The following is a 60,888-nucleotide window of genomic DNA, read 5'->3' on the forward strand; positions in this document are numbered from 1 at the left end:
GCTTCCTGCCAAAGTGGCAGCGCCCAGCTGAGGTTGCTCTGCCCATCCACTGCTTCTGCTGACAGCGGAGCTCCCCTGTGTGTCAGCAGCCATTGCTTCATCCTCTTCCCTCCAGCCACAGGATGAGTGCAGCGTCACAGGGATGTCTCCATTATTAATGGCTCTCCATTATTAATGGGTCTCCATTATTAATGAGATCCCAGCGCTTGCAGCCGCCCCGACTCACCGGCCCACACCCCAGCTCCAGGCCTCCTCCCCAGGCCATGCTGGTGAGAGCCACCAGCCTTGATGCCCTCTGCCAAGCCTGGCTTTGGCCAAGGGGGATCACGGGGCCATCCTGCAAGGATTGGGGAAGGAAACCGGGTTTGTGAGATGTCTGGCCAGGCCTCCCTCCAGAGCCCCTCAGGGACATGGGAGGGAGAGAGGAAAAACCTGCCAGGCAGAGCAGTTGTTACAGGCAGGGCTGAAATGAAGGGATTGTTTTCACAGCAAAGGGATGTTACCTGTGGGGAGCCATTGAGTGTGTCCCCAGATTATCTGGAGAAGCGCAGGGCCAGCGAAGTGACCATGTTTGGCTCCAGCACCGAGCTCTTCAGGAGCTGCTGGGTCCATGTCCCTGAGCGGTGGGACTGCAAGGCAGCCAAGGAAGTCAGGAAAAGGCAGGGAAAACACACAAAACCCACTCCTAGCACTGGTAGCCCAGTGATGGACTGACTGGTGCATCCCTTCCCAGGAAGGGAATCTTGGGGGTCGTGCTAGATGGTGCTTCCAAAACGCCTGGAACAGAAAAAGCAGCAAACTGCGTGTTGGAAGTGAGCAGGGAAGAAGCAGAGGATGAGAAAGGAAGCACGGGCACTGTGTGAGCTGGTGATGTGCCCACGCTGAGGATGCTGCCTGCAGCTCTCCCCGCTTCCTTGTCTCCAGAGGGATGTGGAAGAGGCTCAGAGAAGGGAAGCAGGAATGCCCCAAGCTCTGCAGCAGCCTCTGCGTGAGGAATGGCAGCGTGGCATGGAGAAGGGATGAGGGAGAGGGGTGTGATGCAGATCTGCCCTGCCTTGGGAGGCGTGTGGGGGCATGGAGGGCGATTACTCACCAGCTCTGCCACTGCAGGAGTACCAGCTCCAAACGAAACTACCTGGAGGGAAGTTTGGAACAAGGAAAAGGAAGTGGTTCTCGGTGCAATGTGTAGTTAAACCATGGAGCTCCTCGCCACAGGATGTGACAGATGCACTTAAACAGGAACTGGATGAATTCATGGAAGAAAAATCCTCTGGGTTATTAAACACAAAGAACCACCACTTCTTCCTTAAGGCTGAAGGTCTGGGGGGAGCTCAGGGGCTATTCTTGGGACAAGAGTGCTGCAAACATCTGCTGAGGGCCACAGCTGGAGCCAGAGGATGGGTGAGCTCTCACATGGCTCTCACATGTTGTCCTGAGATGGAACCAGAGACCAGGAGCTCCCCGGGAATGTGGCACACCACTTCCTCACCCAAGGAATGCCGTCACCTTCTGCACCCCGAGGCTGCAGCACCTTGTGTGAGCAGAGAGCATTCCTTCCTTCCTTCCTTCCCTTCTGCACGGAGACCATTTTTGTCTCTCTGCAGAGGGGAGGCAGTTCCCACATGTCTGAATTTTCTTGAGAAGCTTCAAAGTGAAAAATCACCTCAAGGGATGGCAGGTGGGATCCCAGTCCTAGAAGTGCAGCTCCACCAGCCCAGGGAACACAGGCTTGCTGTGGGGAGCCACTGCTCAGCCACCACACGCTCTGGGGACACAGGGCACTCTGTGGGTGACAGGACACCTTGGCACAGCACAGGGACTGCCTCACTTAGGAGAGAGGTCATGAGTCTTGTGCCTGAGTCACATCAGATTTTGATCTGCTCCCCAGGTGCTAGTGGGGTTTGGACTGGGCCAGCAGCACCGTAATCGGGGTGAGGTGTCCTTGCTGGGTGACATTTCTGTGCCAGGCATCAGCCACCACCTCACAGACCCACAGGAGCTGCTCAGGAAGGAGTGTGGGTACAAGAGCAAATAGTTCTGTCTGTATTTTCAGCCAGTCTCAGTGCCAACGAGAGCAGGCCCAGGGCAGTGACCAGCAGAGCTGTGCTCCCATCATGAAGCCACTCTGCAGCCACTCTGAACCTTCCAGCTCTGTAGCAGAGACCAGTCCCTGCCAGGACCTGCTGCCCCTCAGCAGAGGATGATGCAGAGGGAGCCCGTGCCGTGTGCTGGAGCTGCAGTCAGTGCAGAGCAGAAGGGAGGTTCATCCTCAGCTGGTGCTGCTCCCAGATTGGCATCCTGGGTGTCCATGGAGCACCCTGCTCTTCAAGGCACCCAGCTGCTTCCCAGGGCTGTCCCTCTGAGCAGCAGTTCAGTCCACAAGCTGCCTTGTGTCACAGAGCCCCATGCCAGCTGTCCCCACAGGGTCTCAGAGCCACCCAGCTCTGGGGCTGAAGTTGGAGCATCCTTGTCTGGTTTCCAGCTGCCCATGAGACCCTGCAGAGCCTCTCCTGGGGTGCTTAAATATTGGCTGGAGTGTCCAACACAGACAAGAGCTGCAAAATAGGCCCCTGCTCTGTGCTGAGCTGCTGACCATTAGTGCTGAAATTCGCTGAGGGCCCATCAGTGAAGGAGCCCTTGACAGAGCTCGTTCCCGAGTGCATCCAAGCAGGACAGCCTGTTCCCTTTCCATCTGCTTGTTCTGCTGCTCAGGCCCTGAAGTGGGACCCACATGTCCTGGCTGCTGCTCCAGAGGGGACGTGGGGCATGCCTGTGCGTGAAGGGGCTGATTGATTGGTTAGTGATATTTCCAGTGCTGTGCTGACAATAACATGTGATGAGCCTTTCCCCTTATCTGGCACTTTCCACCCTGTGCTCTTCCCAAACGCAGATGAACCGGAGCTCGTGATGATCTTTGGAGGAGGGGAGAGAAAAAATTCAGGCATAATCAAACAGCATCTCTCAGCCCATTGTTGGGCTTTTTTTAATCTCAGCAAGCATCAGCTTTTGAATGGCCTGAAAAGCTCATCTGTTGAGTAGAGAAGATGTTCAGGCCTGCAGGGGACTGTTGGAAGGGACAAAATACGAGTGGATCTTATCCCTGGGAGGTCACAAAGGGGCTGGAATCCCAGGTTGCCAGTCACAATTTGTCTGGAATCAGCTCCTCCAGCCTGAGTCCAAATCCTGGGATACTTTGCTTAGTAGCTTCCTAATGCCATGCCCTTGGGCCAGCACCCAGCACCCAGCAGAGCTTGTCTTCTGCCAGTCTCACCCAGGATTTAGAAATCAGGAGGGTGGCTTAGGAAAGATCATGTTTAAAAATCACACAGACATTTACAAACGAGCCCCAGGAGGGATGGGGCTCCTTTCCTCTGCCCTGTACTCTGGGGTACTCTCAAAAAGGTTTTTCTTGGGAGGAAGCAACCTGCTTTAAAATAAAATGGAAGGGACTATAATGTCCTGGCAGGGGAACTCAGCCTCTGCCCCAGCTCCACGTCATTTCTCACCCAATGTGTAAAGAGATGCAGAGCGCCCCTAAAAGAGGGTGATGGGGCCACTGGGACAGACTGTGGCTCTTGCCACTGGAGAGCAGCAATGTCCAGCAAGCACAGCCAGAGCCTGCACTGGGACCAGCAGCAGACACTGCACCAGCTGCTTTTGTTCCTCTTATCCTCCCTGGCATCCTAAACCACAGCACAGGACATGTGTAAAACCCATGTTCCCTAAAATGGTTCAAGCAACTGTACTTAGGAGGAAGATTTACTCCCAGGTGTATCGGCTGTCATCCACCAGCTAAATTATTTTGTGTTAGAGCAGACTCACCTCAGTGATCTGAACCTGACTGATTTAAGCAGCCACAGAGGAAATGTGCCTTGGCTGCCAAATACCAGAACTCTGCACACCAGCAGGGTAATTAATTCAAAAGCACCACAGAAGCTGCTGCTGAAGAGTTCTCCACAGCACTTGACATGCAGTGAATCATCTGTGCTGCCATTTACAGCTTTTTTGGCCCATGACTTCTTCAGGGTCTCTTGCCTCACCTCCCAGTGGGTCCACTCAAGAACTCAAAGCAATTTCAACCCTGACATCACTGGAAAGTCTGGGCCTCAGCTTCACACGCTCTGAGGGAAAGTCTTGCTGGAGCTTCAGCTGTGCACTAACAACATTTCCTGTGAATCATCCAGATAACTTGAAAATCCCCCTTTTCCTCCAGTACTTAAGAAAAAATAAAAATAATCCTCTCTCCAAACAGCCAAGAATGTCCCAGACTGCAGAAGTCCCCTCTAACTTCTTACAAGGTTTGGGAGTGGCACTGTTGGCTCCTGGACACCTTCTCCCTGGACACAAACACCTTTGGTTCAATCCAAGCACTGCAAGGATGAGATTTGTGCCACCATCCCAGCCTGCTCCAGGCTCTGTCCCACAGCCACGTCCCATCTCCAGAGCCTGTTCCCGTGTCCTTTCCCTGCTGGAGGACGAGCAAGGCACGGTGGCCGTGGATGCTGGGATCTGCTTGGGACACGATGAGGTCAGGTATAAAGGTTTGGCATTAGTGGGGGAGTGTTATCCCAGCCTTGTCCCCGCTGTCCTCCCCTGCAGCAGTGCTGGAGATGAAATCCCATGATTTCATGGCTGCTCACATCCCTGCTGAGGCAAAAAGGCATTGCCTGTGCTGGCTGTAACTACAGGGGCTGACAACTTTCTGAGGGTTGCGTGCAAACACTTAAAGCAGGCGCCCTTGCCAAAAATAATGGTGCCTCTTGCCTCGTGCCAGCACTGGCATTGAAGCTTTGCACTGAGATCCAGCCTGGCAAAGGCTGCCAGTGTCAGACTGTTCCGGAAAAACTGAGTTATTTTCAACCTGGAGCAGTTCCCTGGGCTGGCTCCCCACAGCCCCGTACCAGTGCAGGGGAGGGAGCCACAGGAGGGCAGGGACAAGCGGCTCTGGCAGTGGTGGCCAGCAGCACCTCTTTGGTGCCTCTGGGTGCCCTTGGCGTGGGTGGGTGTCAGGCAGGACGCTGCCCAAGGAATGTGGAGGGACTGGATCCCTCCTGCCACACTGCAATGCCCTGGTGAGCCCCATGTCACCCTGCCCTGCAAGAGGCACCTGAGGGACAGGAGGGCTTGGCCAGATGGGTGGCAAAGCCACCTGTCCTTGGGCAGGAGTGTCTGAAGGTGAGCTGCCTCACACAGGGTCCCAGAACAAGCCCAGTTTGGTTCCTGCTGGCACAAGCTGCTCCTCGCCAGCCGTTTTCCCAAACACCGTAAGCTCTGCTAAAAATAGCTGCATGGAGGATGAGCTGAGGTCAGCTCAGAGCTGAAGGCAGGGGCTCAATAGGGAGGGCAGAGGTCCTTGTGTGAAGGACACGCTGCTGGTGTGAGGTGTGGGCGGATGCCAGAGCAGAGAGGGTGTCCCAGACCAGGACCTGCTGGGACTGCAAACCTGCAACCAGGTCTGATTGACGCACACATCCCTCAGTCATGCCAGAAGCTCACTTGCCCCTCCTGGCAAAGAGCAAAGGGATTCTGAGGTGATTTTGGCAGCCCAGGACTCAGTGACACCCATTGGTGGTGTCTTGGTTCCGTCTGCACCTGGGTTTTGTCCACTTACAGGGAAAATGGGGTAAAACTGCCTTGGGTTCTCCATCTCTCTGACACAATAAACACTTCAGAGAGCAGATCAGATCTTGGGCTGCTCATACTGGAGGCTTGGCCATGCAGCAGGACTTCTGGCCTGCCTTTTGGGAAAGGGAAGAGAGAGGATTTACTCCTTTCACTCTCTCAAGTGATGCAGATATAAAGATGTTTTCATTGTCTCAGTGGCCCTGAAAGACGTGAAAAATAATAATGGGCAGGAGGCTGGTGTTCTCACGGATTTCTCATGGAATTTCTCATGTTCTCATGGAATTCACGGATTCTCATGCTCTCTCCTGGTGTCTGCAGAGCTCCTTTCCAGGCAGTGGGGGATGTTCCTTCAGTTTTCCATCTGACACCTCCTGTGTGTTGTTCTGCCATGTCGTTGCCAACCTGGGACAACCCTTGTACTGTCCCCTGGAGCTCCATCGGAGTCAGCAGTCTGGCAGAACATTAACCCAGAGAAAGCACCAGGAGAAACCGTTTGGAAAATTTTCTGTAGGTTTGGAGAGCTGAGCTGACCACGGAGGGTGTGATGAGCTGCCAGGGCTGGGCAGTGAGAGGGGCGAGCAGGAGGGAAAGAGGATGAAGACGAGAGACCACCCTGTATGAACAGCAGTGAGACCTCGGGTCAGCTCAGCCTGAAATTCCCCTCCCAACTTACATCTTCAGTGCTGTTTAATCGGAATTTTAAAGCCAGTCTCTGGACACGGAGATATGCCCTGGGCACGGAGCTGTCCCCTGGACAAGGAGGCATCACACGGACACAGAGCCGTCCCCGGCAGGCAGGAGGTGGCAGCATTGCCCAGCCCAGCCGATCCTGCTCTCCTGCATACCCAGGCGTGCGGCTCTTTCCTGGGCCAGGAGCTCCAGACCTGTTTTTCCAGCTCCTCCAAGGATACGTGACTCAAGCCAAACGCCTCTCAGCCGCTCAAATCCCATCCAGAGCGACCATTAAAAGCAACCCCAAAGGCCGACAGAGGCACATCAGCCCCGAGCTGTCTGCAAAGCACAGGGGGCACCTGAGGACACGGGGCTCTACTTTCAGGAATGGGTGTGATGTTCAAAGATACCTCATTTGCCCTCGAAGCTCCAGCCCCCTGAAGGAGTGTGTGATGCATCCCAGATCCCCCACACAAGATCCACAATCCCTGTGAGTGACAAGAGTGCGGATATTCTTGCCTGCACAAATGCTCCCTGACAGAGCCGAGGTGGGAATGAGTTGGAGGCCAGCTCGTTCTCGGAGCATCGTTTTCCTTCTGGTGCATCTGGCTGATTTTGAGTCATTTGCATTTCAATTTTTTCATCAGAAAGGCAGAGAGAGCTGTAGTAAAACCTTGGATTTAAGCTCCCTGAAACACAAGGGGAACTTGGAGATGATATTTGCTGTGCAGGGCATTGCTGAGTGCCAATCTTCCCTCTGCAATCCTCCCGGTCTCTCACTGTGGAGTCATCTGGAGCTCACTGAGTCCACCACAGGAAGAAACTCAGGAAAATCACAGATTTCCCTTCCTGCCTCACAGCCAGATGGACACAAGCCAGGGCTCTTTTGCACTTGTGCAGGCAGAAAGTGTTTTTACCAAGCTAGAAAGCAACATGGTGAGCACAAGAAGAGCTTCTTCCACCGTGTGGATGCTGCTCTTCGAGAGAACTCCTCCACCTTCATATCCTACTGATATGTCCTAACCTGGACCTCTCAATCTCACTTTTCTCCAAAGCAGTCAGGTATTAAAAAAAATAAATCTGTGCATAGACTTGTCTTAAAATCCGTATTTTTATTACTTCCATGGCTTTGGGGTGCACCAGGCAAGCTGGGAGGCAGTTTCTGCCTGCCTGCCTTCAAAGCAGACACCCTGAGTAGGCTTTCCTTCTACTTCCATGAGCTACATTACTGGAGGAGCTTTCTCTCTCCTGCAGACTGAATCATTTCCCAAATGTAGCCTTGCACGGCAGAAGACGCCGCTGTGACAGGGAGTGATGATGAGTCACTGGGAATTCACAGTTTGGTGTTCCTGCAAAGGGAAAACTCACAGCGCCGAGAGAGAGAGCGAGAGAGGGGGCAACGGAGGAGATTTCACTTCAGACAGACAGCAAGAACCAGCCCCTGGAGCACGAGCTGCTGGGTCAGGGTGACCCTGGCTAGGAGAGAGCCGGGTGTGAGGGCCCAGTGAAGGTGGAGGCTGCAGGGACAGGGGACGTGGCTGTGACGGGTGGTTCTGCTCACGGTGTCCTTGTCAGGGGGTCACGGGCTGCTCGTGGGTCCTCACCCGGAGCGATAACCCAGGACCTGCGTTGCTGTGCGTGGCAACAGGCCCAGGGTGAGGGGCTGAGGGGTGAATTGTGGAGCAGGGAAGGGCGATGGAGCACGGTGTGTGCGTGCAGGAGCGTGGACAGCTCAGCCCCACGATCCCCCCACGGATACGGGCTGGGGAAAGGAGGCTGTGGCTTTCAGAGAGAGAATCACAGATTTGTTAGGGTTGGAAGGGACCTGTGAATGGGGTCCAGTCCTGGAACAGGGGACACAGGAGCGCATCCAGGCGGGTTTGGGATGTCTCCAGAGTGGGAGACTCCACAGCACCCCTGGGCAGTTGTTCTGCCACCCTCATGGAAAGAATCATAACGTGCCAGGGTCACTGAGGTTGGGAAAGATCTCCCAGATCATGAAGTCCAACCTGTGACAGATCCCCACCTTGTGACCCAGACCAGAGCACTGAGTGCCAAGTCCAGTCGTTCCTTGGACACCTCCATGGAACGAAGTTGTTGTGTACTGATTTATCCACAAACCAGCCCATTCACGCACACACACAGCTTGGGGCCTGCGCTTCGAGAAGAGCACGGGAACAGCCCCATGTGAGGAGTGGCATCTTGGCGCTGGCTGACCCAGTCTCTTTCGCGGATCCTCCAGTGCCTCAGGACCAAGGGCTGGGTGGGCAGCGTTGACACCGCAAACAACCCTCCCTCGCCCGACCCCCGCCCGCTCCCGCCGCCTGCCCCTTTAAGAGCGAGTGAGGGCACGTCCGCTTTCCCCGCCCTCTTCCGCCCGGACTGGCGGAACGGCTCCGTACGCGTGCGCGGTCCCGCCGAGCGCCCAATCACCGCCCCAGCCTAGAGGGCGGGGCGCCGAGCGAGCGCGGTGATTGGCGAAGCGCGGCGAGGGGGCGTGGTTTGCGCGGCACCACCCCGCCCCGCTCCCAGCGTGCCCCGCGCGGTGAAGAAGCGGCGGCCGCGCGCCGGGGGCATTTTGTGTCGGCGGCGGCGGCTCAGGCACAAGATGGCGGCGGCGGCCGAGTGAGCGGCCGGCGGCCGCCGCGACCCCGCGAGTCCCCCCCCTTTCCCCTCCCTGCTCTCACAAGCACCTCGGGGGCCGCTTCTCCTGTTTCTGGAGCGCGCCGAGAGCCGCGGAGCGGCGCAGAGCCGCGCAGGGGGGGCGCCCGCCCGAGGGGCCCGGCTGGAGCTGAGCGCGGGGACCGTCCTTGGCTGCGCCGCTCTCCCCGCTCCAGCCCCTTTCCCCTCCTCGGGGGCGGCCGTAGAGCCCTCGTTGTCCCGCCGAGCCGGCCGGGAGGGCCCGAGAGCCGCCCCTCGCCATGGCGAGCAGCAGCGGCTCCAAGGCCGAGTTCATTGTCGGAGGCAAATACAAGCTGGTGCGGAAGATCGGGTCGGGCTCCTTCGGGGACATCTATTTGGCGATCAACATCACCAACGGGGAGGTAAGGGCCGCTCGCACTCCCCCCTCAGCTCCCCGGGGCGAGCCGGGCACCAGCCATCGCCACCCCGAGCCCCACCTGCCGCCGGCTGTGCCCTCTGTGTCCCCGGGGTGGGAGTCTTCCTTCCCCCCCCCGAGGGTCTTCCTTCCCCCCTCTTTCCCCTCTCCGAGGGGTTCGTTCTCTCCCCTTTTCCCCGAGGGTCTTCATCCCCCGCTCCCCACCGAGGGTTCTTCCTCGCTGCCCCTTCCACAGCAGAGGCCTGCGGTCGTGGGGCTCCCCCACCGAGCACTCGGGAGAGGAGAAAAGAGGCGAAAACCATTGTGGGAAAACATATTTAAACATATTTGTGTTTTGTGAGCGGCCAAAGTCGTCGTCCCTCGCCCGCCATTCATCTCCTCCTCTGCCTCAGCTGGGGAACACTTTGTATCTCGTTTCTTCAACACTAATAGAAACAAAGAAGATCCCCCTGTTTTTCCAGCTTTTCCTTTGCTTTTTTTTTTTTTTTTTCTTTTCTTCCTCCCCCTCACGGCTCTGAGCTGTAAAGAAGAAACACCCACGTATGTTCTTCCTCGCTTAAGTGGTTTTGAAGACTCCACATCTCTAGCTCAAATGCATGACCCGGGATGGATATTTGTGTACAAATCACCGCGATGTGGATTTTATTTGAAGACGCCACAAAATGCAGCACGTCGAGCTCAGAAATAAATAAATATATACCTGAAAGTGTTTGCATCAGGGGTGTGTGGGGGTTGTGGAAGTGCTGTGCCCCTTAAACCTCAGTGCTCGGTGGACGCTCTGCCCTGACTCCTTGTTCCCTCTCACTGCAGGAAGTTGCTGTGAAGTTGGAGTCTCAGAAGGCTCGGCACCCCCAGCTGCTCTATGAAAGCAAACTGTACAAGATCCTGCAGGGAGGAGTTGGCATCCCACATATACGGTAGGAATCAGCCGTGTGTGCCAGTGGCGTTTCTGTACTGTTGGTATGACTTTTTTTGTCATGCTTATTGCTATATATTGGCAGTTGTTGTGTACTTTGTAGTGTGAGGCAGGCCACCACCATGAAAAGAAATGTATCCATGCGGGATTGGGGCTGATGAAGGGGGGAAATGCTCCTTTCCAAGCTCTCCAACTCGCTGGATTCCTCCCGCAGGGCTGCTGTCTTTATGGAGAGAGAGACACTCAGTGAGAAATTCTTGTGGCCATTAGAACAAAGTGTGAGGAGGCTGTTTCTCTGAGAGGCAGAGAGTTGGGAGCCGGCCCTGGAAATGGCTGCTTTCTTTTGTTGCCTCTCTCTCTCTTTTTTTTTTTTTTTTTTTTTTTTTTTTTTTTTTTGTTCCAACATGTCTTCCTGCTCCGCTCAGAAAATGGCGGCTGGACGTGATTAACCCTCCCCCTTCTCCTGGTGGGACAAGGGACGTGCTCGGGCTTGTGCCTTTTTCCTTTCATAGTTATGAGCCGCCAGCCTTGAGACTGCGGAGAACCTGGAGCAGGAATGAAATGGCAGCAGCTCCTTTCTGCTGCCCGCAACAGATGCGTCACCAGTACGGGATTAATCCCTCCCAGTTCCTCATTATGCAGCTCCTTGCTTCGGATTCCAGCTGAAACTTTCGGCAGGGTTTCAGAATTTCCTGATCTGGAAGAAAATCGCTGGTGCAGGACTCCTGGAGGGGTTATTCCTCATGGGATTATGGAGATGTTACCCTGGGGTAGTGCCCAGCTCCTGAATCTGGGCATCAAAGAGTTACACGAAACTTCAGTTTTCTCCAGCAAGACTTTGTATAAGTTGTTCCTTTTTTTGAAACTTTGTTAATAATTGTTTTTAAAGTTAGTGTTTTTTTCCCTTTGCACAGTGGCATAAAGGATTTTTGTTCCTTGAGCTGCACAACCTATTTCAGTTTAGGTTCTGTGTCAAACTGTGGATTCCATTTAATTTAACCCTTCCTGACTTTGTACAGGATCAATAGTGACATTGAGGGTGTGTTTGAATGTTCTCACGATGACATAGCCAAGATCCTGTATTAATTTGAACAAAGCCTAGTACAAATCTGCATTTCTGAGGTTAATAGCTCCCTCCTCCTTTCCCCCAAACACAACTGGCTCTGATCCTGAATGTGAGCTGGAGGAGACAGTGTTGTCCTGGCCATCTGTCCTCATTCACTCCAGCCTCTTGCAGGGATACAATCAACATACCTGAATTAAATACTTGCAGCTTCAGCAGAGTTGCTGATGTGAAAACAGATGCAGTCTTTCTTTGAGACTACAGTTTCCTTCTTTTCTCAAACGTGGCCGCCTTTATTTCACAACTGAAAGAATAGGAATTGCATTTTGGAAAGTTTTCACGGTACGGTTGCATGCTAAAACAGGGATAACTGGGAAAACAGCCAGAGCAAGCAGATATCAGGTGTTTCATCACAGAACTGGAAAAGCAGGCATTCTTGAACTACTTTTTCGCCAAGTTAATGAGTGAGTGGTGCTATAATGATGCCCAAGTTGCCAATTTTTGGCTTTTCCACTGAGATTCGGCTGAATTTCTTGTGTTTGGTTAAAATGCCCTGGGAAATACTGATCATAATCTTGCATGTTGAGAAACTTGCTCTATCTTCAACTACAACTTTCCTCTGTATTTGATGTTCTTGTACCCCCTAAAAATAATACAAGGTTACAAAGAAATTGAGAGTGGATCAATGAGGCAACACTCAGCAAATTGATTCACTCATTGTGCTGAAGGTGTGTGATTATTGGATAATGTCACTCAGTCCTTTCAGGTTCTCACAATGGTAATTAATCTTTCTAGTATTTTTCTAGAAAAGCGTCTTTTTGGAAATATTCTTTCTCTTTTCAGAAGCAGCATTAGTTGTAAATCTGTCTTTATATGCCAGATGCTGCTTGAGAGGTTTCTCTGGGCTGTTGGAATTGGTTGTTGACTTTCTGTGTGGATCTGGTGATGCTTGAGGAAATCTAAACCGGCATTCTTAGGTTTATCTTCTTTAAAAGGAAGCTGAGCAGGGAACCAGCACAGTTCCTGTGACAAATATTAAAATGTTCTGTGTTTAGTAGAAGTAGAATCCATGATGCTCTGAATCCAAGTCAATACTTAGGTCACTTTGCATGTGTCATTGATAATCCATGTGCCACCATTGTTTCATAATAATACGCTGTCACATTGGAATAAGCTGTTCCTGGCTCAGTGTATTCACAAGGATGAATCAAGCTGAAGGAAAGTCGGTATATTTGGTAAAATTTCTGTAATGTGACACCTTTAAACAACAGCAGCACAAGAATTTGATAGGAAATGAAGGAATCATGCCAAGCTTTCCCCATTGCCATGCTTTATGAAGTGAACTCAGCAGCTCTTTTCTCTCAGTGCTGCACATCCTGGACACATCAACATGAAAATTTGTGTTTCTCATTTAAGAGTGAGGGACTTTTCCTCTATTTTTCACCTCCTTAAGTGGTGCAGTGGCCAAGATCAACTTCCTGGAAGTTGCATTATGTGACTTTGCCTCACTCAAGTGGTCTCTGCTGTGGTTCTGTGACTCACAGAGCTGAGAGAATAAATGAGGTAGGGATTGCTCATTCATTTGGGGCTCCTGTTCCTAAAGCTGAGTTCTGCCCTCCAGATGTGATTTCCAACTTAGAATTACAAGAACACATGTTTAGAGTGTCCTTAAAGTTATCTAGAACCACGCACTTTTTTTTACAGCCTTTAATGTTGATTTGATGGAATTTCTGGCTCATTGCAAGAAACTAATGAACAAATATCTGAGTTTTTAAGTTAAAAGTTTAATGTTTCTGTGGGGTCAACAGTGAGCCTTCACCTGTCATGGAGGGTGAACAAGGGGCTTTGGTGCTTAATTCCACTGTAATAGAACATGTTATTTGCACAGAAAATAGCAAAAAAATGAGATTGGAATGAATGAATGGGAAATTTTATTCTCTGCATGTTCAATACCCTTTTATATCTTTAAGTTTGCTATTTACTGTTTCCTGGAAGAACAGCAAAGTTTCTGAACTTAACCTTAAACTTTCACAAAACTTTCATGAATACTCCAGAATTTTTTTTTAAGCTGTGTTTTGTTCTCGATGTCCAAATTTTGCTTAATTATTACCTTAATTTTCCCCAAAAGGCTCTTGAACCAAGCTTAACATTGTGACAGTCTGCTGTGCCTTTAGGACACAATGGCCAGGCCCCAGCATTCTGCTGGGCTTATTCTCATTGTTCTCACTCATCAGCTGCCCTTTGCTTTTTTTCCTCTCTTTTTCAGTGACAAAGCAATTTGAGCTGTAATCTTGTTAACTGGGCACTGATCCTATTAGTTGGGACTATCCACCTCTATTCCCCAATTCCTGCTTCTGCCTTGGAGGAATGCAGCAGAGCGTGTTTGATTTTTTTTTGTGTGTTTGTCCACAGTGTAACTCTGTTAAAGCTTTATTCACAAAAGCAATTATTCAAATTACCTGGGACAGCCTCTGTTGATTTCTTTTGCCATTTATGGTGTTCATCAACTATTGGATGTATCCTTGATGAAGATCAGCTGTTTGTAAGTTTAAAAGCAAAAAGTTATTGACTTAGTGGGGTTTTTTTGTGTTTTTGTTTTGTTTTTTTAAAGTTCTCTTGCAAACTGAGTAAGTTAATCTCTACATTTCTGAATTTTCCAATGCAGTACTTGCAAATAGTTTGATGTTGAGAAATTCAGAGAGAAATTCTCACTGAGTTGAGTTTTCTGGAAAAAAAATTATCTACAATATTTGTGCTTCTGGTTGATTACTGCCATGTTGCTGAATAATTACAAACAGCAGAATCTGCCCTTATGCATCTTCATTAAATACTACCTGTAATGGAAATACATGGGCAAGGTTGGTAATCTAAGAGTTACCACAACCAAATTTGCCTTAAACACTTGAAACGTTGATTTTTTTTTTTAGCAGTTCTTAAAAATCTGTAAACACACCTCTCAAACACTTTCATTTTAAACTGTTTTCTCAGTAACTTCCTGCAGCATAAAACCCCCCAACCAACCACCAGAAAAACCCAAACCACCATGAGAAAAACAGAAAAATACCCACTAAACCCACAAGAAACCCCACTCCCCCCTCCAAAAAAAAAAAAGAGGTTCTATCAATAAAGCCTACTATTAATTAACTTTGTGTTATTACTTAATGCTGCATATTGAAGGGTTCAACCATCTGACAGGTAACCAGAAGCCTCTTCTCGTGGCTCTAAATAAAATGGAAGGCAACCTTTTAAATGAATACCTACGGTTCCTCCATTAAGAAAATAAATATACTTAAATGAAATTTATTTCCTGTTTTCCACCAGTCTAAACTCTTGTCTTAATTGGTCTTTGTGGACTCTGTCAAAGCATCCAAGAAGAGACCACAGTCTGAATTTTTTTCTCCCTGCCTTAACTCAGTTTTTGGAGCTTGAGGTCAGTGTTATTCCTGTTTGAAGCAAATGATCAGCAGAGATATTAAAATGAACAAAAAAACCCCGTTAAAATATCCTTTTCTTTGGTGCTGTTTGCTGTCCCCACTGCGGATTAATGGTTCACCTTCTCACTGAACTGCAACTCCTGCCTTTTACAGGGGAAACTCAACTCCTGACTTCCTCCCAGGTGTTAATGCAGTTTATTAAACAGCTCAGCAAAACAGGGAGTCAGCTGCACGTTTGCAACATAACACTGGGCAGATGAAACCACCTCCTTGCTGAGGGGATGAGTTGTGCTGGCATAGTTCGTGTATTGCTCTCAGAACTGTACAAAAAGTGATACAGAATTTTATTTATAGAGTGGAGCCAACTCCATAGCGTAGGGTGTTCATGGCTGTTTCTTTATTTAGTACTTGGGTGGCCTAATTCATGCTCTCCATGGCAACTAACGTTAGGTGACATCTGCTAAATATTCCACTTCAGGATTTCAGTCATGCCATATTATGTGAAGTTCATTTATATTACTCCTGCCTGGCTAACAGTTAAGTGCTTTTTCCAGTTTCAGGGGAGATAAAGCAGAAATACAAAATATGTGTCAATTTAGAAATGAAGCTTTGATGGATTATCTTTCTTTTATGTGTTGCTTCAGTGTCTGTAAGACTCGGTGTATTTTTACAGGCATAATTCACTTTCCAATTTGTCTGCACTGTCATTATTTGTCAAGAGATGTCTGTGCTGAGAACATGGGAGAACATGGGAGCAGAAGGGGCTGAATCAGTCAGGTGCAACATCACAACTTTCTAGGCCAGCCGAGCAGTGCTCATGATTGTGTTGTTGGACAGAGAGAGCCTCTGTGCCTAAAGATAATGCTTGTACCCACAGGCAGTCAACTACCAGGTATTTTTCCCCTGATTTCTGTTAATAACCTTTTCCCTCTTCCCATCCTCCTCTATCTATAAAGAATAATTGCATAACTCCATAACTGCCTTGCTGAGCTGTTCGGATGCATGATTGCAGAGGTTACAATCTTCCCACCTTCCTTGAAGTCTCTTTTCTGCCCTTGTTGGGATTTGGATTTCCTTTCCTGAGTTGGTGACAGGGTTGGCAGCAGTGATGCCAGTTATTTCACAGTTCCTGTACTGCGCTTTTCCTGGGTAGGATTCCTTGGTATTTTTCAGGGATATCAGAGCTGTGTAATTACAGGGAGGTCAGTGTTTTCTCTTTAGTCACGTTATCTGACTAATGCCCAGTTCAGAGAGTTTTGTGTAAATGGCTTAGGGCTGGCAGGAGTGGATTACAGTTCCAGAGTGTTCACCAGATCAGTGCCATGTGGATTTCTGTAGGATGTCTGAGTCCTTTGTGTCCACGAGGCCTTCCAGACTCACATATTCACCCTCATGTGCCTGCTGACTTGTCAAACTTACTAATTAGGTGATCTCAGGTAATTCTATTAGCAAGTTCTTTCCAGCTTGCTTTTTCACCTTACATTTTTGCTCTAACAGGTTTTTTATCCACCTTAGTTGTTTTGACAATCTCCATTTCTGTCACGGGAACTCTTTCACTTGTTGCTTGAAAACCCAAGTGCTGGGAAACTTAATTACATAGGATTACATGGAGTAATCATAGGGTCACACACCATAATTTATGGAAATGGCAGAAGTTTATGTAATGGCAAAGAAGTCAAAATCTCCTTTTTTGTAATGGGAGTATAAACATTTCTGGAAGTGTAAAGATTTGAGTTTAAATACTCCAGTGTTGGAAGCATTGTCCTTCCCTGCAGTGAGGCACCAGGAGATATTTTTTGTCTCACAAAAGCACAGCCTCCTGTAGTTGTGTTTGTAATTCCAGGTTGCCAGAGCCCCTGTGGGAACAGTCAGTGATGGAGCTGACAGAAGCCTTTAGTGGAGGATGGGTTACCTGGCAAAACAGGTGTTGATTGAGGAGAGCTTTTATTAAGTGGGAACAAAATGGTCTTGGCATGGTTTGTCTGATGGCGAGAAGAGTTTTTTGTGGCACTGAGCTCATGTTCTGGTTTTTTATATAAGCTGTGAGCAAAGTGAGGTACCCTTATTGCCTCCATGGCTTCAGAATTTTGGGATTTGGGGTTCCTTCACCATTGAGTAACAGCCATCATTTACTAATTCAGTCATTTCCTTAATTTTGATCTAAATATGGTTGGGGTTTTTTATGTGAATCTTCTGAATCCTTTTATTGATTTCTCACCCATTTTTGGTACTTGTGCTGAGTTTGTTACCTTGTAATTATTATCATTGCCAGTGTAGTGAATGAAACAGGTGGTTATTGACTGGAATTGTGCGAGTGGCACACGAGTGTGAAACTGGGCTGGAATTTCATGGCCAGTGTATGCATTCTGTTAGCCCTTCATCCCCCTTTCTCTGCTAGTTGGCCTAGTTCTGTTTGACTCTTTCAAAGGAAGATGTGAAAAAAATGCTATAATAACCAAATGAAATGTTTTCTTAGGTAAAGCAAATAAAAAATCCGAACACAACGAACCAAGCAATAAACAAACACTTCCTCAAACGTTTCTTTTGTTCTTGACATTCTTTACAAAATATACAGTTGCTGAAATAGACATTATTGTTTTTTTGAAAGATGCAGCTCTGAAAAGGCAAAAGGATTTTAAGTTTGGGTAGAGCTGACTACAATATTTGCCACCAAGTCCTAGATATACATCGACACTTCACTTCCTTGTCTCAAGGCAGTCAAGAGACTTTAAAAAACCACCCCATGGCAGTTGAAGTAAACATCCACTTGTTATGTGACCTGACATCATACCTGCTTTATTGTGTATTATTTGGAAACTAAACACTTTCAAACCGCTGTGTGGTGTGACTTAGATGTTCCCACAGAGCTCAGATACTGAAATCCAAGATGTTAGAAAATGTCAGCTCTGTGTTTTTGCTGGGGTAATAGATGAGGCTCTCAAACCACATGATTTGGAAACTTGGTGACGTGGCCAGTCTTGGTCTGTCACATAGACAAGTCACTCAAGTCAAATTAGGGTCACTGTGCTCAGCCTTTAACCATGCTCTGATAGAAAGCTTCATAAAAGAGATTTACTGTATTCTGACTAACTGGAATAGTTTGATATGTAGCTTTAAACAGATGAGGGAAGGGAGAATGCTTTTCCTGCTGGGAGCTTGGGCACACCTTGAAGCTCAAGTAGGTTTGTGACATCTGTATCAGATGTTTGTGTGACGCTGCCTGTTCAAGGGTAAACGGAACTATTTATTCCTCATGACTGTGTCCTGTTAATGTTTTGTCTAAGGATGTAAAGCACAGTAGGAATCAATTAGAAAAAGACTAGGAGAACTTTTTCTAGTAAATTAGCTTATCTTCTTGAGATAATACATTGTATATAACTGAATCAGAGTAATTACCCACCCAAAGTGAGCTCTCAAGTAGTTAAGCTCTTGCTCCCACTTTTCACTCCCCTCCAAAACTCTCCCTACTTAAAATGTGTTGCTTCCTCAACTTTACTATGAGGGAAAGAAGTTCCAAGTGTGCTGACAAGGGTCCATGGATCTCTATCAGACACGTGGGCACACTTGTATTCTGAGATGCCAGTGCCTCCTAATAGTTGCCCAGGGCTTTGTATGGATCATTTCCTCATATTAGTAGATAATACCAAGTTTCCCTGTAGATGAAGTATTAAAATTCATGAAGATCTCTTTTTGGGACACCAGCTTTCATATATCCTAATATCCAAGTTTTCTTAGGAAAAGACAAGACTTCTAATTAGTTCTTTAATTCAGAGCTGCCAGTAGTAGCAGCTCCTACACCTTGAATGGACATGATGTAGCTTTACTTCTTAATCCCATGTTCCCTGGAAATGTTCCAAGGGAAATGAAAACTTACTTGGAGTGTTAGCAAAGTAAATAAAACACAAGTTACTCTGATACCTTGGAAGAAATTCCAGTTGCCAGTAGTGAAATGAATAGGTGTCACAGTCTTCAGTGAGGAATTATAGGCAGGTAAACATGAAAATGAAATATTAAGAGGTTCTGCCTTTTTTCTTTGTCTTGGAGAATTGGATGTGCTTTTCACCAGCGCAGAATGGTCAGGAGGATGAGAATTTTCTTGTTCATACACAGAAATAGGCCAAACAGAGGTTGTGCAATCATCTTGAATTACTGCACTTACTCAGCAGACAGATCCCTGTGGAGGAACAAAAAGGTTTTTAAAATGTACCTTTCAGGGTGGCCTTCCTTTGCATCAGCTTCACCTTGTCTGTGAGGCTGTGACTAAATTTTCTTAGCTCCAGTGAAGGCTGATCTTTGATCCTTTTCCCCTACACTGCATCTCTTGGGCACTGACCCATTGCTGTGCTGAACAATTACGCTCAGCACCTCAATTAGAATTGCATCCCTTGAAGAAAATACTACTTTATCTAGATCATCATTTGCTCCTTAGGATTCTTCATTGCAGCCCATTACTCTCTAGTTTTTTTTTCCCCAAGAAACCTAAGTTTCATAGGACAGAATGCCTAGGCAGGTCATTTGCTCCAATTTTCATTACTTTAGATGACAGTAATGTTCCATTTTCACCTGTGACTTCTGGAGTTGTTTATAGAGCTGTTCTGTTAACATTTCTTTTGAACGACTGCTTTCAAAATACATATTTTCTGCATCCCATTTTGATGCAGGGAATGAAAAAAGGTCCTAGACTGATCTGTAAAACAAGGAGTGTGAGCCACAGCTCGTATATAACTTTTATCAGATTTATAACAATGCAGGATGAAGGGCATGGTATCTACTAGAATCCAGACAGTGGAAAGGTGCAGGCCAGTAGTTCCTGAAACAAATCCAAATATAGAATCTTTTCTCCCTGCCTTTGTAAACATTTCATTTTACTACCCCAGCTAAGCTTGGAATCCTGCGAGTACCAAGGAATTTGTTGACTTTATCAGTGGTAACTATTTTCCAGACAACCATGCATTGGTATACTGGAGTCATTGCCTAAAGTGGAAATACAGTGTCTGTACAGATATTTAAGCCCCAGCTGCTACTTTAGCTGAATCTTGAGTTATTCTTTTATCTGCATGCTCTTATTATGAGATACATCCTTGGGGTATCTTGTCTGTGCCACTGTTGTTGGGAAATTGAGGGCAATTCTCCAGGGACTACTGGCAGTAGGTCCTTGACATAAGGATCAGGAGCTCAGAAAAGGGAAAATTGCAGCTTTCTGATCAACCAGGTGTCATGTCAGCTTCAAATGCAGTTTTTCACACACAGCTGACACTTAACCATAGTTATCTGGGATGTGCAGAAGGACTGGAGAGGAGAATATTCCAGCCCTGTCTTTCAGCTGTGGAGATTCACAGCTGAGATGTGCAGGAGTCCAGGGTGTGGCTCCAGGTCTGCTCAGGCAGCGTAGATGGGGAGAGACCACCCCCAGTTACAGATACAATAGAGCAGAGCTATGATGAAAATGTTAAACATGGATTGGAAAGGAAAATATCCATGGAAGGAATTTTGCTTGTTCTCACAGCATTGGTTGCCTTTATTTTTGCCCAAAATTTATGTACTAAGCACTTAAGGGTGACTGTCACAGTATAGCTGCAATTATTATTTTGTTCTATTTCTACTTTTGCTCTTCTGACACTTGAGTGCTCTCTGTGATGTTGAAAACCTGATAAAAAGTCTTTATATTCGACTTAATGGGACAATAGAACTTGATTGGCATTTTTAAATTGGGAAATAAATTAAGAAGTCTATGAGGGAGATGCTTTGGTCTGGTGCAGAGGAGTCAAACCCGAGAACAAAGCCTAAAGCACGTCAGGATGGCTTTGTGAAGGGAAATGATGCAGGACCAGCGAGTGTAAGGTGTCCCACAGATGAATTTCAGTCCAGGTGTTGTACACACCCCTCAGTATAAGGACACTGCTGCTTTGGTTGCATTTTCATTCTGGTGTTTGGTATTTCGGTCGTTGAAGTGTAGTAGTGTTTTCTCTTCAGGGAAAATTGCCAACTTGTGTGTTCTGGTTTGTGCTCAGACTTTTGTTCCCAGGAAAAATAAGACACTACCAGCATTAATTTCTCGTTAGCTTTCGAGATGGAACATTAGTCAGCAACGAGCCCTTGGAGCTGAGAGTGCTGGTGGTATCCTGGGCTGCATTAGGATTCCTGCTAATGCTGGATCATTTCCTTTGTTGCAGGTGGTATGGTCAAGAAAAGGACTACAATGTTCTAGTCATGGATCTTCTTGGGCCCAGCCTGGAAGACCTCTTCAACTTCTGTTCTCGCAGGTTTACGATGAAAACAGTACTTATGCTAGCAGACCAGGTATGTGCACACCTTGGTGGGAGCAGCTTCAGAGCCCTGAGGGATTCTCTGCAGAGCGGGTTAAATTATTGATGCAGTGTTTTATACATCTAAGTGAACACTTGACCTAAATAAGGACAAAGTAATGGTGGTTTCTGTGTGCTCTGCCCTACAAAATGCACGGAGTGGGAGGGCACTGCAGCTGCAGCTTCTTCGTGTTGCTGCTTTAAGGCCAACTTCATTCAAATATTAAGACTGTTGTGGGTGGATTCACTGCCACTATCACCATGGGGGTTGTGGTAGGGGGGCTGAAAGTCTGCACCTGTGGGTGATCTGATTCAATAGGACCTGTGGTTACAATGTGCAAGTCTGTCCCTGTTCTTACTGCCTGTCCCTGTGCTCTCACACCCTCCTGTAGCCTCTAGGACCAGACAGTGAGCTAATAATAAATAACTGTCTTGCTTGTTTGGTCCTCACAGACAGTTCTTAAAGCTGTTAGTGGAGATGCCACTCTACCTCCAACATAATTAAGGCCTCTAAAACTCTCTTAACTCTTTTTTTATAGCAGTTGATATTTTTCCAACTTGGTCATGAGAATACAGCATCTGAAACAAGCAGCCATATTTATTTCTTGCTGCTTAATAAATAGCTTGATTGTGCTGCCTTCAGCTCCTTGAAAAGCAGTGAGGGATTTTCAAGTTGGATTTTTCAATGGTAGTTGAAATTTCATCTAATATTACGTAATTGATGTCAGTACCAAGTTGTCACTTAGCCAGATGCTTGTAGAATCCCAGGCTCTTGGCCAAGGAAGCTCAAGGCATTTGTCTGGAGACAAGGTCAGCTGTCCCTGCTCTCAGCTGCCCTAAGAGGGTGATGTGCTTGCTTTAGAGAGCCATTTGCCTGCTCACTTAGCCAGAGTCTGGGTGTGACAGCATCTCCAGGGAATCCATGAGGGGTTTGTGCAGTATTCCTTTGGATGATAAACACTAATTAGTTGTCAGCTGGGAAAGAGGCAGAAATGGGGGATATCAGTGCTCAGAAGTGGCTTTTAGGGCACAGTCCAGCAAACAGCTGGCAGGGCTGTGATGTAACAACTCAACTCGGGCCTGCAAGAGGAGTGAGTGTTTGAGGAGCTGCAGAGCTGTGCCACGTAACCATGGGCTGTGATCTCACCCACAGGAAATGGGTTGGCCCTATATGATGATACAGATGTGCCAGAGTTTCTCCATGTCTGCACATATTCTGGGATCAGGGTAGCCTAGGTATGACAGGATGGGCCACCATCAAGTTGTGACTTGCTCCATGAAAACTGTTACCTGCAAAAGTGATGTTTGATGAATGAGTAACCAGATGAATGAGTAACGGGGACAGGGGGGAGGGAGTGAGCTTTAAAATTGACTTGTGGTAGCTATAAAACCTTTGAAGTAATGAAAAGAAATTACTTTTTAATAGGATGCTGTAGTTAGAAGCACGAACTTCAATATCTGGGAAATATTCAGGTATTTAATCTGCCAGATTCTGACCAAGATGATGGAATTTTAACATGCAAGAAAACTAATTCAGACAGCCTTTACAAAAATTGGTTTTCATTAAGCAAATACATAAACTGAAGCTGCAGAGGAAGGTAACTAAAAATCCATGCTTTCATTGAAGGTTTAATGAAATGTCTTGCTCTCTTTGAAATCTTACATGTTGCTGGTTTTTTTTACAGATGATCAGTAGAATTGAATATGTGCACACAAAGAATTTTATACACAGAGACATTAAACCAGATAACTTCCTAATGGGTATTGGGCGTCACTGTAATAAGGTTAGTCCAAAGCTCTTTGTTTCCAAGCTCCAGAGGGAATGCCTGTGTGATTTGATTCCAGCTGCACAACTTCTGTAAAATGCATTGCTAAAACTGCTATTTTGGATGCTAAACCACTGTTCTTGGGTGTGAGAACTTGGTTTTCTTGGTGTCCACTTGTAAATGCTGTGGGTCTCTGACCCACCCTGGGAGATGCACTTGATTGCAAGATGATTTCTAGACTTGCAACAAGGTTATAAACTAACCCTAGAGAGTACTTGACTGCTTCTCTCAAGATGTTTGTTGTCATAGCATTTTTTTTCTTCTATGTTAAAGTCAAATCTTATCTTTGGCTTTGGGGCTGACTTCCTAGGATGAAAACAATTTGTGCCAGCGTGGGAGCTCCTGACCTACCAGTCAGCAGGGCATTAAATGTTGCAGTGACAGACTGGTAAAGTCTCTTCAACCATCAGAATTGTGGATAAGCCCAAGAGCCAACATGCAGATGCCTTTATAAATAAAAGAAATGGTGCAATGATGTTGATGGAAAACTGTTAAGCTGTAGAATACCTGTTGTACAACAAAAATTTTGTCTCAGTTTACTTTGGGGGGGGGGAAAGCTGGGGGTGGGCGGGGGGTGGGCTGAGGTTGTTACACCTTTTGGGATGGGTAAACATAGTCAGAAGTGCATGTTTCCTGCCTAGAAGGCAACTTTTTCATTTTATTTTTAGTTTTCTTGAGTGAAATATGCTTAATCCTGCAATTTGTATGTCGAGCTCGGGCAGACAGGCAGCATTGGCAATGCATTAAGCATGCTACTGATTAGAAATTAACTTCAGGACAAATGTACGTGATCAAGCTGTTTATTGGAAGCAAGATTCCCACTTATCTTCTCTATATGCCATCCCAGGATGTCTCATCTGGTTAGGCACTACCAGTAATCAAAATGTTTACCTTTGTTTGCCTGTATGAATGCCAACTTCAGGGCCATGAGCGTTAGAAGGGGAAAGCTTGGATAATGTGAGATAACAGCTCTTGTCTGAAGAGGTGCAATGCACTGAGTGTTTAGAGACAACCATTGTTGGAAAAGCTTGTAATTCCAGCTGAAAGACAATCTTTATGTAATCCTGTTGCTGTTAAACTTTGTTTGTTCCCAAGTTTCATACTTTCACTCTGTACAGCTCTATTTTTCTCTGCTGTGTTGAGCAGTTTTAGGCTCCTTAATTTTCTGGCATGACTCAAAGTAGAACTTGAAAAACTTTTATTTTGGTTTTTTCCTAGTTTTAGTTTCTGATTTCCAATTGTTCTTTTTGGGCCATTTTTCTATACTTTTGCACAGTCATGCTAGGTTGGCATTGCTGCACTCCAGTTCATCTTGGTGTGGATTAATGGCCTAGAAATTGCTGCTGTGCTTACTTTAGAGGAGGAACACATTAGATTTGCATCAGCTGAAATGAAAGACAAAATTGCCTACAAACCATTAGATTTTTTCCCTATTGGTTAGGGAGCCATGCAATGATGTGGTGGTAAAACACTGTCTGTGGGCATGGGCTTCACTTATGTTTCAGGGGGTTAGAAATTAGGGAAGTAGTTCCTGACCCAAGTGCAAATTCATAGTTCTACATGAGCAAAATGTGGAACGGGTTCCTTTAGTTTGGAATCAAGTGCTTTGTCTAGGAAACACTTGCCACCATACAGTATTTAACGTTTCTTTTTGTAACCAAGTGTAGTTTTGAGGTTTTTAGAGATGACTCTACACAGTTCAAAGAAAATCAGCCACAAAGACTAGAACAGCATGGTAATCTTGTTCCAGTAGCTTCCTGTCAGTTATATTTAAAACAAAATAAAATTAAATTTATTTTTTTTCCAAATTTTAATTTGGTGATTGGGAGAAATTTTGCTCCCACCTTAAAAGATGAATTTCCAGCTGTGCTAGAAATAAGCCCTGCATGCTTATGAAAGTAAACTTTAAGGTGACTAAATGCCTTCTACCTCTTCCTTACTGAAGATTTACTTTTTCTAAATGTCTTTTGGGGGAAGGGCAGTTTGTGGAACCAAAGGCTGCTTTTGTAAGCAAAAAACTTGAATGTCCTTTTTTAATAGAGCCAAATGTCACCATTGCTATCCCTGGTTAAGGCAGTGCCATTTTGGAGCGGCTCACAGTTGAAATTTACCTTGTCCCATCTATCAAATTTTCTCCTTGGAAAAAAAAAAAAAAAAAAGATATACTACTATAAATAATAAAAATAATACTCCAAAAAGATGGAAACATACAGTTTTTTTGAAAAGTACAGTGCTTGGTGGAAGAAGGATGGCATTTGGCTACCCTGTTCTTTCTCGAACGCCTCGGTGTTGCCTGTCTGCGCCGGCCAATGTTGCAATGTAAGCAAGACTGTTTGATGCACTGCCACCCTCTATTGTTTGTTCAGTGTTTAGAATCTCCAGTGGGGAAGAGGAAAAGAAGCATGACTGTTAGTACTTCTCAGGACCCATCTTTCTCAGGATTAAACCAGGTCTGAACTGTCTCCTATTCCAACCTCAACCCCAAATTCATGTGCTTTATTTTTGTTTTGGTTTTCTTTTTTTTTTTTTTTTTGGTTTGGTTTGGTTTATTTTTTGTTTTTTATTTCGTTTTTCTGGAGAATGTAGACCTTGCAAAAGCACCTCTTATGTTGGCATTATTCAGACATACTTGGCAAACATGTAACATTACTAAGATGTTTCCCTGTGGCGCTTGTTTAAATTGTGGAATTATTTCTAAACTTTGATAGGGCTAAATGTACGTGCTTGATTTCAGGTGCAGGCTTTATTTTCAGTCGTTCAACTCAAAAGGCAATCTCCTAAAGATGTGGTGAAGGATAGACATGAAATAGCAGGGCTCCTGCTTGCCTTCCTGAAGGGTTCCTGCAGTTTCTATGGATGCATGTGGAGAAGTTCTGTTATCACTTCAGCCAGACTCCTCCCTGTGCAGTTTTTGTTCAAAATCACCCCAAATGTGTAATGAAGACTTAATATTTTCATCCATTGTGCTTAAAAACTGAAATTACTCCAACAAGCTGTGTCTTGGAGAAGCAGGAGCTTATCTTGTAGTGTATAATGTATTTCTGACTCTTGAAGAGAAGATGAATTGCAGAGAGAGGAAGACAGTTGCCAGTTGGTAGCAGGACAGCTGGAAATTGCTGAATATGAATCACTGCTCAGGAGCTTGGCCATTGGTCCACAGCTTTCCACAGTAGTCTCCATGGATTAAATCCCAGGCGGATTCCTGCTGTACACAAGCTGACAGGCTTCTGTTGTCTGCTTCTGAAACTTTCTTATCAAAGGCACAGACTTTGATCTACTTCTCTAGTTGCTCTTGGCAAAAATCGTGCCCTATTTCTCCAGTTTCCTGCTGATAGTGCAACAAACAGAATGAAGGTGGTGTGAGGTTATCTGGGAATGTGTTCCTGAGGGCTGGCATTGGGACGTTCTGTGCTCATCCAAGTTGGGCTGTGTCTCCCAGCTTAATTCTTTCCAGGAGGGACTCACTCCTTTGCCTTCCACCCATCCACAGGGAAATACAGACTGATCCTAAGCTAGGGAACAGAGTAAACTTCCCCAGGGAAGCTGGTGCTGGAAAATAATATCCAGTTACAGGTCTGTGTTGTGGACCAAAGCAGAAAATGAGGGATTGCATTTGAGCTCATGCTTTGCTTCTAGGAAAGTTGCAGCATAGGAATTGTGTAAAACTTTCTACTGTCTGCTTTGGGGTTCAATATCAAATATTTCCGGCATACCAGATGATTTCCTGGTAGCCAGGGAACATAGCAATGCTCCCTGAGTGGCTGCCTGTAGTGGGTGCAGCAGAGCCCAGACCCACACCTTGCTGAGCTGTCTGAGCACTGTAGTTGGATTTATGTCCCCTTGCTCCAAGCATTCTGGGCTTTCAGGGTGACTTTCACTGGAACAACAAATGTGGAACTGCAGTGCCTTGTGTTTGCATATAAATCATGGCAAGACTTCAACCCCACGTTTTCTGCTCTGACATCAAGAGGTTTCTAGCTTTGCTTTTTCCTGTCTAGGCTACTGTAGTTGATAAATCTTCTTGCACCAGAACTCTAAACCATAGCTACTGTGCGCTTCAGAAACTTTCAGTATCTTGGATACTTCACGTTGAGTTGAACTTCCTCATTCACAGCACTTTCAGTGTGCCAGTGACCCCTCCTTTCAGCCTTGGATGCATTTCAGTCTCCAGTTTGCTTTTAAAGATGTATCTTCAGTTCTGCAATCAGCTTTAAGGTGATACTAAGTTGGTTTTTAGTGAGCCTTGATCAAACTTTCAATATCTTCTTTCCATCACGTTCTTCCCCCACCCAAGTTACTTTTGCAGCACTGATCAGTCTGTAGAGATTGCAGTCCTTGATCCTGTAGCATTAATCCAGTGTTGGAATCAGGATTTGTAGCTTGAAGTCTGAATGCTAGAATTTGAAAGGTTCCTTATGTACTTCTTTCTGCCTCAGCTTTTTTTGCCTAGTCCTGAAATCTTGTCCAAGAAGGTACAGCCTGGATTACCCTTTGTAGGTGGGCTGGCTGGCAGCACAGTGATTACCACACACTAATTACCACACACTCAGGTTGCTAAATACCAAATCATTGGGCAAGCTTGGTTATTAGAAACCCAAATTGGATCCTGTTCCTTGGCTTCAGCTTCCTGGCTGTGTTAAAACCAGCGAGTTTGTCCTGCTGCTGTGACAGTGTTCTGGGAGCCTTAAAATGAGCCAGGAGCAAGCTGTCTTGTTTACTGGGGAAGGTTTTGGCCTTGTGCTCTGCAGAATGGCCACTGTTCTTTGAGACAGGAGGTTGCAGGATGTGCCTCGTGTGTATTAAGCTGCCATTAACTCCGTGTGTGTGACCTGCTCCGGTGCCAGTGGGGTTTGGGATGTACTTTCGCACATCTTCCTCCCTCAGCTGTGCACTGCAGTCATCAGTCTACAATAGTGATAGAAAATAGCATAGAACTAAGCTACAGATGCTGAGTAGCACCATCTAATCTTATTCCAGGGGATTGAGGAAAGGCTTGAACTAATTCACCATTAAGTTTTTAACTGACTAGTTAAAGCTGGTTGCGCCTCCGCACTGTTACTTTGCTTCTTTTAACTGTAGGCTGTTACATTGTCTGGGTGTCTTAAAACATAGCTAATGCCTAGTGAAAGAAGTTGGGAATTTTGGGAATTGTATAGGAATCTAACCTATTTTCATTTTTCTTGAAGTTATTCCTTATTGACTTTGGTTTGGCCAAAAAGTACCGGGACAACAGGACAAGGCAACACATACCATACAGAGAAGACAAAAATCTCACTGGCACAGCTCGGTATGCCAGCATCAATGCACATCTTGGCATTGAGCAGAGGTGAGTGCAACATTCTGGAAGGTGCAGCGTGATCTTTGTAAACTTCTGAAGAGTCTGAACTCATTTTACATGAAAAGTGTATCCATCTCTTTGCAAGTATTCTTCCTTTGGGCTGCCTGTGCAAGGATAGGGGGAAAAATCCAAGCACCTAATTTGCTTCTCGAAGAGACTGTGTATCTTGCAGACATCAGGTGGATGTTCTGCATATTATTTTGGCTTTTTAAAGGCTAAGCCATACTTTGATGTGGGTCTGTCAGAGGCCCTTCACACATAAAATGGTGCACTTTGCTGATGTGTTGGTACCTGTTGGCATCACTGCTGACTGGCTTGAGAGGCCTTTCTGTAAGCAGTTCTAAAGCTGGTGTCTGTCCTGTTTTCTCACTCTCTTCAAGTTAGTAAACTATTATTTCTCCTTTTGCCTGCAAGCAAGACTTAAAGTATCATCACTCACACTGTATTTTAGTTTCTGGTGTAGTCATGTCTGTAGGTATGTACACATGTGTGGATATATGTATACATTTGAGCTTTGCTTAATCAACAAACACATTTTTATCATCTGGATCAAAGGCATTTTGTTCCTACAGAATCCTAGCATTGGTCCAGTGGAGAGAGCACTTGAGGTTGTTTGGAAGTGTTAGGTACTCTTGGGATATCAAGGAATGCCTCTCTTCTCTTCCTTACACCTGTGCCTAAATATTGTAATGGATAACTGCAAGAGTGTGGCTTCACCTCTCTTGGATAGTTAAAGCTTCCAGGAATGTCTGTGGCTCTGACCTTTGAATCAAGATGAGAATGACAGAATTTCTAGTGGTCAGCTTCAACAGAACATGTAACCCCCAAATGGTGCTTTAAAATGCTCCATGTTGCCTTTTTTACTTTAATTTCCTTAAGGTTCTTTAAGGGTATTTTATTGCCTGTCAGAGTCGTTATTTAAGTCAGCTTGGCACGTGGCTCAGGGAGGTAAATGATAGGTGTCACTTCTGAAATAAATGCATTTCATAGATTCCAAGCAGTTCTGGTTAGGGAATATCTGTACTTGCACCTGAGAGTGAAGGAGGGATCTGCAAAGGATGTTGCTTTTGAATTTAGGTGGACAGCATAAATTGAATTTAGTTGGATTTTATGCCATATCTGCTGGTAATGGGAATTCTGATATAATTAGAAATGTAGGTTGGTGCTTGCTAAGAGCTGCTAAACTGTCTAGGTCAGGCCAGCAGTGAGGCAAAGAAGTAATGCACTCCTGTAACCAAGAGAAACCAGTTCTGGAGCTTATGGCAGAATATTTCAACCTCTATCTAGTCCTGTTAACTGTTACAGAGCATGTTTTCCTGTAGGTAATGACAGCCGTGCTCAAGGAGCTGTTTGCAATGTTATTTATTTTAATAATGGAGAGTCCTGTTTTCCAAATCCTGAAAACTACTTTTATCAACATATTCTCAAACGTAATGTACCTGTTACAGATTTACAGAACTAAATGTTTCCTACTACAAGATTAGGACATTAAACATTAAAACAATGAGCTGGATGGGGGATGCAAACTCTTAATCCCTTTATTGCTTCTGAATTTATCATTGTCTTCTCAGAAAACATAATTTTATGTCATGGCCCTATACAGGTTCACTGAATGCCGTTGGTGATTAAAATCTGCCGTTCTAATAGAATTAGCAAGTTTTGCAGGCTGGAATTTGTGAGCTCAGTATCATTTTTCATCCCTTTGTCTGTGGTTTCGTGTTGCAGCTGAGATGATCTCAGAGGTAGTGCTGCTGAGGGGAGGGAGGGAGCCAATCCTCTCTTCCCTGGGCACGGCAGTGCTTTTCTGGCCTTGTGCTAAAAGCTTTAGGGAGCCAAGCTGATTTTCTCCTGGGACAGCTTTTTGTTTGTTCCCCAAAGGGAAACAAAAAAAGAGCTGGCCCCTGAGCTGAGGGGGTGCCAGGCTGTTCTGGTTATGTTGGCTTGGCTATAGCACAAAAATCACCAACTTCTTTCTTCTTGTACCAAGATCTGCAGATAGATCAGGTTACAGCCTGTTCCCACTTCTAGGGAGCTGTTTTACCCTCACCTTTGTGTGTGATCCTGTTTGCAATACCACTTTCAGCCTTTTGATCCCTTGTTGGGGTAGTAGGTGTAGACTCTGTCCTGCCAGCCTTTAAATCCTTTTCTGGGTGGCAAAGCAGCAGCAAAACCCACCATGTTTTCCCCATAAGGGAGCAGGGAGGAGAAAAATAAGTTCTTTTTCTGCCTCGTATTAAATAGATGTCAGCTGCACGGGGGCAGTCAGAGGAAAAAAATCTGATTTTACCACAGCTGGGAAGAGGCAACTTTGCCAAGAGGAAAAAAAATCCTGGAGTGTGTTTCCCACTGCAGTGAACTGTGCTGATCTTGGTACTCAGGAAAGCTGTGAGCAAAGTACAGTGGTGTTCATGTGGCCAGAGTGGGGATGTGGAACATGTGCAGGGCAGAAAACATTTGAAGCCTTTTGCGTGAGAGTTTCTGTGCAAGTTCTTGGTGAAGTCCGTGGCTGGATCACTTTGGAGTTCTCCAGCTGCCTTGGAACAGACTTGTGGGAAGAAGGCAGCAGCACCTCTCAGACTGATGAATGCACTTTTATAAATATTGCTGTCTTTTAAAATCAGAGACAGCTCAGGGGTTTTTGCCAGAAGGGGAAGGAAGAAAGGAGCAATGGCCTTTAGGGGCCAGATGGTCAGGATTGATCCCAGACTGAGCCAAGGTTCAGGGAAAAATTTTACTTACATGATGTTAACAGCCTTATTGACCTCATTAACCTCGTTCTCTCTTACAATGCATTCCATGGTTCCTACAGGAAAATCTTTAGTTTCTACACAAGATACTTAGGAAGGCAGAAAAGACATTTTGTGTTTCTTTTTCTTTTTTTTCATTTTCCAAAGTTTTGTTTCCCAAATCAAACTGCAGATGGAAACTTAGAACACACAATACCTACAGAGTATATTTGCTTAAAAAATGAATAGGACCTCTTCCTATTTTAGGGTTTATTCCTTAATTATTTTTTTAATTTAAATTTTTGAATGCTTGCACTATGGAATAAAGTAAGGAATGCCAGAATTTGTAATTCCTTGTGTTTTTCTTCCTGCAGTCGTCGGGATGACATGGAGTCTCTAGGCTATGTATTGATGTACTTTAACAGAACCAGTCTGCCTTGGCAAGGATTAAAGGTAGGTTATGGTGCTTTTTTCCCTCCTCCCCCACCCTTTTAATGGTTTTTTTCATGTTTGGTTATCATGCTTCTGCCTGCTAGGTGGGTTTATATAATGTTTAGCCTCAGTTGTACAAAGCAGCTTTTCGCAAAGCTTGATATTTATAGACTGTGGATTCTGCCTCTTACGCAGCAGGCAAAATGTGCATTGTTGGACCGTCTTAAAATTTATGCTAAACAATAGCTGACATCATCTTTGCCAGTTATTGTCCTGTTGCAGGCTGAGGCCCCTTTGGGAAATAGAAAATAACATTGTTAGTGGTTTTTTGAATTGCTAGAGAGAGCATGGAAATAATCTCTTGCCTGGCAAGTTCAGCCTCAGTGGTATCTTCAGTCTAGGTTATGGCACAACTGAATGATTATTAACTGCAACAGGCTTGTTCAGGATTTCCATGTATGGGAGCCAGCTACAAACGTGGCAGACATTTCTTATTTCACTTATATAGACTCCAGTGATTGATTTTCATGTTTTAATTGTTTTTCTTCCTCCGTGTGAGAGCTGTGTAATTCCACTGGTATTGCAGCTGCACAGTTGCTAAAAAGGCAGCAGCTTGTGGGACACTGGAACTCTTCAGCTGCAAATGAATGCAAAGGGTGCTGAACCACCAGGCAGCCCTGAATGAGGCACTGAGTGGGAATTAATACAGCTTTGGCAAATGTAGCTGCAAGTCTGGTGTGGTTAATGGACAAAGGCAGCAGCTAGAACTACATGAGTTGTGCCATGTGATGGAAGCATTAGACTGCGACAAATGGTATTAAACTGTGTCCAAATCTTAATACCAGATTGACCTTCATTCTCTTTGCAATAAGTGTGTGGGACTTGGAGATTTCACGTAAAATACTTACGGTTGACCAAAGGATTTTTGTCATTTTTTTTTTTCTTTGCTGCTGTCCTTGTTAATCCAGTGTTGCACAATATCTCTTATATTGTGACCTACATGTTCCACAGGCTGCAACAAAGAAGCAAAAGTATGAAAAGATTAGTGAAAAGAAAATGTCCACTCCTGTTGAGGTTTTGTGTAAGGTAAGAGTTTCCAAATGATGTCATACTGTGAAATGGAAATTGTCTTGTTTGTTTTATTGGTTTGTTTTTGTTTGTTTTTTTTTTAAATCAGAGCCAATATATTAAATAGCCTCACATGGCAGTTGCTGCTGAATAATACTGCTTTGGCAGGCACTGAGTGCCTTGTGTTTGGCCACCCAGCAAGACTGGGAATGTGTGTAACAGGACAGCATTTGCTGCTGTTCCTTGGCAAAGGTCGTGCCACCATCATTCAGGTCTTGCTGACTGTTGGCTGTGCAAGCTCAGAGCCCTCTTAGGTGAGGCTTGTTCAGTTCTTCAACTTCTACAGTGCAAGTTTTACATCAGAAGTAAATAATTAACCAAGGTGGAGCTGTCTGGCTTGCCCACATCCACCTTCTGCCTCTTCCAGAGGGTTCATATTGTCTGCCCTAACTCAAGTCCTGGCTGTAGTGGAGTTGGATGCAAATGATCTTTGTTTTTCCAAAGTTTTCCTTAGAGTTTTCAGGATTTTCTTGCACTGTGGCAGCCATGTGCTTCTTAACTAAGATTCTGGAGAACACAGGGGGGTTTTTGCACCTCAGACAGCAGCACCAAGGATTGCTCTCTCTAGTCCTGCACATCTCTATCACCAGAGTCCTACAGCATCTCCCAAACTGTTGAACTGTTCAGAGAATCAGGGAATGGTTTGGGTTGGAAGGGACCTTAAAAATCACCCAGTTGCAACCCCCTGCTGTGGACAGGGACACCTTCCACTAGTCCAGGTTGCTCAGAGCTCCATCCAGTGTGGCCTTGAACACTTGCAGGGATGTTACACCCTGTGATTTTTTTACAGCACTGTTCTGTGTGCTGTTACCTATTACAGGTAGGCTTTAATACAGCATTAAATGTTTAAAAACGTAAAGCAGCAAATCTTTGAAGGAGGTTTTCTTATTTTTCACACTTAATACTGACCTTGTTAACTGACCTTGTGTCTACTATGTTCAAGTAGATTATCAAGGAAACAAGAGTGGATCTCTTAGTAGACAATTAACCACTTATTTTAGAGACTTAGTGAATAAGAAGAAGGTTTAATTAGGATGAAAGAGGTACTTTATAAGTAAGTTATATGTTGAAGGTTCTGGTAGCAGAGAGCTTACGATTGCAAACCATACATGAGGTAACAACTCTGGGGAAGGAATGTGTACCTGATTAAATCCACATGCTGAAATACAGAATAAATTAACAACTAGGGGCAAAGTGGAATTAATTTACAAATCTTCAAGCAGTTTGTCTCTGCTGTTACAGACAGGTGTACATGTTTTTGCCTTTATTAGAAGGTTTTGCTGCAAGCCATGGCTTGATTAACACTGTTGATTTACAGGGGTTCCCTGCAGAATTTGCCATGTATCTGAACTACTGTCGTGGCCTGCGCTTTGAAGAGGCACCAGATTACATGTATCTGAGGCAATTATTCCGTATTCTTTTCAGGTCAGTCTCCAAGTGGAAAAGTACAGAAACTTCTCGGGGATCCAGTTGGGAACTGCTCTGTGGGACTGGCACTGCGGAGAGCAGCTCCTATGTGTGTGGTGTAGGGAGTTCTTCTGGGACTTCCTTTCATTTCAGAGCTTCAAAAGCTGTTAAAGGACCTGAAAATTACTGTTCAATGTTAAACATAAAGGGGAAGGATGCTCTTGTTTTTGCACTGTGTGATGTGACCACAGGGTTGAGCCCATGCTTCAGGTTCTGTTGCAAGTACCTTAAGAAATTGACCCCTTGGTAGAAGTCTTTGAAGCTTTTTATGTTTGGGAATTGGTGATGGGCCCAGCAGTGGTTCCCAGGAGAGAAATTTCAGTGGAGGAGAATAGTGCTGCTTCATTGAGCTTGTTAGAGCAACTGGAACATAAATTCCACCTTGTGCAGCGAACAGCACCTGTCAAAAGAAGGGCTGGTTCTGATCTCTCGAGTCTCCCCCCAGGTTTCTGGAATCCAAAGAATTCCTATTCAATGATGTACAATACTGCAGTCTCTCCTTGAAATTATATCTGTGTTAAAAAAAAAGCTCAGAAGCTCAGTGCAGACAGTGGGCGAGCTGGGCTGGGAGGAAGTGCTGCTTCCACAAGTGCAGACCTTTGTGTAAGCAGTGAGTAAATGCTGCTGGCTGGTATTTGGGCTTGCTGCAAGAATCCCTTGCAGTTAGTAATACTTAGCATTTCTATACCATTCATAATCTCTAAAGCAGCTTACAGAAGGAGCTATCCCCTGGTTCTGGGATTTCAGACAGGGCTTGGTGTCAGCTCTGATGTGTTACAGCAGAATATTTCCCTCTTTTGCAGGACCTTGAACCACCAGTATGACTACACGTTTGACTGGACAATGTTAAAGCAGAAAGCAGCACAGCAGGCAGCCTCTTCCAGTGGGCAGGGGCAGCAGGCCCAAACCCCCACAGGCAAGCAAACTGACAAATCCAAGAGTAACATGAAAGGTTAGTAGCCAAGAACCAAGTGACGTTACAGGAAAAACAAAAATTCCACGAATTTGGACAACGGCGGCAATTCCAAGTGTTAGATCAAGGAGGTGGTTTAAAAACTACATTTGGCTCTTAAATTCAAAAGCAAAACCAAAAGACGTCCTTGGAGAATTTGACTACTAACTTTATTCCAAAATGTCCTTGTTATTCATATCATTTCTTCTGGGGATGTTGGGTCATTTTTAACCACTGCATCTTTTGCTCCCGCATTAACCACTTTCCAAAAACAAGAAACTGACTTGGTGTTGGGAATGTGACATTTTTATTCATTTTGATTTATATATATACATATATATATCCTTATATATGTATAAATATATAATGCAATCCAAAATCCTAGACCTAACACTTCTTAAGGGATAATTCTCATTGACTAGGCAAGGATCTAGAGACTTTGGGTTCTGCTCTGTGGCAGCTGGTACAGTGCCGTGGGTTTGCTTCTGTTCTGTTCTGTATGCCTCAAACACTGGGAAGAGAAAATTGTGAATGCTCTGGCTTCCTCCAGTGGGTTTACATTGAGACATTTGGTCCACAGTTCAAGGAAGGGACCAGTGAGCTCAAAATGCCTTGCCTAAATCAAGCAGTAACCCCAAACTGCTGTGGATTGCCAAGTCACAATTTTCTGAAGTATCTGGGTGCTCGGGGGTGGGGCTTCAGGTTTCCTGATGATTTTTTTGATGTTTCTAGGTTATGGTTTCAAAGGGAAATGTTGTGACATGTTCAAATATAATTGTGTAATTAACTGAAAACTGAGTTCTGAAAAGACACATAATTTTTTTTTTTTTCACATGGTCCAGGAGCTTTTAAAATACTTTTTTTTTTTTTTTTTTTTTTTTTTTTTGATGTAAATGTCCTGGTTTGAGTCTGGTAAGTCCCTAGGATGAAACTGCCACATCTGTGCATTTGAGAGCCAGTCTTGCCATGAAACCAATTCCTCAAGCTGAGCTGTGGATAAAATTGAAACTAATGAGATTGTGTGACTGAGAATAGAGAAGCAAGGTTTAAATTCTGTACTGAGGCACTGCTGCTCTTCAGTACCTCTTGTCTATCATTTTTATATGTATGAAATGGTATACTTGGCTAACATGACAATCCTGGAAATCGAAGAAATGCAGAAGTGTTTCCAATAAACTTGTCAGACATTGTTCTTCACATATTGTGGCAGCATTCAAACCTTACCAGGTGTCTTCAGTCAGAATTGCTATCAAAAAACACATTTCATCCAGAACAAATGAAGTAGTAAAATACCTGCTGCTTTTCCCAAGATTGAAGTGGTTCTTGAAAAAAAAAATAAATTTCACAAATGCCATTCAGTGTCAGATTTTTGGCATAAAGAGTGCAGCTTGTGTGGCTGGATCTGACAGAGGCTGGAAACCAGTTCCTTCAGCTGTAACACCAGTAGCAGACTGGGTGATTAAGCACCTGGGCTTGGATTGCTTCCTGAAATAGAGAGGAAACTCTGATTGCAGTTCAGAACCCAGCCCAGTTTGGAGTGTGGGGAGGTTGGCTGTTGGAGCAGGAGAAGATAATTTGAGCAAAAGTGCACATTCCTCACAACAGCTCATGCTCAAAGTGAAGGGCTTGCAGGAGGTGATGATCTGTAAGTGGAACCTGCCCTGAAAATCAGGTTGTGAGCTGGTGAAGCAGTTTTGCTGAAGTGTTCTGAGGTTTAATGTGCTGCTGTCCTGGCTCAGACAGTCTCTGACCAAGTGCTGTGTGTAAAGAAAGAAAAGGTCGTTTAAATGATTATCTGCCTGCACCTTGAGGTGATGCTTCAGTGCCAGAGAGCAGAGCTGAGCTCCCTGACAAGCACGAGAAGCAGGGAAGCTTTGCCAGGGAGCCTTGGACCATTTCTGTTCACTGATGGAAATCCCTGCTGATCACCTGTCCTTTGGTAGAGACCCACTGCTATAGCTGAGCTGAAATTCCTGATGTTTTAGCACAATTTCATGGGGGTTTTTTGAGGAATGACTCCTCTTCCCTCCCCATCACCAAGAAAGGCTTGTGTCCTTTGGATCCATCAAGCATTAAAGCTGTGCTTGGTAAGCATCAGAAGACTTCAGAGGATTCATCTCTTCATCAAAGTAAAGATTTCCAGATTCCTAAAATCTTACATGTCTTTTTGTGGGGAATTTTGCCTAGTAATGAAGACTTTTTTGAACCCAGCTAAGCTGAAGGAGGAGACTGTATGGCCTGGATGCTCTGTCACATTGGAGAGGATGAAATACCTGGGTTTTTTTCTGGACTTCAGTTAAATTCTTCTGTAGTTGCTGTAGCAAAGCCTATGTGGAAGTGGCTTAAAAGGCTTCAGGGTATCAATGTTACCCCTCTGGTAACCATATCCATTCAACAAGAGTCTGCAAATTGCAATGTACAGGTGCAGTTGTTCATAAAGTCCTGTTGAAGATGTGCATCTGGGCAGGGTGGTCCTGAGAAGTACAGACTCAGATTGTTTATCCAGTGTGCTCATTTACAGATATTCCTGACTTCCTTAACACAGATCCATGTTCAATCCTAACACTGAATCCTAGGGTTTATCCAGGCTAAATATTCTGCTTGGTTCCAGAATAACCTGTTCTGTGTCCATGGCCTTTTTTTCTCTTCAATTTTTTTCCCCTGCCCCTCTCTGGAACTCTGTGCAGTGTCTTTTGTAACAGCCAGCTCAGCTGGTTTGGAACTTGGGAGAGGTGAACTGTTCCAACAGACAGAGCTCTGCTGACTCTGGGAAGTTGGGCTCGCTCTCTTTTGCCAGTGCAGCAGTTGTTCAGGTGTGATTTGTAACTGTGCTTACACTCAGATTCCCTCAGTCATAAAAGTGACTCAAGCAGTCAATCTGCAGGATAAAGTCTACCAGCTCAGTTTGGGAGAGGTGTTTTTAATTCCTGGCAGTGGAGATTCTGCAAGGCTGTCAGCAAGTCCATTAATATTTGCTGGATGCCTGTGGTGGTGGCAGGATTGCTCAGAACAGACTGAGACTTCTCTGCTTGAGAATTAGAATTATTGACAACAGAATACTTCTCACTGCTTGTCTGGAGAACTGGAGAATACACAAAGTTTGAGCCTTTCCAGTTGAGGAGGGTTTTAGGGAGTGACACTACAGTTGCTGCTCCCCTGTCAATCAGATCTGCAGCCATGGTTATAATAAAGCAATTTGAGGGTCCCTCACGTAGCAGAGAGGTTTTCAGAGGTTTGGGTAACACCTCAGAGGGACAAGGAGTGATGGTTTGGCCCTGTATGGAGTGAAGATCTGGGGAAGAGTGAACTCTGCAGCACGTTCCTCATGCCAGCAGTGCTCTGTGTGCTCTGAGTATCTCCATCTCATTTGACAGCTGTGGTTGGGCTGTGTCTTAACAGGACTTCCAAGGGACATTTTGAGTTGAATCCAGTTCCCTGTTCTCTCTGTAGCCATAGCTGGACATTCTCCTGCCCGTTTTACCTTGGGTTTGAGGAGTTCTCATAGCAGCAGATCATTTGTTAGGATGTCCTTTGCCCTCAGGTTCAGGCTCCCATTTCTTGTGAAATATTCAGACTTCTGAAGCAATGAGTTATCTATTTCTTTCCACACTCTCCTTTGTTGACTCTGTTTGGCTGCTTTGATGGAGAAAGTGGTTCAAATGATGAATCAGTGTTCTCTGCTGAACACACTAAATGGAAAAACAGCATAACTTTGTGTTGTGTGCATCAAGTAAGGATTAGGGAACTCAGGAATCACAGGGCTTTCTGTGGGAATTTGCACTCCAGTGCTATGGCTGTCTTGATTCTGGTGCAGGATTTTTTTAATGCGACCAGTGCTGGATAAAGAGAATTGTCCTTCAGTGCTTTAAGACTGGGTTTGAACCAAGTTATTGAACCTCTTTGAAATTACCTGGAGCCAGTTCTGGAAGAGTTAAAGCCATTTTCTGGGTGCTCTCCAGATACATTTTGGACAGAATGTCAGACCAGTAAGACTTGTTTGCACTTGCTTCTCTCTGGATGACAGCACAAGCTATAGCTGAGGTCAGCTCTGTCTGTATTTCACTGAGAAGAGATTTCTGTTGCAAAAACTCGGGGCTGTTGCTCTGCTGAATCTACCCATGGCCAGAACCATCGTGGCTGGAGGGCATCCCGAGCGGAAACTCGCTTGGCAAAGCCACCTTTGCTCGAGGCTCCTGTTAGCTCTGTACAGCACAGCCCTGCCACCTGAGTCACCAGAAAGGAGCAGGAGGGAGGGCTGGCTTAGCTGCAGTAACTGGTTCTGGGAGATTTGTGTATATTCCTGTCCTTTGCCTATCCCTCAATGTCATTTGGAATACTGAACATTAAAAGAACTGCTGTGTGTGCACCACCTCCCCTGTCATGTGAGTCAGCACTGTCCTTGCAAAGACAGAGGTGTGCTGCTTCCCAAGTCACCGTCACAGCTTCTGCCGTGTGTTGTGGCTGCCCAGAGCGTGCTGCTGTGGGTTTGTAGTGCCAGCAGTTACTGTAAGGTGAGTTCTTCCCTGCCTTCCCTGTGTCCGTGTGACACTGCTGTGCTGCGTCTCTGGAGAGCACCCTGCAGTCAGATGACAGCCTGACATTCAGGGATATAAACATGAGCCACTGCAGACAAGTAGAAAACAATCCTATGAAATTACATCCTGTTTCCTAGTGGCAATAACACAGCTTGTTTTCAAACTGTTGGGCTGAATTCCTGCTGGAGGAATGTGGATCCAGCTGGTGCATTAAGGCTGTTTTCCAGTGCAGCAGTAGGTGGGAGTAAGAGGTGTGTGAGCTCCAGAGTTGTGGCAGATGCTGGTTGCCTTTGGAAATGGACACCAGGAGCTCTGCAATTCCCAGATGGAGCAGCATTTTCCCCTTTGAATGACCATAACTTCTGTTTAATTCTCCTCCTGTGAAGGCTGTTGCTCGTTTCCATCCCGTATCAGTAAGTTGCCCTTGTGTTTATCTTGCAGGTTTCTGAGCATGACGAGGATGGGACAAAGCAGAGCAGATCGGAGCAGGACTTGTCACTCCCCAAATCCTAGAAATTTTAGTTCATACACTTGCCAGTGGCTGTGGGCAACCATTTCCTTGGTGTAAAGAACTTAATATCAGTATAAACTGGCTCTGGGCAGTGTCAGTGATGCTGCACTTGGAGTTGTAGCAGCTGTAATTGTGAATATTACTGAGATAGTGAAACATGGTGTCCAGTTTTCTATTGCATTTTTTTCAAGTGGAAAAGTTAACTAATGGTTGACACACAAGTGGAGAAAATTGTGCATATGCCAATTTTTGTTACCTTTTTACTTTGAACTACACTGCTTATGAGATCTCATTGTTTTGGAAGAATGGCATGAACAGTCTTCGGCAACAGTTGTGATAATTGTAAATGCTCACAATTGTGCACTCTTTTCTGGTTATTCCTCCCTGGGTTTTGAAAGTTGTACACTTAAAACATTCTTAAAGTTGTTGGCTTCTATGTGCAACATACCAAGCCAGCTGACATGGTAGTAACCAAAGATTCCAGTTTTTAAGCATATGAAAGACTCTGCCTGCTTACCTGTGCTAGAAATAACAGCATCTAAAGTGAAGACTTAAGAGAAACTTAGCGACTACTAGATAATCTTTAGGACTCTGCATTAACTCTATAATGTTCTTGGTATAAAAGGAAAAACAGCATATTTGTCACGAAATTTAGTTAACATCTTACAACTGAACCTGTATGTAAGTTGCTTAGATAAATGTAATCACTGTAAACATCTATATGATCTGGGATTTTGTTTTTATTTTGAAGCGGGAGCTTTTTTGTTTACAAGTTCATTAAAAACTAAAAACTGTTTCTGTAAGGAAATGAGATTTTTTTAATTTGCCTTGTTAATTCAGTTTAAGAAATTTACATTACCCTGTTTTTAAACCAAGTTTTAAGGCCATTTGTTAAGCAAAAGAAGTCATATTTCTTTCTAAATCATTTTAGATTTAGTGTTGTAACTCTTCCTCATTTTGTTTTTAAATAAATTTTGTATTTTTTCCTTGAGGGGGAAGGGGCAGTCTTGCATTTTTATAACCTGTTGTTTGAGACCAGCCCTCTATAATAAGATTGGAATTTTTTAAAATGAAATGGCATCTTTTGCAAACCCGGGATTGGCAGCCTCTGAGCATTGCCATGTCCTGCCTCGGCTGGACTGACTTGTGATTGCTGATTTGGAGAAAAAATTGGAATGGTTTGAAAAAAAATTTGGATGGTTTTAAACCAAGGCATTTTCTTTCAAGTTCTTGTGAAGTGGATATGACCAGATTTCCTCTTGTTCTTGGGGGCAGCCTCGCACCATGCAGAGTTCACATTGGTTACTGCCCCAGGCTGTCTTCCTTCTCACTCCTATTCTAGCCCAGCTGAAAGAAAGAAATACTTTTATTGCTGGTAATTCTTTAACAGTGTAATTTATTCCTTTATAGCATGTCAGAATAAATTAAAAAAAATGTCTGAAAATGCTGCCAGATGCCTATTGTGTAAATGTTGTTTGTATGGTTGCTTTTTACACAGTTTTCATGCATGGAGCAGAGTTCCTGCTCACAGTTCATCTTTTTCTACTGTTGGAAAAGATCTTTCTTTCCTTTTGAAAACCATTTCTTCAGGATCATAAGACACTGTGCACTCCTGGAATGGTGATGTGGATCAAGGCTGCCCTGTACTCTGTCCAAGAAGGATCTGCCCTGAGATGTTAACGTTTAGGTGGAGAACACTGCGTGCTAATAAACACTGGGATAGATAATGGGGGAGGACAGGGAGGCAGAGAGGCTGCTGGGCTTCAGAGATAGCAGTGCACACTCAGGAACTCCTGAGGCACAGCAGGCTCTGCTACCTGCAAGGTGGAAGAAGAAATGGAGCTCGTGCTCCTGGCCAGGATGGTTTTCCAAACTCCCAAGTATTGCCCCATCCAAAGAAGGATGGTTTTCAAGCAATGCCTCCTATGAAAACCAGTCTGTTTGTAAGAACTGGTATCTAGAGCACTGTGAGATGTCCTTATCTGTGATTTCTGCTGTCTAGGCAACGTGTCTGACAACACACGTTGGCAGGAGGGGAAGAAGCATCAATGAAATGCCTTCTTGGCAGCTGTTCTTGGAGAGGCTGCTCGGAATTGTTGTGGCATCGCTTTTCATGCTTTGACATGAGATACTTGCTGAAAAGTTGGAGAAAATCATTTGGTTCCAGGAGAATAAATTATTTTCTCTGTCCATTAAATTTGCTCGTGACTTTGAGGGGGGTTTTAGAAACAAAACTGCTCTTGATGAGCTCTGTAAGGGAGAGTAAACACATTGAGGGTGTCAAAATGCATTGGTTTGTAGTTCTGGGAGCTGCCGGTGCTGTGGAGGAGCCTGGAGCCCAGTGAGCCTTGCAGATGTGTGGGAATAGAACTTATTCTGCACAGGAGTGTGGGCCAAATGTTTTGCATCAGCAGCCTGAGCCAGGCGTGCTGGCCAGGGCATGAGATGCCACCTTCCTTAAAGTGACCCCATGGCACCAAACTCCCGTTTGCTGTGTGTTCTCCTTGGTTTGTAACAAAGACTTCAACCTGAAAGATTAACACCCCGTGGATCCTGACTTCTGCTTGCAGCTCTGCAAACATTTTGTGTTGAGGGGTTCACCTGCAAAGTCAAAAGTCCTGCAAGCAGTCCCAGGCCCTTGACAAGGAATCGTCATTTGGACAAGAGGCTGTAAAGCTCAAGATCTGCAGCCTCGTGCTCCCTGCAAAGTGCCAGAATTTGGGTAATGACATTAGGCTGTGACAACAGCTCCTTAGTCACCTCACTAAGCTGCATCCAGGGTTTCAAAGAGATTGATTAACCTCCTTACAACGACTCTGCGAGGCTTCCTAAGGCCACCTTTAAAGGATTGCTTAATTGGGAGCACGGAGTGCTCATGTGCAGAGTACTGCTTCATTATTTTTAACCTATTTAAGCCATTCCTTGTTAGAAGCAGTTGAGAGCCCTTTTCTCCCATAAAGGCTCTGAAAAGAGGCAGCTCTGGCTCTCACTTGTTACCAGCGTCACTCCTTGGCTGCTCCTCTGTGTGGTGTTGGTAACAAGTGACAAACACAACCCCTGGCTGTGCTAAAAACACTTGATGTGTCTCTGGTAGGTCTGGAGCCTGTCCAGCATGTGCAACACACTTCTTTTTTTTGCTGATTTCTATGTAATTCTGTCTCTCCAGGGGTTATTTTCCAAGCTCAAGTGTTGCCTCGCTGTTGCAGTGTTGTGCTTGTTCTCTCTCAGCTTTTTCAGGTGTTTTTTGTTGGGAACTTGTCCCTGCTTTGTGCTGGCGTTTTCCTGAGCTGAGGTACTTCAGTGCTCTGACCAGGAGCTTGGGCTGGCTGCCTCCCTGCGCTCCCTCCCATGTGGAATTTTTCTGCCATCCCAAGTTGGCTTTTTGCACGAGGCTTTAATTTCTCTTGACAGCGTTCTCCAATTTAGAAGATTTGCTGCTTAGCCAGCTCCATCAGCCCCATCTGCTCCTGCCTTAATTGCAGTGAAATCATCATGATTTCATATCAGCTTGATGTCATAACACACGTCGGTGAGCACGGCAGGCTCCAGACAAAAAGGAAAAGCGGGCTGGGAGGAAGAGCTGTCTGCTCCGAGCCCTGATGCCTCTGGAAAGATGACACAGAGGAAGTGCCCACCCTCCTAATAGGGCCTGAGTGGAAGGACTGCGTCCGTGGCTGTTCTAATGTGGAAATGGCTCTTTAATGTGATCCTCGTTAGCTTGGGCTCAGCAGGAACGGGGGAGGGTGGGACCAGGGCTGTCTGTGAGGAGCTGAGATCGACTCGTGCTGGGACACAGCTGCATTAATGAACCCTTCCAAGCGCACCCTCTCTTGAAATGCACCACAGTGGCCTCAGCTGCTTTGCAAAGCTCAGTACTAAAGGTGTAAAATCCACTACACTGAGATGCTAACGTGACTTTTTATATTATGTGAGATGTTCTTCGATGTGACTGGATAGTGCTGGATTTTGGTAGCTGGAAATCGGGAGGAGCCAAGGAATATTCTCACACCAGACTGGAGTGATTTGGTTTCCAGGTATTTGTGTTCATGAATTACTGAAGGTGGATGTAGCTCCTTTCTCAGAGAAGAGCTTGGTGTGTTGGTATCAGGGACTGCTCCAGGAAGTACCTGAGCATGCTCAGCCCTCACTGTTCTCCCTTCCTTCCCCTTTTGTTCCTGTTGATAATGAGGGTTGTTTTTTGTAAACACAGCTGATTAACTGCATTTCTTTCCCCCTCTGAGTTTGTAGGAAGGCATCGATGTCTGGCTGGAGGAGAAGCTCTCCCAGAGCTCTGTGTACCCCGTTGTATCCCAAGAGCTCCAAGGCTTCTGGCTGCCCGTGCTGCTCCCTGTCCCCACCCTTGAAATAACACCGAGCCTTGAGTTGTTTTGCAGGTGGCACACTTTGAACTTCTTTTGAGTGGAAGCAATTTGAGATGGTGGGGAGGCCTTGGAGGAGTGTACATGTTGTCATACAGGGTGGACTGGCTTGTGAGCTTCCCTGCTGCACTCAGAGCCCCTGTGTGCATGATCCATCCAGGCCTTCACTTTACAGCCCTGTAAATGCCCAGGGCAGGAGCCTGACTCGGCACAATCCTGTGCCTGGCAGAGGTGGGGCAGGGAACTTGTGTGACTCAGCTTTGTGGGACTTCACGAGCCACCAGAGCAGGGGCACGAGGACCAAATCCTCCCTGTCCCTTCCTCATGCCTCGGGTGAGTCCCTCGCGTTGCTGTGGCCAAAGCAGTGCACCGGGATTTTTCCAGATGAGACCATCATGTGTTTAACTGGGAATCTCCAGGGCTGGGCCCTGGGCAGAGCTTGCCCTGATGTGTCGGATTCTCCTGAGCCACTGCACTTCCTTCTCGTGGGTTTTTTAACTGCTGCTCAGCACTGTGGATGAATTAAAGATTCTTGACCCTATCTCTGGTGACTGCAAGGATATTTCACAAAACCAAGTGGGCACAGTGGGGACCAGGACCAGCCTGGCGCTGGCAGCTGGCTCTGATGTTGAGCAGCCAGACCAAGCTGGGTGGCCTCTGCAGATGGCATCTGCCACATCCTCATCTGGTGGGAGCCGTGGGCAGGACTTCGCCCAGCTGGGGCAGAGAGGAGCAGGGAGCATTTTCCTGCCTTGGCAGCTGCAGTCAGGCAGTGGGGGAGGAGAGCAGAGAGGTGAAGCTGGAAACTGGTGCAAGTCCTTTGAGCTGAGAAAAATCACTTGGGCAGCAAATAGAATCATTCTCGTGTGCCGACAGCTTCCCCCTGGCACTGCCCTGCCTCATGCTGAGCTCTGGGTTCCTCCTCCTCCTCTGTGGCTGGAGTTGGGCCAGGGCTGTTTGTGCCAGTGCTCAGGGTCACCTGTGGGGTCAGAACCTGTGAACAGCTCCAGGAGGTGGGCACGGTGGCTGGGGGTGTTAATGCCCCTTCAGGGCTGGCACTGGTTGTGCCGCTCAACCCTCGGGGAGCTCCTGCTCCATGGAACAGCAGGTACAGCCAGAAATCCCTGACTCACCCTGGAAGCCCCTGCCTTCCTTCCCAAGCCCCATTTCTTTGGGGAGAAAAAGGGAAGGATCTGGCTGTGGCCATTCTTCCCTTTGGCTGCCCAGGAGGCGTTTGCTGCTGGCTTTTATTCGATGGGTTTGTGCAGTTTGAGCCTGGGGAGGGTTGATAACCCCTGCCAGAGCTGCACCCCTGCCATGGGAAGATGGAGCTGTGCTGGAGCTGTGCTGACACCGTTCCCAGCCGGCCCGAAGCTGGTCACAAATCCCATAAACTGATTATGGGTGTTAAGTCCCTGCTCAGTGACCTTTCTCCCTCTCACTGACAGCTTTTAACATCGTGCCCCTCCCCGAGGTGCTGGCGGGGGTTTGGGGACAGCGAGGTGAGTGTGAGGCGGGCATGGGGCTGCCTCGCCTGCCAGCTCTGCCAGCCACTTCCCAGGAGATGGAGCACGGCCTTGGGAATGAGATGCTGATTGGAAGCGGCTTGGTTTTGCTTCCCAACATGCAAACAGCTCGTGGGGGCCGAGCTGGCTGCGCTCAGCCTTCCCCAGTGAACAGCTGCTGCCGGGGTTTGTCACCCGGCTGTCCCCCCATCCTGCCGCGTCTCCCAAAATCCCAGCTCCGGGCAGGGCAGGGCAGGATGCCGTGGGGCTGTGGAGGGGTGGGATCACAGCACCGGACAGACTGGCTCAGCTGTGGCTGGCAGCCCTGCGTGTCCCGAGGAGGAGCTGATGCTGCGTGACGGGGAACACCTGGGCGCCCATGAGGCACAGGGTGTGCTCCACGTGTTTATGGCCTTCCCGGGGTGGGGAGCAGGGGGATGAAGCAGTTGCTCCGACACAAACCCCATCCCAGTGCCAAGATCGTGCAGGCATCTGCCTGTCCCTCTCTCCTGGAGCGTTCTGGTTTGTGTCCCCGCCTTGGGAAGTGCCGGGGGAGCTGCCTGGTCCCTGTCCCCTGCTGAGGGAAAGTCTGGCACCCCCTGCCCTGCTGATCCCGGGGTTCAGGCTGTGAAAGCAGAGCCAGCGCCGTTCTCCTGCCCCTCTCCTCTCCTCAGCAGGTTGCTGGGTGACGGATAAACACAGCAAAGGCAGTGCCAGGGGGGCTGGGTGCCCTTCACCCCTGCCTGGAGCCGGGGCACAGCTGTGCCCAGCAGAGCTCAGGTGGCACGAAGGGACCTGCCCGTGTTTGGGACATGCTGGTGACCCTCTGTGTGCTTCTTGCCCAGCCCAGGGGGCTGTGGCTGGACAAGGTGGCTTCTTTCTGATCCCAGCTTTCATTTTGGCTGCTGGGGCAGCTGCTGAGGCTCCCTGGGGCTGGCCAGAGGGTACCAGAGCTGCGGCATCCCTGTGGCCAAGGCGCCTCTTAAACACCCCGTTCCTGCAGCTTCCCTCTAACCTCTAGGAAGAAGTTTAAATTCAGGATACTGGAACAAGCAGGGTACAAAAAGCCTCTTTGGCTGTTCCTAAACCCCTTCCTAGGCTTGCCTGGGGAGTGCTGGGGAGCCTGTGGGGATCTGGTGTGTCTGGGGAGCCGTGGCACCGTCACCCAGTGCTGGCTGGGCCTCTGGCAGGTTATGGGAGAGGAAAGCAGCGCCAGGAGCAATCCTGCTGCTCTAAATAACTTCCCAGCTGTTGATGTTTGTTAACGTGGCCGAGCCGAGGTCCTGCAGGAATGTGAGGTACTCCCGGATCGGTGTCGCAAGGGGAGCTTTGTGGGATGGGAAGGAATCCCAAATGCCAGGATACACTTTCCAGGAAAGAAGTGTTTATGCCCAAATCCCATTTCTGGAAGGTCAGGGCAGCCTACTCTGTGGCTCCATGGTTGCTTTTATTTTTGCTGTGGTAACAGAGCTGGGGTTGGAGTCCTGCTCTGAGCCTTTCTGGGAGCTAAAGGCTGACCCAGCTCCACACCAGCTCTCCCACAGCTCTCCAGCCACCCTGGAGCTCACTGTTGGTCACTTCAGGGTGTGCCCTGCTCTGCACACCTGCATGTCTGCTCTGGAGCGGGTTCAGAAGTGCTGGCAAAGCCCTGAGCTCAGCCCCACGTGCACTCTGCTCCCCCTGCCCTGCCTGGGTCCTCACCTTTGTGTGGGGGAGCAGCAGGGAGCACCCCAGTGTGGGGACAGCTGCTGTGGAGGTGGCACTGGAGCTGGTGACAGCTCTGCCTGCTCCCAGCCTGCAGGCCAGCATGCCCAGGGGAGTGGGAAAGCTGGGGATTTTCAGGAAGGCCGTCCTTCACCCTGCAGCTGTGTGCCAGCACCTCTGGGAAGAGCCCTGATTGTGCTAAACCCCGCCGTGGATGATCTCAGGCGAACACAAAGCACCTTGAGGTCACCCTGGGCCTGTGACAGCCCATGGAGTGTGCCCCAAGCGGGACAGTTGCTCAGGGACCTGTCATATCTTTTTCCCCCTAAGGAAAAGGTTTTTTTGCAGCACTTTGAGTGCAGAGGGGGTTTGGAGGGGCAGCCGAACCAGGCTGGAGTGGTGCTGGAGCTGCTGGAGTGACTGAACAGCTCCTGTAGCAGCCAGGAGTGGTCTGGCAGCACGGGCAGAGCGTGGCAGGACCAGGTCAGGGCTTGCATCCTCTGGGAGAGTGCCAGCTGAGCTGAGGGCCTGCCTGGATAACCTGTGGCTGCAATTCGGGGTGCGGGTGAGTGCCAGCGGTGCTCAGCGCATCAGTTTCAGTGAAGGATTGGAAGTGTTTCACATCTGCTGGGTGAGCACCGCTCAGCTTGGCTGCCCTCTCCAACCCACCCACCCAGTTCCCGAGTCCCCAGCGCCCAGCTCCAGAAATAACAGCGCTTTCCTTTCAGCTGGGGAGGGAATGAGCTGCTCCTTCCTCCAGCTCCTGTCAGGAGGAGCATGATAAACCCGCGGCGTCTCGCCTGGCTCTGCCTGATAGCTGGAGCACGGAGGTGTTGCTGATGGAGAGCTGAGCGCCGTGTGGGAAGCGCTTTTGGCTTCCAGCGTGCGAGCTGCCAGCCCAGCTCCTTCCTGCAGAGAGGCCTCCAGGTGCAGCGTCAGCTCCTGCCGGGGTTGGGCTGGGACAGGCGGCTTTCCCAGGCTCGGGAGCGGGAGGGGAGGCTGCCAGCTCCGGGAGGCAGAGCTCTGGAGGCTGAGATACGCCTCGGACTTGCACGTCCTGTCAGATAAGCGCTTCTCCTCTCAGCGTGCTCCCTGGGCACGACCAACGCCTTCTTCTCAAAGCCGCCACGCCGCTCCTGCTGTCAGCAGGATTTCATCAGGAGAACGCGTGCTCTGGCTGCTCACCCCAGGGAAGGTCCCCTCCTGCACTGCTCCCACCTCATCAGCTGACAGCCCTGGGAGCCCCCAGCCACTGCTGGCCCACCCTGTGCCTCTCTCCTGTCCCTCCACCTGCCTCTGAGTCCCTGGGGCTGGCTGGAAATGTCCCCTGGCTGGTGGGCTCAGGAAGGAAGGAATGTGCAGCATGAGGTTCCTTCCAGACTGGGCTTCTCTTTCCCTGGCAATAAAAACTTGCAGGGCAGTTTTTAAAATGCTCTGAACTGGCTGCTCTGTCCCAAGTGACTCTGGAGCTGCCAGGCTCAGGCAATTTTGTGCCACCCCCAAGCAGCCGGTTCCAGCTCCTTCATCCCACTTAGCCCAGATTTTCTTCTAAATAGGTCACTCATTAATTGAGGGCAAGTACAAAGTTGCTCTGTTTCTCCTTGTTCTCCGAGGCTGGATGGACCCACTTCAGGAGCTGCCAGACCTGGGGCAAGGCCGGGAGGTGAAATGCTCGTGGGCTGCGGCAGCTCCGCCTGCATTCGGCAGCTCCAGGACTCTGCTGGAGTGTGAAGCTGTGCAGGGCAGGTTGGGGCTGACTCTCCCTCAAAGGCCGTGTGAAAGCCCAGCCCTGGCTTGTTTGCAGGAGGAGAGGCCAGTAAAAGTCTGGGTTGTGGCCTCTGGGAGGGAAGGAGCAGCCCTGGTCTGGCGGGATGGGGTTTTATCCTCCCTGGTGGACGGGAGACAAAGTGCTGCGTGTGTTCCTGCCTCGAGAACTGCTCGGCTCGGGGCTGCTGGTGGCAGCCCAGCTGCTGGGGAGGGGGCCCCGGGGTGCAGACCCCCACAAGGACTCAGTGCTGGGGACAGGGGACACCGTGAGCTTGCTGTTCCCCGCTCTGGCTGGGCTGTGCACACCCCAGGGGTGCCCCTGCTGTAAGGGGATCCCACAGGGCCCATTCCAGCAGCTCCCTGCCCCTGCCCCGTGCAGGCTCTGCCTCGCAGCTCTGTGGCTGGGCTTGTTTAGCTTGCCCTGCTTGTTTCCATGCAGCCGAGTGAGGATGGAGGGAGCCAGCTGCAGCCTCTGGATCCCAGGAGCAGGGACCAAAGTCCAGCTGGGAGCACAGGCACAGCCAGCTCGTGTCTTTTTGCTGCCCGGGGAGGATCTGTTGGAGCAGGATTAGGCGTGGCACAGGGTGCCACCACCTTGGTCATGGCACTGCCCTGCTCTGGATGGTCCTGCGCTGGTTTACCCTGCACAGGAGCTCATCCCCAGCCCCGGGGTGGGGTTAATGCAGCCTCAGGACCCGGTGGGAGCACTTGGGCTGCTCCCCCAGGGCAGGAGGAGAGATAAGGCCGAAGCCAGGCCCATGGCGCCGAGGCGGAGCTGTGCCTTGGGTCAATATTGGCTGATGACGGCCCGCGGGCAGCAGGGCCCTCAGCTGTTGCTGCCCCTCCGGGCTCAGCCCGTGCTCCCAGGGCAGAGCCAGCCCCAGCAGAATCCAAACCCGCCCTCATCCCAGGCCCCACGGCGTGCGGGAAGGAGGGAAACGCGGTGGGAACCTGCCCTGTGCCTCCCTGGGCAGGTTCATCTTCCCCACGCAGGGAGCGGGGCCGGGCGAGCAGGTTTGGGGCTGGGAGCTGCTGACGGAGGCCTTCGGGAGCGGGGTGAGCGGGCAGGGCTGTGCCTCCCCCGGGATGGGCTGGGCACGGCTCTGGGCACGGCTCTGGGCACGGCTCTGGGCACCCTGGAGCTGTGCTGGGGGCTCCCACCGAGACCCCTCATGCTGGGGACACAGGGCTGGTGAGGGGGGTGCTGGCAGTGCCCAACCCGCCTCCGCTGTGCCCAGCCGGGCCACGGCAGCTGGGTTTGGCCACGGCAGCCGGGTTTGGCACCAGCTCTGGCACCGCAGGCGCTGGGGCGCGCCGGGCAGGCCTGGCGAGCCCGGCTGGGACGCGACCTGCCTGCTGCTGACTCAGTAGGGTGGTGACTGCCAGGCCAGGCTGGGTGGCTTTGAGCGCTGGGCAAGCTGAGCCCCTGGGCAGGGACAGCCCTGCCAGGCTGCCACCCCGCTCCCTGCTCCAGGGCTCCTGGGGGGCCATGGTGATGCCTTTTCCTGGTCTTAAAACCAAGAGTCAAACACGGTTAGAAGGGGAAAAGGGATTTTACTTTGGTATTTATTTTAAGGATCCTTAGGTGCACACGTCCAGGTGATATGCACCAAAATGTACCCCACAAAATGCCCACCCCAAAAGATCTGGTATAACATTCTAGGTGTTACTAATTAGCAGATCTATCAAAGATTCCCCAATGAGAGGCTCAAGTGAGCCCCCCCTCCCCAAGGAGCCTTCTCCTGGATGGTTCTGTCTTGGTTTACAGAATGTGTTCTGGAGAGGACCTTGGGCTCTGGGGCACACTGATCCTTAGCTACCAAGCTTCTAAAATGTTGAGTCTCTCAGCTTGACAAACAAGTCCAAGAATGTAGGCAAAAAGCACTGAGAATACAGAAGTTGTAAAAAAGGTATAACAGGGGTATAAAAGAAAAGGCAAAAAATCTTCATGGCATCAATGGCTGCCCCATTCCTCTCCCCCATCCCATCCCATCCCATCCCATCCCATCCCATCCCATCCCAGAAGCAAGAGCAGCTCATCCCTGTGGGGCTGCGTTTGGGGGGCAGCTCCTGAGCTGGGTCCCTGGGATGCTGGGAGACCCCAGGCCTGAACCACACCGTCCTGCTTGGATGGAGCTGCCCAAGCTCCCATTCCCGTGTTTCCAGCGCAGCTCAGGGAGCTGGGGGCCGCTCTCCAGAGCCAGGGGTGGGTGTGGAGGGTCCCGGGAAGGGCTGTGCGGAGCAGGGAGGAGCAGGGACCCTCGGGAGAGCCCTGGGGACGCAGATGGGCCCTGGTGCGTGGTTGAGCGCACGCTCCGCTCCCAGCCCTGCCGAGCCTTGGAAAACCTGATTGCAAAAAGCCCCAATCCGGAGCCTTTCCCCAGCCCAGGGGTGCTCCCAACCATGCTGGGGCCCAGTGCTGTGACACCCACAGGGCTGAGCGTGCTGGGCATGCGGGGCTGGCACCTGGGCACCCTCACACCATCCCAGGAGCTTGGAGAAGGGCAGTGAGCTGCCCTGCCAGGGGTGACACGTGTGTGCCAGCGTCATCCAAGGGCTGCCACAGCAGCACCCACCAGCCCTGACTCAAAATGCCCTGTGGGCCCTGGCAGGGGCATTTCCAGCCCCCCTGGCAGCCCTGAGCCTGGGGCCAGTGCAGGACACGGCCGGGGATTATTTTTAAGCCGATTGCTGCTGCCCATTGACGAAGTGCTGAGGTACTGGGCTGTGGCTGTGGGCCACGGGGGAAGCGTGGCCACCGTGGGGCTGGCACTGCCCCCCCTGGGGCAGGGGGAGCTTTTGCCCCTTCCCCAATCCCTTTGGGTTTGCCAAACACTGCTCTGAGGGCCTCTAGGAGTGAGGGGAACCATCCTCTGACACCCAGACCCTCTGCCCACCTCCACCCCACAGGGACAAACCTCCCTGCCTGGCACAGGGACGGCTGTTTCCCTGCAGCCTGTGGATATAAATAAATATATGGGAATAAATCCCCATTTCTTGGGAATGGGGTTTGGCTGCCAGCACGGTTCTCTCCAGCAAGGCTCTGAGAGACCCCCAATAAATTTTTTTGAGGGATGTGGCCATACCTGGCTCTGGGAGAAGATGGAGACGAAGTAGGGAAGCACAAGCAGGTGGTCCTGGGGACAGAGGAGGATTTATGGCCACCGAGTTTCTGCAAAATTGGGGGTGGCTTGAGAGCACCAAAGGGTTTCAGGCACATGGGTGCCACACCAGCACCCACCACTCCCTTACTTTATATCCCAGTGTTTCCCTGCACACCCTGGCAGGGAGGCACTGCCAGGGAGCCCTGAGCGTGGGGCCAGCCCAGGACTCTTGGAAGGGGAAAAACTGCCCCCAAAAAAGGGAGCATGGCAGCTTGGCCTCCCCTCCTGGGTGCTTTGCAGAGAGCGGGGAACGCGTGGAGCTCATCCTGCCGGGAGCAGAGAGGCGAAGAATGAGCAGGGAAGCAGCCCCGCTCTGCCACTGCTGCCACCTCCCTGCTCCGTGCCCGGGGCGGTGCCAGCGGCTGCTGCTGCTCCCAGGTGGTGCCGGTTTTGCCGGCTGAGTCAGGACAACTCCCTTCCCTTCCTGCTCCTGGGCCAGCCGGGGAGGCTGAGCTGTGCTGGGAGGCTCAGCATTCCGCAGGGATCCTGTGCCAACAGCGGGGAAACTGAGGCAGGGAGCGTGCGGCGCCTGTGGTGGGTGCCCAGGGCATCCTCACCCACACCATGCTGGGGTGGAGCAGAGCCATGGCTGGGTTGTTCTGGATGCAAGACAGTTGTGTGTGCCTCAGTTTCCCTGTCAGGGCAGCACTCCTGGAGCTGGGGATAATCCCGGTACTTGGAGCTGGGGATGCACCTGGAAAATTCCAAGGAAACCACCTGGCTGGATGCTGAATCCCAGCCCTGGGCAATCAGGAATTCTCCAATTAAAGAGCCTTTTCTGGCCAGAAATTACTAATATTGCCCAAACCTAAATCTCTCTCAGGGACAGGGTCAACCTTGATGAATTTTCTGGCTGAAAAAAAAAAGGGGGGGAGGAAAGAAAGAAGGAAACAATCAAAGCTCTCTGAGCTGGCATTTCCTCCACTAAGTGCCATATTTTTTTAATTTGGGTGTGTGAGAGACATGGCTTCCCCTCCTGCCCCGGCATGTCCTGCAACCCCCTAACAACCAAAATCCAAACAAAAGCTTGGAAAGTGTTGAAACGGAGCGGTTGGAGCCGTGGCAAACCAGCAGTGCTGTCACGGGGAGGAGCACACTTGGATTTGGGCTTTCCATCTCCACAGAGCTTTTGTGATTTCCACTTTTCCTTCTCGTGAGGGGCAGGAAGGACTTTCCCCACGGCTGCCTTCCCTCAGCTGGCTTTGGGGTGTCCTCCTGGGTGGGTTCTCCTTGCCCATCCAGGGACCCCAACCCCTTCTGTGTGCCCATTCCATCTCTCCAGATGAGTTCCCAGGTCCTGGCAGAGCAGGCAGCGAGGGGAGGTGGGCATGGGGCGTGTGGGGGGTCGCAGCCCACGTCACTGTCCCCCAGGGTGGGCTGTGCCCTGCTGGGTCAGTGGGATGGGCAGGGAGGTGGCTGGGCCGGTGCCATTGCCGGAGCTGGGAACAGGCCAGGTGGGCACACGGCTGTGGGGTGTGCCAGCCCAGCAGCGTGGGGCTGGTGGCATCCCCTGGCTGGCCCCGGAGTCCTGTCCCTGGTGGGGGTGGCTGGAGGACCAGGGCCTCTCGCCTGAGCGGGTGGGGTGATGGAGGCCAGGCTGACCAGCCCATGGTGTCCCCTGCACTGTTCTTACAGCCAGGGGTGGGGCCCATCCACTGCTGGAGCAGGGACAAGCAGGGTCCCTGTCCCCATGGCACCCGCCCGGGCTGGCAGGGGGCGGGCAGGGCGTGAGCTGGGCAGGGGGCAGCGACAGCGGTGGGTGGGAAGGGGGGGACAGCGGCTGCTGCTGGCCTGGGGACGGCTCTGCTGCTGCCAGGGGTGGGGGAGCCCCTGTGGGGTGGCCCGGGGGGCTCCATGCTGGGAACTGGGGAGTGCGGGATGGGCAGGGATGGGATGGGATGGGATGGGATGGGATGGGACGGGACGGGACGGGGTGGGGTGGGATGGGATGGGATGGGATGGGATGGGATGGGATGGGATGGGATGGGCAGGGCTGTCCCTACCTGCTCCCATCGAGGCAGCAGTGCCACCTGCCGGCCTGCCCAGCCGCTGCCTGCACCTGCCTGCTGGGCCAGAGCAGGCTCAGGGTGGACAGCAGCAGGAATTTCCCCATGGAAAAGGTGCTCAGGCCTTGGCAGGGGCTGCCCAGGGAGGTTTGGAGTGCCCATCCCTGGAGGTGTCCCAGGAAGGGCTGGAGGTGGCACTCAGAGCTCTGGGCTGGGGACAAGGTGGGGATGGGGCACAGCTCGGACTCGATGGGCTGGGAGGGCTTTTCCAAACGAAATGGTTCTGGGATTCTTCTGTCTCCATCCAGTGCTGCCCACACCCACCCTGGTGCAGGCAGGGCTGGCTGTAGGCAGGGATCGATGCAGGATGCCCGGGGGGCTGCAGGGAGAGCCCCCAGCCCATCCCCAGGCAGCTGCTGCCTGAGATGCTCTCACTGCCCCACAGGATCACACATCAGCGTCCCTTTTGCAGGAGCTCAGCAGGGCTGGGAATGGGGGGACATGGTGGGGGACAGCACAGGAAGAAGAAAGCGGCCCCCAGGGTGGTTCTTGTCCCACCTTTCTGCCCCAAACGGTGCTGGCACCACCCCCTTGGGTCCCACCCTGCTCCCAGCCCCAAAGGACCCGCCAGGACAGAGTCACTCAGGAATGGAGACCTTTATTGACCCTGGGTGGCCCGGGCAGGGCAGGAGGGGTGTGAGGCCACCTACCCACCAGCCACATCCCCTGACAGTGAGTGGTGACCCACGGGGACATCCATCACCCCCCGTGTGGGATCTCCAGGGGCTCCCCTCCCACTCCCACCCCTCCCCGTGGCCCTGTACCTCCATTCCCGGCTCTTCTGCAGGCTGTGGCTCCCACAGGATGGGCCGCCGAGCCGTGGCCCCAAGAACAGTATTTCCAGGAATCCCCAACCTAGTGCCTAAGGGATTCCTGGGAAAACTGGACCCTGAGGACACGGCAACCCGGGCTCTGTGCCAGCCCGGCGCGTCCTCGCCGCTCTTCCGGCTCCGTGTGTGGCTGATGGGGGGAGCCCCCACCCCTCCCATCTCTGTGGGACCCCTCCCACTGGTGCCCAGAGCCGGGCTGGGGGTCCCCAGCAGACACAGGGGTCCCTCTGTTGCAAGGAAAAACCTCCCCACCCTCCTATCCCTGCTGGATCTCTGCAGGGAGCTTTGGGATGAGCCCTTTTCCTGCAGCCAGGGCCGAGCTCTCCTTGTGTCACTTGTCCCAGCGGGGGGGGGGTCCCCAGGGTGCGCAGTTCCTCCCTTCCCGAGCTACAGTGCTTCATCTCAGACTCCCAATTGACCAGAGATGCAGCACTGCACCTTGGGCTGGGAGACATGGACGTGTCCGGGGTCCCCCTCGCTGCGTGGCCGTGGGTGGGGACACGGCCAGGCTGTGTCTGGGTGCGGGCGAAGAGGTGTCCCCCTCCTCCAGAGCTGTGTGCCCGTGTCCCCAGCATGATGGCAGCACAGGCCTGGGCTGGGAAGCTCAGCCTGGCCCCAGCTCTGCAGGGACAGACAGGGACAGGGGATGGGGAAGTGGTGGGGCTGCCTCTAAATCCCAAATGTATCCCCCAAGAGAGCTGGTGCAGAGCTGGGCAAGAGGGTGAGGGAGATGGGGGTGACCAGGACAATGTGGGGCTGCGGGTGCCACACAGCACATCCCTCCCTGCCCCAGAGGATGAGGAGCATGTGAAAGCTCCTGCTGTCCCTCCCCGCCCTTGTCCTTGTCCCTGTCGCCAGGAGAGCCTGCAGCTGGCTGGCACCTCGGCTTCCCAAGCTCAAACCTTGGCCTGATCCATCCCCAGGCTGCCAGAGCCCAGCCCAGCCCTTCCCACGGGCAAGAACCAGGGGCTGTGAGACAGAAGCTCCCTGGATCTCCACCCGTGGGTCTGGAAATGCATCGGCCCACCTGGCCTGGAGAGCGAAGATCCGGGGGGAAGCAGGAGGCGAGGGAGGATAGAGGGAGCGACCGAGCCCAAAAATATCCTTCTCAGGCGAACACTAACATCCTGAGCAGGGCTGAAGCTGATAAACAGACCATCTATCACAGCCCCAGCAGCCTGATGAGAAGCAGATGCTGCATCTCTGCCGTGAGCCCCTGCATCCGGCCCAGCCCCCCCGGCCACACGCACCCAGCTGGGACCTGGGGCAGGAACCACCCCCTGCACTGGGCTGGGCTCGCCCCACTGCTGCCCCTTGTTCTTTGGGGGGAAAGAGCCCTGGGGAGCCCCAAGATTGCAGCATCCATCGCTCAGGAGCGACAGTTTGCAGCAGCCTTGGCCAGCACGGCGTTGTCTCTGACCAGCCATGGCCAGGCCAGCCCTGAGCCCTGGCCAAGTGTGACAAGAGCCACAGGGACCCAGAACCAGGGGAGGTGCTGCAGGGACCCTCCTGCCTTCACAGAGCCTCTGCCTGGCGCCCTGCACGCCCCTGGGAAGCGGCTGCTGTGCTTTCTGCAGGAGGGATGTGAGGCACTGCAGCATGCCCTGCGATCTGTGCACTGGGATCCAGCCCCTGGGAGCCAGTCCCTGGCATCCATCCTCTGGGATCAAGTCCCTGGGCTCCAGTCCCTGGGATCCAGCCCCCTCTGCATGACTGGGCAGGGGAAAATAAGCCCACGGCCTGTCCCTGCCTGTGCCCAGGAAAGGGCCCGGGGTGGTGCCCCTGTGGCAGTGTGGTGGCACATCAGCTCTGCCCATCGCTCGTGGTGGCCATTTCGGGGGGCTGTACCATCCTCTCGTGTGTTCAGCAGCTTCAAAACCCCAGGGACAGCCAGAGCTGAGCCTGTAAAACACAGAGGGTGGGAGTCAGCAGAGCAGTGAAGAGCTGAGTGTGGAGCCACGAGCCCTTGGGTCCTGTCCTGGGCAGCAGCTGTGGGGCCCCTCTGGGTGCTCAGCACCCCATGGGCCTGAGGACGGCAATGCCAACAGCTCTGTGCACGCAAAAAACCTTAAAACACTCACTCAAAATCCTCCCTTTGTTGCTCAAAGCCATCTTTTCTCAAAGCCCACAGGTGTGGGACAAGTGTCCTCTCCTGGGAGTGACTTCCAGGTCCCCAGGTGTGAGGGGATCCCTGCGCTGGGCCTGGGGATGGCCCTGTCCTCCCCCTGCCACTGTTCCCTGGTGGGAAAAGACAGGACAAAGCCTTGTCTGCCCCTGTGGTGCAGGGCTGGGAGAGCTCAGCTGCCGTCCCCGGGGAGGTGCTGGGGGGGGGGGGAGAAGAAACGCCGAGAAACTCCGGAGGAATGCGCCGGGCTGCGCATCCCGCCGGGATGGAGGCAAAACACCCGCCACAGCCCACCCAGCCCTGCCCCAGAGAGGGTCCCAGGGCAGACAGACACCCCAAGCAGTGTCCCCAAGATGGGGCAAAACCCGAGCACTGCGGGGCCTGCCCTGTCCCCCTTGATCCCACTTGGTTTTCTCCCAAATTCCCATGAAAGACAACTGCCACCAGCACGCTCTGGTCACCACACTCACACTGCTGCTGGGGCACCTCTGTGGGGGGACACCGGTGTCCCCCGAGCCAGGAGAGCCCCAGCCCCAGGCTGCTCATCCCACTCGTGCGGGTGCCAATGCGCCACACGGATTCGGAAGGATCCAGAACAACAAATGGCTGGATCATGGTCCTGCCAATGCTGGGGATCCACCAGCCACTGCCGCATGCCCACGTTCAGCGTGTCTGGAGGTGCCCAGGGCATGGCCAGGACAGTCCCCTGGCACCTTCCATGGTCACAGCAGCTCTGCTGGCATTGCCCGTGCCCCGACCCGCCGCTCACCTCCAGCCTCTCCTGTCCCAAGCCGTGTCCCTGCGTGTCCCCTGCTGCTGCTGGCGATGCCAGAGGGCGAGGAGTGGGCGAGTGCTCCGAGAGCTCCGTGGCCACCCCGAGCTGCTCCCGGCAGCGCTGGGCTGAGTCAGAGCTCGGCCCTCCCCGCGGTTACAACACAGCGCCCTTTCCCCTCTCCAGGCAGGCCTCCACTGCAGGAAATGTCCTTTTTTAATTGCACTTGGGATTTGTTCCTCCTTGAAATTCCCCAGCCTTGCGAGGCCAGGCTGGGGCTCCTCAGGGATGCCTGAGCCCCCCGGCCAGGAAGGTTCTGCTGTGAGCAGCTCCCTGCTCTCTGGAGGGTGGAAGGCACTGGGTGATGCTCGATCCCATACAGGAGCCCTTTCCCCTCCTCCTGGCCCCCAAAATCCAGATCTCTACCAGCCATCAGAACCCCATCCCTGTCCCAGACAATCTTTAATCCATCAGCTTCCCAGACAGCCCTGATGCCACCACCAAGGTAGCACCAGGCAAGGTAAATCCTGCCCAAGAACCCCCTCAGACACCTCTCCCGGGTGCTGAGGACTGGGATCATGCAGGAGAGCGTGCCCTTGCTGGAAGGACTCACTCAGCTCCAGGAATGTAAGGGGCTGACCCCAGGGCAGCTCCTGCTGCCTGTTGGGTCCCTGCAGCGATTCCACAGGGATGCTGCTCCCTGGCACTCTGCAGCACGAGCTGGTGGCAGGACAGCTCCAATGCTCCTTCCCACTGGGGCCTTCCAGCTCTCCCAACATCTCCATCCCATCCCTCAGTGTCTCCATCCTGTCCCCCACAGTCCAGGGTGGCCTCTGCAGAGGAAAGGTGCCTCCTCTCTCCCTTCCTCCCTCCTTCCCTCGCCAGCGCTGGTATTAAATCAAAGGTTTATGAGAAAATGGAGGGGCCAGGGGAGATCCTAATCTGGTCACAGGCTGATTAACCCCGAGTTCAGGCTGAGGTCCTGATGCTCAGCTATAAATAGCTCTGCCTTCCCTTTCCCATCCTCCTGCCGGGGCTGCGTGCCTGCCCTTTTATGGTCAAAAAGGCAGATTTGGAGCCCAAGCGGCCCCCATCTCCCCCCATCTCCCTTGCTGGGGACGAGCCAAGGGGGCCCAGGGGGATGCTGCTCTTGCTCGCTGGGTTTTGCTGGGATGAATTATGATGCCAAGAACAAAGGAGCAGGTTCGGGGGGCTGCGAGCAGGGGATGGGTGCAGAGGGGAGAGCGCATCTGGTTTGTGGGGCCAGGGCGAGGGAGAAATCACCTAATTTGGTGTCTCTGCAGAGCTGGAGCCTCCACACTCGGCTCTGCTGGTGGTGGCACGGCCTGGCATGGCATGGATGGCTGGAGGGACAAACGAGGCCTCTGCCACCTCCCTGTTTGTCACCGCAGGGAAGGGCACTGACCCCGCTGTCCCTGCCATGCAGAACCCACTGGTGCCAGTGCTGTGGTGAGGGGCTGAAACCCTCCAGCTACAGAGCCTGCCCTGGGGATGAGGAGTCTCCATTCGGGGAGGAGCAGCAGAACAGGGACTCGTGGCTGGAAGAAGGCATGGAAGCTACAGAAGAGCCAAGGCACACAGGAGCCTGGTCACCGCCTTTCCCACGGCCTCAGCCCTTCCCCGCTGCTGCCGGCCCTCGCGTCACCATCTCCCCATCCTCGGCTGCTTTCCTCCCCCCAGAGCCGCTCCCCGTGCCCAGCCCCATGCCCGCTCCCCGTGCCAGCCCTGGAAGGTGTTTTGGGGCACGGGGATGCTGCTGGTGCCGGGGCCGGCCCTGGGGCACACGGAGCGTGGGAGCCCAGGCCAGCACCAGCCTTCCCACTCTGTTTACACGTCACATTCCCGGCCCGCAGGAAGTGGTGCAGGGGTGAAGTCCCAGAGGGGACAGGCCAGCACGTCAGCGGCCTCCAGCCCGGCTGGGAAGGGCTGGTGGGAACCCAGAGCACCACGGGGAGAGCTCCCCATGGACGCGGTTCCCAAGCAGGGCAGGGAGGCTGCTCCAGCATCCTCCTCGCTCCAGGGCTCTGCTCCTCATCCCACTCTTGCAGGGCTCTGAGGAGCTGCTGAGGGGGCAGCTGGCATGGTGGGCATGCAGGAGCTTCCCAGAGCCTGGAGCGGGCAGGGGGCAGCCAGGCTCTGTCTCCTCGGGCAGAGGCACAGCCCATGGTGCGCTCCTCAAGCTGCCACAACTTTGGCTGCTTCTCCTGGTTCTATCCCCTTATCTCTGCTCCAGCAGAGCCCAGGTTGCAATTCATGTCCCTCACAGGCTCCCAGTTTTCCCAGCCCTGCCTGCTGCCCACAAATCCGAGCAGTAAAAAGCACTAAAAAAAAATGCCCTAAATGGCTCCAGTTCCCAGCACTCGGGAGATGAGGTGTGGAAAAACAGGGAGCAAAAAGTCACACTGGGACTGGTGTAACAGGCATCGTTCCCCTGCAGAGCCTCCAGCAGGAATTGTGGGGCTGCAGGTGGGGAAGAATCAAAATGAAAATTTAAAAAAGAAGGTTGAAAAGGGAGAGGAAAAAAACAAAAGACAAATTTGCAGTGAGGGATCCCAGTTAAAAAGGCC

The 60,888-nt window shown here is 49.9% G+C and overlaps 1 protein-coding gene across 4 annotated transcripts; it reads left to right on the forward strand.

Annotated features, from left to right (window-relative positions):
* Nucleotides 1-8,850: 8,850 nt before the first annotated feature.
* CSNK1A1 (casein kinase 1 alpha 1) lies at nt 8,851-41,436 on the forward strand (the record flags this gene model as incomplete). 4 transcript variants are annotated; one of them, XM_082291311.1, is made up of 11 exons in its annotated part: nt 8,851-9,341; nt 10,166-10,272; nt 20,942-21,068; nt 22,759-22,857; nt 25,266-25,349; nt 28,086-28,225; nt 31,338-31,416; nt 32,407-32,481; nt 33,842-33,948; nt 34,794-34,942; nt 39,919-41,436. In XM_082291311.1, the coding sequence occupies exons 1-11, from the start codon at nt 9,219-9,221 to the stop codon at nt 39,924-39,926; spliced, it is 1,098 nt and encodes a 365-aa protein (XP_082147437.1). In that variant the 5' UTR covers nt 8,851-9,218. The 4 variants fall into 4 exon arrangements, with proteins under 4 accessions (XP_082147437.1, XP_082147439.1, XP_082147440.1 ...); XM_082291313.1 differs by having other exon boundaries at nt 34,794-34,906; XM_082291314.1 differs by lacking the exon at nt 25,266-25,349.
* Nucleotides 41,437-60,888: the final 19,452 nt, after the last annotated feature.

Source organism: Coloeus monedula (assembly GCF_965178545.1).
Source record: "Coloeus monedula genome assembly, chromosome: 15".
Taxonomy (NCBI): domain Eukaryota; kingdom Metazoa; phylum Chordata; class Aves; order Passeriformes; family Corvidae; genus Coloeus; species Coloeus monedula.